At 40.2% G+C, this 72,089-nt stretch overlaps 3 protein-coding genes across 4 annotated transcripts; all 3 read left to right on the top strand.

The window, feature by feature from the left end:
* Positions 1-12,025: 12,025 nt before the first annotated feature.
* On the top strand, positions 12,026-27,227 carry LOC132999605 (nuclear ubiquitous casein and cyclin-dependent kinase substrate 1-like). 2 transcript variants are annotated; one of them, XM_061069308.1, is made up of 8 exons: positions 12,026-12,321; positions 18,540-18,589; positions 20,831-20,921; positions 21,604-21,650; positions 21,776-21,928; positions 23,458-23,607; positions 23,824-23,976; positions 24,452-27,227. In XM_061069308.1, exons 1-8 carry the CDS (start codon positions 12,305-12,307, stop codon positions 24,706-24,708), a joined length of 918 nt encoding a protein of 305 aa, XP_060925291.1. In that variant the 5' UTR covers positions 12,026-12,304; the 3' UTR covers positions 24,709-27,227. The 2 variants fall into 2 exon arrangements, with proteins under 2 accessions (XP_060925291.1, XP_060925290.1); XM_061069307.1 differs by having other exon boundaries at positions 21,773-21,928.
* Positions 27,228-35,818: 8,591 nt separating this feature from the next.
* On the top strand, positions 35,819-41,224 carry LOC133000729 (O-acyltransferase like protein-like). Its single transcript, XM_061070703.1, has 15 exons — positions 35,819-35,975; positions 36,641-36,777; positions 36,881-36,959; positions 37,040-37,175; positions 37,303-37,508; positions 38,185-38,391; positions 38,482-38,584; positions 38,996-39,097; positions 39,248-39,413; positions 39,503-39,582; positions 39,699-39,809; positions 39,994-40,117; positions 40,266-40,452; positions 40,861-41,003; positions 41,123-41,224. Exons 1-15 carry the CDS (start codon positions 35,819-35,821, stop codon positions 41,222-41,224), a joined length of 2,040 nt encoding a protein of 679 aa, XP_060926686.1.
* Positions 41,225-42,574: 1,350 nt separating this feature from the next.
* LOC132999604 (DNA ligase 1-like) lies at positions 42,575-68,798 on the top strand. The gene is made up of 11 exons (XM_061069306.1): positions 42,575-42,594; positions 44,429-44,599; positions 46,587-46,749; positions 46,906-47,201; positions 60,262-60,311; positions 62,401-62,491; positions 63,174-63,220; positions 63,343-63,498; positions 65,028-65,177; positions 65,395-65,547; positions 66,023-68,798. The coding sequence occupies exons 1-11, from the start codon at positions 42,575-42,577 to the stop codon at positions 66,277-66,279; spliced, it is 1,554 nt and encodes a 517-aa protein (XP_060925289.1). The 3' UTR covers positions 66,280-68,798.
* The last annotated feature ends 3,291 nt before the right edge of the window (positions 68,799-72,089 follow it).

Here is a 72,089-nt window from a genome sequence, read left to right as displayed (position 1 = left end):
CTTTTTATCTATGCTTTGGTTTTGTAAAGATAACTATATGTTTTAGAAAGTCCATACCTAAAATGTAGCTACAGTACAATAGCCTTTTAATAAATGAAAAAACGAAAAAGCTAAATGTTTCACTCAGTATTTGTAGTGAAGCAAAAGTTTAAAGTAGCATAAAATAGAAACACTGAATATTGTTGTAAAGCACTTCTATATACTTTTGTGAAACTGGTGAAAAGTGAAAACAATGTAACTTGTCCGTCGTAAGAAACACATTTCACACAGTGGTGAGTTCCATTTTTAAACATTTCAAAAGGAAAAAATATGAAAAATAACTTGTCTGATCATAAGTATAAAACCTTTATTTAATCTAGTCTCATCATAATATTTATAAAACTGAAGCAGCAAATCTTCCCAATTGAAAAGTTGTAACTCCTGCATGATTGTTTCACTTTTTCTGTTTTGGATTCTTGAACAATGAAAAAAACAATTAATAGTCATGGATTAATTCACTTTCAATCAATTAACTGATTTGTCAACACATCTTTTCAGTTTAAAATCACAGGATTTCCCTGCACCCTTTTAAAATTTTGAGATTTCTCTTCAAGGTGTTTTTCTGAAATGTTCATCAGTTTCTCAGAAAAGTCTGGACCTTGATGTAATGAATCAGACATCAGATTGTTTGGCCTTGGTGGAGGTATCCCTGCATTTAGAGCACCATTCAAGTTCTTTTTTTGGCATCGCTTTGAAATGACTGACGTTTTGAGTTCCATCTCCACTTTTCCTTCTATGTCAAAATGTCTGCTGTGAAAATAAAGTCTGTGCATCTGCTTTATTTGACAACGATAAAAGATGCCTGCAGGGCTATTTAGATTCAGGAGCGCAGGATTTATTCAGAGAGCAGAGACAGTCTTAAAGACGAGCAAAGTACAAGGACAAACTTCTGACGAGGAGGGAAACACGTAAAGCTCATCAAGCGAACACGTCACTCGGTTCATCGTCAGTGCAGCAGGAGAGAGTTTGGTGTTTGGTTAAAACTTTGGGAAAAGTTTAACTCATACTTTTCATCCGTACGCAGTAACAACATAGGAGAATGAAAAAACATAAAAAGGTCATTTCCGTTTCACAGTATTGTCTCCAGTTGCTAAAATGCATTCAGTGTAGCTTACAAGGGGCTTTCAGGGCGGGGGGGGGGGGGGGGGGGGGGGTGTTGTAACAAAAAACCAAAGCAAAAAACCAAAGCACTCTGAACACAGATCTTTGAAGCCACCCTCTGCAAAAAGGTTAAAAAAAAAAGAAAGTCCCTATGAAATGTCTGTTCTGTGGATTATCCAGCAAATATATTTATTTGTAATTTGTGTGAACAAATCCTTAAATCATGATTATTGAGGATTCATCTGACAGACGCAGGCTAGTGTGGCGGGTCGTCTATCTCATCAAACATTTAATACCACTGCAAGGCTCCTAGTTTGTTTGTGTGTTTGTGTGTCGAGCCCAATTTTCCACACATGCTCGTGCTTTACATAAATCACGAGTTAAGAATTAAGTTAAGCGGCACAGCCTCCTCGCCATCTATCTCTCTCACACTGCCTGTATTTGCTGCTCCAGTTATCTGCAGCGTTGCCTGCAGCTACTCATCTGAGAACAGAGCATAGAAAATGAGGGAATCAACTCCAAAGTGGAGGAGGATGATGTGTAAGAACAATCACAGTGCCAGGAGGCATGATAAGCCCTTGAATAGGAGGTTCATTTATGGAAGTTCTTAACCCTGTTGCCTTTTTCGGTTTCTCTCTCAGAGCACCAGCAGGTTGTTTGCCTACTGTCAAACAATGACTTCACCAACTGCGGGTGCCACAGCCGGGTCAAGAGACATTTTAATCAGACGTTCACACACATATCGGCTGAGGTGGAGAGTCAAACATTTGTCCAGTGCACATCCACCACCAGGGTCTGAGCAGAATGAACAATGTGCAGTGCACTCACACAGAGGGCCTACTACAGTCCTGCATTGCCCTCTTCAGGGGAAACAGTGAAGTGAAGAGGACGTGTTAACAGAGATGTCTGAGTCCTGTTAATCTCATCAACACCGTTACCACTGACACCAAAACTGTGCAGTGAGTGGTGATGCAGACTAACAGTAATCACTATATCATGCCACCAACTGAATTTCACAGTTTATATACATTTTTTCCCTATTCAACGTCAGATAAAGAAGCAGGGCAAGGCCAAATTAGCCTATTGATGGACCTGAAGCCAAATTATTTAGTTTATTATCTACAGAGCACGATAGTAGAATGTAGAGTATATTTACCCAAGTACTGCATAATTTTGAGGTACTTGTCCTTTACCTAAATATTTCCTTTTTTATCAAGAGCTTATTTATTAGTTAGTTTGTAGATTAACCTTTTATTTAAAAAAAAATATACTAAGATTATACAATAAATACAGATGAGATATTTAATTAGTGCTTCCCCGGCTTTTCTCCTTATTTGAAGCAGAGTCTGCTTGCAGCATCTCGTAATGTGTTCAATTTAAACAGCACTTAGATCTAAAACTCAGATTTCTCACAAAGATCAAAGATTAGTGCAACACACCAGTGTGAAATAAACAAAAAACAACATCACATCATCGCAGTTTTCAGAGTTCGTTTTCTTTATCACCTTTATCTTGCTCCTTCTCATTCTCTCAAAATTTTAATTATACTTTATCCAATGCTTCGGACTCAGTATTAAGTGTGTCAGTATACATCCAAATAACCAACATATAAGACACATATCACAAAGAGAACAGGTAATGGTAGTAACATGACTCCTTAACAGGAGTAATGTTAAGGAGAGGCGGTGGACTAGTGGCAGAAACTTGGACTATGGGCAGAAAAGGTCTCTGGTTCGTCTCCACGGAGAAACAACAAAAAGGCGAACCTGGATTGATCTGTCCAAAAATCCAAGAGGATTCTCCCTACCCTGTCTAGTGCCCCTGAGCAAGGCACCTTACTCCCCTTACATCTGCTCCCCGGGCGCCGTACATGGCTGCCCACTGCTCTGTGTGTCCTGCACCAGATGGGTTAAAAGCAGAGGTTAAATTTCCCTCCTTGCATGAGTGTGCTTGTGCATGTCTGTGCATGTGTTTGGGACAAATAAATGTATCTTAAAATAAATGTATCTTAATCTTAATATATGTATATGTATATATATATAATATGCGACATTGCCACATTTAATGTCAAAAAATGATTGGACCCATTTTAGATGCTTTTTTTAGTTGTGTATGTATTGATCCCACATTTTTTCAGCAATTGTCAAACTCAGAAATTTTTAATTAAGAGAAGTTTTAAGCTTTAAGCCAAATTTATAGATAGCTGTTTTTAAAAATCTATTTTAATCGGATGATGGACTTCAATTATTTGATCTGAAGGTATCTAAGCTGGGCAAACGGTTAGGTTTTGTTCGTATCACCTTCAGCCGACAGAGTTTGTCCAGTTGTTAATTGCTCACCTTGGAAACAGACATTTTAAGTGCAACACTACCATATTTAAATATTTTTTAACAAGTAAATATTATACTGTAGGGAATTAAAGGCAATTAACGTTTAATAAAGTAGTTATTACACAATTAAACAGGCCCCTTTGACAAAACAGAGCCTCAACCCCAGGAAAAGATGAAAATTGTGCTTTGTTGTAGTAGTGCTTTTATAAATAAAGCTTCATTTTAATTACTGGTGCTGCAGAGTAGTTGCCCATGTTGTCTTGTCTCTAAAAATTGCCCATGAATTCAATTCGATTATATGACTATTTTTAAGATTATTAAACTCTTAAAATGATTTGTTATATTTAATTTAAAAATGGTTTAAACAGTTTTGAAACTATTCATGCATTTAAATCATGTTCTCATTCTTATATCTGTCCTTTAAATGGCTTCATAATATATATTAGACATCCTTAAGCAGAAGCATTTACGAATTATTGCACAGTCTGGTGTGGTTTCTATATTTTCAAGTAGGAGTCAAGCGTTGTCACGTGCACAAGCCAACACTCGTTCCGCTTGACCGAGTTGTGTGTGATGACTGAATATTTGGAGTAGTTAGATCTTACGGATGAATAATGGATGAATGGGTTAGTGTGCAGGACGGCTATGAGACGTTTCTATGGATGTTTTTCCACCATGAAAATACCATGACTGAATGTCCAGAATGTTAATGTTGCAGGGATCAAGTGTCACATGATAGTCTTTTCATTATCGAACATATACTGTAAGGAAAAAGAAACATAATGATTAGGCATACATGCTCACTGAATGAGTTGATGCTTTTCATGCTCACAGTCAGCAGACCTCAGTCCAACAGGCATCTGGAAAAGTTTGCAGCAATGTGAGCAGCGTTCAGAATTAGTCAAATCCTTCACCAAAGTAAAAGTACCAATACCAGTCTATGTAAAAATACTACAATCCAAATAATTGTCTTGCATAAGGGAAAATCACAGAAGTATAATTAACATCCTCTCAGTAAAAGTACGTGTTACATGGAAGATTTCCCCTGAGACTCATAAGTCACATTGCACTGTTGTAGCTGAGGGGGAGCTTGTTACTTACTGATTATACAATAGGGGAAGTTGGTCTAATGACTCTTAACCAGGGGTGCAGAAGTGATCATGAGGAAAGAATTAAAACACTTCTGCTAAATTAATTTTGTGGGAATTTTCTACACATTTCTCTGACCCTTAATGAAGTTGTAAAATACTGGGTAGATTTATTTTTACAGAATTTGAACCATCAAACATATTAATGGGAAATATTTTGCTTACAACCCATCTGAAATGTGATAAGAGACCAAATTTTATTTTCATACAGTAACAAAAACCACAATAGTATTTTCCAAGATTATCAAGTAACTGGCCACTATGGGTACTCAACTGCAATCAAGCACAATACAGGAGTAAATTTAGTAATTACTTTAAACCACTCCTTCCATCAAAACATTAAATGAAGGGATGTGTTTTGGAAGAATGCTGCTTATCTGAGTTGTAGCTATATATACATTTTCTCTTTCATTTGTCACCCATCTTAGTTTAGCACCTGCGTTACATCCATAGTTAGGAACACGCAAGTTATTTTTTTTCTTCTTGCTGCATTGCATTAAGATAATGGCCAGAAGGGGGAAGTGCTACACAAATAAGCAAATGGAGTCATGCGCTGCAAACTGATGATTTCTGTCTGCAAAAGCTTAACAGAAGTGTAAATCATATTTTCACTCAGCAGTTGACATCATATTATATATATATGTATGAGTTACATGCCTATACAATTGACAGTCTTTAGCTTCAGGTCAGTAGCCTACCGTTCCCTACCTACAAGACACAAACTCTCCATCAGTTATCAAACAAGGGTGTTCACATGTCTCTGAGGCTCAAGGACTTACACAGAGCTGCGACTGCAGACCAGATTCCTACCAGTGAAAGGTGAGTCAGTTCCCTGGTTGCCATGGCAACACACCTGTTCCTCACTACAGCATCAGGATGGGACTGGGGTCTGTCTGGTGTGGAAGAGGTAAGGGAGACAATGAGAGCGGCAGAGACGAGGAATCTCTTCACATCACTCACATCTGCCAGCACACTGAGCAATGCCTTGCATTCTGATCAGGACTCAGCAACTTTACATCACTTCCAACACTGACACAAAGACACATACACACAGCCTTATAGGAATAACTCACATTCCAAACAAGCTGTCTCTCTCCTGGCGCAGCCTACAATTGGACAGTATAGCTACTCAAGCTCACCACATGTGTGGGTAGACCTGAAATACAATGAGCACAGAAAAACAAAGGTGGCTTCCAACACTCAGCTGGAATTTCTAACCAAAAGTATAAGATGCTGTATAACAATAACATAATGTAGTAGCTTTTTAAATTTTGTATCTCTGAAGTTAAAACAATAAACTACACAGTCACTGACAATTTACTGTTTACCGTGCTGCAGGAAACATTCATTTCAACATATTGAAATATATATATAGTGCTGAGAAAGGTGAAGCACCCAACAACAACCATGTATGGTAGGTTACAAATGTGATATGTTATTATGCTCATTTAATAATAATAATAATAATAATAATAATAATAATAATAATAATAATAATCATCATCATCATCATCATCATAATAAAAATATAAATAATACTCTCCACGGACAGTTCTTATGCCAAACCGCTGTTAGGGAAGCTACATGGTGCCAAACGCTGGAACCATTTTATAAAAAATGTCAAGTTACAGCAGAGGTCTGTTCTGTATTTCATTTGAAATACTATTTAAATAATAATGTAGCACCTGTCCTGGACCTACTTTATGCTTTTTCTACCTGATAGCAACATGACTGACACAAAGTACTTGTGTTCCCCTCCAACATTATTACCTAACAGTAATGTGAATGTTGTGTTTGTGGAAAGTTTTCTTTACTCTTTCTTTCTATTGTTCTTAAAGTTGTTGCATCAGTGTGTCACACAGTTTCTTTGAAGCTAAGGGCCACCATCAATTTTACAAACAGGTTAGAACTAAAGCAGAGATCTCAAGTCATCCAAGCCAAACACTTTCCCAGCTGAGTGATTTCAGCAAAAAAACTGTAATGTGGTGACAATCAGGTGAAAAGCAACTCAACATGAAAATGACATAAAACAACTGTCAACCATGGATGTCTGTTTGGCTATGAATGGATAAAACAGTCTATGCGCTAGCTAAACCTGGGATTGAACCATGGACCTTTGAATCCAAAGTCCCCCCTTCAACTTTTCTCAGTTGTTCTTTTTATGTCTGAAAATAGTTCATAAATATCTTCAGTTCAATTGGATTTGGCTGCTACCCTGAAACTCCAGCAGTGTTTTGTGGACTCAAAAACTTCACCCACCCCTTGATCGGCATAGGGGTTAGTCGATAATGAGGGAATTATTTTTGGGTGAACTATCCCTTTAAATCAACCCACGTTTGCTTCGTCAAGATCTGAGCACATGCACAAGAAAGAGGCGTGGTTTACTGTGTATGACCAATCACAGACATGGAAAAGTGAATTGACAGCAGAATCACACTGTGAGCACATTGCTCAGATATATGTCAGGTTGGTTATGTTCGGCTCCAGCAGCTGACAGAGCTTTAACATTCCCTCTGATGAGAATGTATATTTCATTAAAATACTCATCAGAATAGGTAAAAGGATTTTGTTGGTCACTGAAGACCCTTGTCATCCTCAGAGCCTCTAACAATCAACTCCCAGCTCTAAGGGATCCTCTAAGAACGGTGACGTTATGTTTCAAAGGAATTGATATGTCAGTGGGCAAAGATTTTATACTGCTTTATCTCTAATCTCCAACTTAACCTGCTCCTGAGAAGGTTATCTGTTCAGCATAAGTTACCATGGTGATTTACCGCAAAACAAAGTGAATGAGCTTCGTAAGACTGAAAGCGTAGTAAATCTAAATTTACCCTGACAGCAAATTCTGCTTCATAGAACAAGCCTCTGAGGGGCAGGAAAAGACCACAACACATCCACCAACGGTGAACATAACTATCAGGCCTCATTCTAGGTAAATAGCCTTAAAAGAAAAAGAAATTACCCCACAATGTGGAACTACCTAATTTTCGTGAAACAATCGTTTTTATTGTGTTAGTACATTTCATTGGCTGATAAACCTTTCCAACTAGGATATTGTGGTGATTCACAGAAACTTTTTGGTAAACATTTCACAAGACATAATAGGACTGCTGCAACACTAGCATATCTTCCACCTAACGTAAAAGCCTTGTAAGTACAGGTCTGTCAAAACCTGGGATTGAACAAGGGAACTACATCTTTAGTCTAGTTCTCTCCAAACTGTGCTTTTTCGGCAGAATAAACTGCTGCTAAGGAGGCTGTGGTGTTAAACACTGAAATATTTTGGTAAACATTTCACAAAACATAATATGGCTGGTGCAATGATTCAATCTCCATGGTCTACAGAAACCCTGCCCACTAGTTTTGTCGGCACAACAAACCTGGGTTAGGAGCCTCCACAGTGCGAGAAACAGGAACTTTTGGGTAAACATTAAAGGCGGCATTAAATTTCTTCTGCCTAATGTGAAATTATTAACCACCGAAACCCGGGAACACTCTCCCAACTGACAAATTTTGCACAAAAATCTTGTGCTCGGGAGGCTTCGCGTTATGAAACAAAGTAAACTTTGGGGAACATTTCACAAAACATAATTGGAGTAGAATAACATCTCTCACCTATGAACTCAAAGTGTTGTTGGTACAGGTCATTGGCTGGAGAAACTCTCCCAGCTGAGGTATTTTGTGTATGGGTGAATGGTATAAAACTGTACTGTAAAGCACTTTGAGTTGTCATCAAGACTAGAAAAGCGATACATAAATACAGACCATTTGTCATAATACGGGTGGTGTAACGTTACCATCTCCCCATGATAAACTACTGTCAGGGAGGCTACACGGTGCGAACCACTAGTACTTTTTGGTATACATAATAGGACTTCTTCAACATTAGGGTCTCTTCCGCCTAATGTCAAAGTCTTGCGAGTAGAAATTATTAGCGAACCCGGGGGATTATTAGATAAACCCTGGATAGAACAAAGGACCTTTAGATCTTCAGTTTAATGATCTCCCAAGCTATTTCGGGGTAATACAATTTGGTTAGTGGGGCTACGTGGTGCGAAACACAAGACATTTTGGGGAACATTTTTGAACATAATTGGAATTTTAAGTATAGGTTATTTGCTGACTTTCGGCAGAATAAAACCAGTATTCGGGAGGCTACATGGTGCAGAACACAGCCACTTTTTATTATACATAACAGAACTGCTTGAAAATTTGCGTCCCTTCTTCTTGACGTCAAAGTCTAGTGAATAAAACGTATTAGTTTCCAAAACCCAGGACTGAACAAGGGACCTTTAGATCTTCAGTATAACGCTCTCTCAGCTCAAGTATTTCGGCAATTAAACCTGTATTAGGGAGGCTATATAATGCAGGAAAAACATTCCATAAAATATAATTTGACAGCTCCATAATTAAAATCTCTTTCGCCTGATATTGAACTCTTGTTGGCACATTTAAGCCGAAAACCAGGATTGGACAAAAGACCTTTAGATCTTAAGTTTAAAGCTCTCCAAACTTTGCTATTGTAGCACAATAAACTACTTTTAATGTGGCTATTTTGTCCGAAACAGGATATTATAAACATAATACAGCTGGTACTGCACATTAAAACACATGTTAATCAAATCATTTTATCCTACTACTTTCACCTGCGAAACATTTCTAAAATCAAATTGGTTCTATCGCTTCCGGATTCAGAAAAACTAACTGTCTCCTACCTAGATTATTGAAACGCCCTACAAACAGCTGCTTGTATTTTAGAGAAGAAGACAAACCGTAGGGCTCATATCATGCCAACTCTTCACTGGTTACCAATTCAATTCAGGATTGATTTTAGGATTCTTTTAATAACTTCGAAAGCTCCACATGGGCTGGCCCCCACATACATTTCGCAGCTCTTGACTCCCTATAATCCTGGTCGTAACCTGAGATCAGCCAGCCTGTCCCTGTTGGCTGTCCCTAGGACAGGGCTGGCTACTGAAGGTGACCGGGCTTTTTCTGTCAGGGCCCCGAGGCTCTGGAACTCCCTGCCTGATGAGATTGGGCTCGCCAACTCATTACAGATCTTTAAATCACTGCTTGAAATGCATTTTTACAGGAAAGCATATCTAACATGCGACTTGTAATTATTTTCATTACAACAATCAGTCTTACTGAGTTTAAGTGTGATGTTCCTGATCTCTCTATCCCCCTCTCCCAACCCCCACCCCCATCTCTCTATCTTTTCTACTCCCTCTATGCCACCTACCTCCACTCTTCCCTATTTTCTCTGCTCACCCAAACCGGTCGAGGCCACGCTGAGTCTGCCAGAGGTTTCTCCCAGTTAATGAGGGAGTTTTTTCTCTCCACAGGTGCCAAAGTGCTGCTCATTGTGGACACACACTTCTCTACCTTATTATGTTATGATGTGGCTCTTTAATTGGACTGGACAGAATATCTATGATTACAAACGATTCTTCAATTTTGCCATGGACTTTTGTGTGAAGCACTTTGTAACCGTGTTAACATAAGTGCTATACAATATATTATTATTACATCACATGATATCAAAGTCTTTTTGGCACAGGTCTTTGGCCAGCAAAACCCTGCCAACTATTTTAGCACAATAAACTGCAAACAGCTAACCGCAGGAACTCTTTGGCAATTATAGGACTGCTGCAATGTTTACATCCCTACCGCCTGCTGTCCAAGTCCTGTTAGTGCAGGTCATTGTCTGCTGAAACAATAATCTGCTATTAGGGAGGCTACATGGTGCAAAACACAGGAACGTTTTTGGTAAACAGTTCATGTAATATACTCGTGGTTTGTGGATAACAACATATTAAAAGGATAATTCCCCGAAAAATTCAAATCCATTCACTATCAACTCAGCACAATGCAGAGGGAGGGTCGTTTGAGTCCCAAAAACTGCTTTGGAGGTTTTTTTTGTGTGCATTCATTTGTAAATGTTATTGTTTTGGGTCAAATTTGAATGTCTGGGCTTCCAGACGCTTGGATGACACCACAGGAGCAGTATGGAGGCACTTATGCTGTTTTTTTTTTTGTTTGAAGACGTGATCACCAGTTACTTCAATTGTTTTGGATTTGGCTGCAACACTATTCACCACCGAGACTCCAAAAGTGTTTTGTGGACTCAAACACTTAACTCGCCCCTCCATCGGCATAGTGCTGAGTAGATAATGAATGAATCTTCATTTTTGGGTGAACAATCCCTTTAAATCCCTTTGTGCACATATATCTGATACTTTGTTATTGGCCCACCAACTAATGATCATTTATATATTAGCCTCGGCTGTGAATGCTGGTACATTGGCTCAAGCCATATACCTCTTTCTGTATGTATTAAAATATCCAAAACTGTATGTGGGTGAGGCTTGCAGTCTTTGATGTACTATATTTTTAAATAGTGATTTTGGCTCAAAAACTGGATGTTTCTTTGTTCAGATATAGGTCTATGCGTGTAATGGACAGCCAGTGGCCAGCAATAAGATCCTTGTCTTCTTGAGGCATCCTAGTTTTATGAAGGTGTAGCGATAGCAATTCTTGCACCCACAGGATAATGAACTTTCTGAAGTCGGAGCAACTGGTCAACAATGTTTATCTGCAACACATCTGAGATTGAAAATAGTGTAGATGAAGTAATGCAGATTATTTATACTATGCAGTGCCATATATTAATATTTGTTACTACAGAAATCATGTTCACCCAGTTAAATTAGCAGGAGCAGGGTCATGCAGCCAGGCCTACCTGACAATATAAGCTAATCCTGGGTCTGTGTACATGTTTAATACTAACAAAAGGCATGAGAGCAGAAATGTTAATTTATTTATTTTTTCCATCTTGATTATCGAGGGAATTTATTCTCCTGAGATTCTCATTACAGTCTGAAGATCCTGAAAGTTGTCATAATTGCGTTGAATTTATCTCGTAAAAGAAGTGCATAACCTGTAACTGTAATATTCCAGGCTTCCCAGCTGTAATGACATAGATACAAGTGCTTCCAGCCTGCATCTCATGCTGCAGTAGTATCCAGGTGGAACAGTAGAGGGCTGGTCTCAGTGTGAGAAACACCAGTCAGATCCCTGAAATGCATGATGCTCTGTCATCATACATGCACAATGCCTGTGCACGATCTAACCTTTAATTACAATGTTTCTCTGTGGGACCCTCACTGAATTGAATGTTTGCATCCAAACTGAGGCCCTCTTTTTGTTTTCTTAACAGTGCGGCCTCAACCGAGCATGCTGTCGGAGGCGGGCAACAGTATGCTAAAGGTCCCTTAATAAGCACCCGAAATGTCCAATCAGAATTCAAGTCGTGGTTCAAATCGACCAATGGGAGCAAAGAGGCGCCGCGGTGCTCCTCTCAGGGCCCCGCGGGGGCGGTGCTTGTCGTTGAGGTCCCACCCCTCAAAGCCGCGCGTTTGGTTGCACACAGGCTGCAGTTTCAGTTTGTTTTATTCACCATTTTGTGTAGCTGAAGGTACAAATTTAAGAATATTTGCGTTTGGAGGACAAGTCGCTGTCGTCCTTTTTATTTCCAGGCGCTAGCTCGGACGGTGGAGTCGTGCGTCGGTCTCGCTCCCCTCGGTGTTTTGCAGAGCGGGAATCTATATTTCTTCCCCCCCCCTGTGCTTTTTTCTTCTCCCCCCTTTCTTACATCCTTAACCTCTACAGTATTCCTGCAAAATGTCAAGACCCGTGAGGTAGGTGTGCTAAATGTGTCCTCTGCTGCCCGCACCTTAATATCGACTCCGTGCTGCTGCAGGCGTCGCAGTTTACGTGCACGCCTCGACCGTGCTGTGTTTTATGAGCTGGGAATTTGTTTATTTCATGAAAAAATAATGGCACCGCGAGCCTGTGTGTGTGTGTTTTTTGCCGTGTGTGTGTGTGTGTGTGCAGCCTCCCTCTCTAACATGGATCCCAGCGGCGGGGACTGGTCGCCATGTCTAGTGGAGGAACACGCCGCGTCGTGTCGCTAATGCTTTAAAACGGGTCCGGGTCGTGTACTGTTGCCTCTGCTGTGTAGGCCGAGCGACAAACGAGTCGGTTTGATTTAAGCAGCTACGTTTAGCGGCTTCGCTTCGACCAGGCCCGCATGTGTCTTTCTCCCTCGCAGGGAGAATGAGAATATGGCGACCCCATTCATCCAGGGGGAGCTGTGCAGCGCTAGTATCCCCCCCACCCACCCAAAGGGGAGAAAACCCCCGGAGGAGGTGGTGGTCGGCCTCGGGGTTTGAGCTTGTTACCGCGCAGACTAGGCTCGTCGTGCCCCAGCCTCCATTACGACGCATTTTTAACGTGTCTGTAGATTCTGGACCGACGAGAAGAAGAAAGGAGGGAAAACGAGGGGGTCGCGGATCCAGGTTTTCAGCAGTGAACCACCGCTGATGTCGGAGGAAGGCGGATAACCAAGTGCCCCCCTCAGTGATTAAAACGTCTTCAGGCCATTTTAATCCAAATCAAAATGGCCTTTAACTTGATTAGAAGTGGATTTATGCAGTCAGATCCAACGTAAACGTGATCATCGAAATCTCGCGATTTTTTTGTGTCTGGAAGGCTCATCCAAGTTACAGAGCCAGTTCTTGGTTCTTTAATTAAAATGCATTATTTTGACTTGCATATGCATTGGGGTGTACTATTTATGTAAACTTGTGGAATGGGTTGTGATAAATAACAGAATTACAATAATGGTCACCAGTGTTATAAAGAAGTGTAGCGATTCTGAATAAAAATATGAAGCTGCGATAGGTCCATGATGTGGAACAGTAATAACATGAAATCCTAGCCTGTTCATTACTTTATTAACATTTAAGTCCTCATTAACCTTAGTATCCACGAATCTGGATCGCTGCAATGAGACATGCACTGAATTCCGCAGATCCTCCGTATTTTCTCCGGAGGAGGTACATGCGTTAACGCAAATGTCCAATATGCAACTTTCTCCGCCCGGCTTCGGGGTATAAAGTCTGGAGCAATTCAAGATAATTTGATTTGTGAACAGAGCAGGGTATCCAGGTAGTTTCACTGAAAGCAAGCAAGTGTGTGGGGGGGGGTCTGATGACCCTTCTCACATGCAACAGACACAAAAAGAAAAATATCTCCCGGTGATGAGCAGCGTTATATGTGGAAGACACCGACTGAGGTGTCAAGAGAGTTTGTGGTGATAAGAGCTGACTCTGGAGTCTGTGTGTTGACAATAATGTGGAGGATTTGATGCTGTTGTGTCTGTGCAGATAACCCTTCCGTTGTGTTGTACATGTGTGATTGGCAAACTGGGTAAACTCCCTGGCCGATTCTCAATTTGCAGATCTCTTTTGTCTGAACCTGTCCGAGCCTGAAAGAGACTAAAGGCCGGCGCATGCTTCTGCGTTTTCATGGGCCCGGAGACCTGGAGCCCTTCCGGGCCCCTCGTGGCCCTTCTTACGTCCTTACGTGCGTCGGCCAATTTTTATAACTAGACGGCAAAGCCCCGCAAGCGTCACCCGCCCGCAAGGGCTGTGATTGGTCTGCTAACTACATTTTTTCCGGAGTCGCATTTCCGGTTCATGCCCGGAATCCACGGAAGATTTAGAAGAACGAATATGGACCAAATAGAAGAGCACTTGGCAGAAGAGATCCGAAACTATGACCACTAGTATAACCCGTCACTAACCGGCAGATTTTTTCGCCAGAAAAAGGCTCTGAGGAGCCGCTGTGGCGATGTAAATAAATCGCTCTTCTTCGTGCAACACAGGAAGAAGAGCCGACTTCGACAAAAAACATTACTGCGCCTAGTGTTCTGGCGGGGAATTGCATGGCAACACGCGCAACGGTTGGAAAACCATGAATGAGAACGAGTCCTGCGTTAATGTTTGCAGCTCTGAGTTTGTGTTTCCATAACACTAAGGGCAACGTTTTATGTTTGACCAAACTATATTTTTTATTTTGAGAAATTTCAAATGAGATATTTAGAGTTAAAGGTACAGGGTGTAGAGACATCTAGTGGTGAAGTTGCATGTTGCAGCTGAACACCCCTCACCTTACATGAAATAGAACGTGCGGTAGCCTACACACTGATCTGACTTTTGATCTACAGTCCCTAAAAGCTCTTGTCACATTGGTTTCTTATTCAGCGGTTTTAATTGAGTAGAGATTGATGAACGCACATTTCGTAATGTTGTTCAGCCAAACCAGGCTTGCTGGTTTTTCTTATGCGAAACCTCTCATTCCTTAGTGAAGTAAGGCTGAGCTGAGAATCATCGGGAGAGCATTTACTTTGTGAACAGATACTTAGTTTAAACTTTATCTTTGTCAGTTTTCAATACATAAACAATTGGGAGCTAACTTTTTGCACATCTGAATACAACAACACCAAACAGTAGATAACTATGCAGATCCTGCTTAAATAACACCTACATTTTGAAGTGACTAATCATGTTGCCTTTGTTGAAAGTTCGCTGGTATATGGATCAGGTCTGGGTTTGGTTTTGCCCGTGCCACACTGGCTGAGGAACAGCTTGCATTTCATTTGCATACCTATGTTAACAGATTAGAGCTGGCACCGCCCCGGAAGTCACACTGCTCTTCTAGAGATTCAAGTTCTCGCACCGTTTTTTTGTGCATTCTTTGTGCAGTTCACAGCAGAATAGACGAAGAAAATAATCTTTTAGCACAGTTTCAATGCATATTGAAAGAGGTTAAAATATTTCATGAACATAAATGTTTGCAACACTTCCTGTAGCCTATCAGTTTCAAAATAAAAGCACTCCAGCTTTTCAATTGACTGAATCCATTCATTTAGTTTATAAAAGTTTTATATTGTGAAATATTTAGCCTCATACTGTATAGTACTGGTATTTATTTGAGTGCATAGGACTAAAACCGCTACACGCAGCCGGTATGTGGCGCAATAGAAGCCGGTGTTGCTCGGGCATTGGAGATCATTGCAGGTAATAGGTCAACTATGCTGATGGGCTTTTAGTTTGTATGTAGAAGTCGGCTTGAACAGAACTCTGGTGTGTAGAATTCACTGTGATAAAACACCATATCAAAAAACAGGGTTTGCTGTGACACTACAAACTGAGTTGGAAAACCCTTTTGTGACGGAATCAATGTTAAAGGGAGACAGTTAATTATATTGTTTGGTCGATTAAGTAACCTTTTAATATAGATTGGTCTGGTTTGGCCAATATCTGCATAGCACGCTTGTGTTGGGGTACAGGTTTGCCAAGCTCCGACCCTAATAATCATTAGCTTCAGCAAGTACAGAACGTTAAGCGGCAGCTTCTTATTTTTATCTTGTGCTGACCATCGCTGTCTCAGGTTAAAATAACATTGCTGGTTGTTCATCTTAGCAAACCACTGTCTAACACCTCAAGTTTCTGCAGCTCAAACAATTCCAGCAGGCAGAGACATCTTAGCACTTTGCTTCATTTCAATGTTGGGGGTGTTTTTTCCCAATCCAAAGTAACTTTTATTCCTAACTAATGAGGTTCACAGATTTTTTGTTTTGGAACCATTATCTTCATTATTTTAAGCATTCAATAAACAAAATTCTTATTTTTTTACTTTTATAACTAAAAGAAAAAATGCACATGAGTTTCCACTGTACAATTTTGACATTAAAAATATGGAAACTGCTGTTGCCTTGCTGTTCAATTATAAGGAACAATCCAACAGGATAATCAGATAACTATATGGGGCTTTATATTGCTTACTGTAAAAACATTTCAATTATATCTTTCCACTCTAAAGCTGCTTTCAGACATTCCCTGAACAATGTGAGAACATGGCAGGACACACACACACACACACACACAACTCGCCTCCTTCACTCCACAGCTGCTGGAAAGTGAGTGCCAGTCAGCTGAAAAAAATGCCAAATAATCGTTTCAACTCGATTATAGTAGTTTGGCGATCCTTTGACCCCATAATCGTAATCATGATTAAATTTCGATTAATCAAGCAGGGCATCCCCCACTTGATTCCTGATACTCTGCACTCGTAAAAGTGCAGAGTATTGTGCATATTAAAGTGAAAATGTAAATAAATAAGATCTGTACAGTAAGTAATATAAATGGAATATTACAGTTTTAACAGGAATTGTAAGATATAAGGATGATGAATACACTATGAGCAGGATAAAAATATAAAAATGAATACACTATAGTAATACAGTAGTACAAAAGTAACAGCAGTGCAAATGTTCAAATGATCAGTGTTTGGAGGAGGGTGTGTGGCAGTGTGTGGCAATAAGAAGTATATGAGTATCAGTGGGATGGGAATTACAAATATGACAGAAACCATCTTTAAAAAAATTATTTAATATGTACCATGTTTCATCCACTTACACGAACAAGGCAGGATTTATACTCATACAGCATCCAGCCACTAGGGCATTAGGAATATGATTTTGCCATCAATTTTGTCTCTTAATGTACAGTATATGGTCTGAATATGTGAATCGACAGATTGTCAGTTGCTCTCAATTCTCCATAGAAGAAGAGTTGCATAATAAATCCAGATGGAAATGTATTGATCCAGTGTCACACAATACCGTCAAAGAATAATAAAAGGTCAAAATAAGTAAAAATATTGGGATCCCACAAATGAACAAAAATATGTTCATTTTAAAATAACATGTGAAACGGATACGACCTCCATCCAGACAAGCTTTAGTTCCCTATGATATATGCGGTCACTACTAACACGCCTCAAACATACCGCATGACCATTTGCATACACTGGGCATGTGATTGTAGCATTATAAAGTGCAGAATATATTTAACTGCACAAAAACAGCGAGCAAGGACAAGGTCAGTAACACTTGTAATTCATTATCTATGTTGCATTCACATCTGGAAAGTTGAGAATGGCACCGTTTGTTTTCATCCAGAAAAGGGTCACGTGATTAGAGTGTGACAAATCAGGGATGAAAAAATCCTGACTGATATGACCCAAACAGGAAGTGAACATAGATGTCTGTTTGGACAGACAAGTAACAACTGGTCAATCAACTTGCTCTGCATAAACCTTTGCCACCCCTGGGCCATTGAGCCATCAGTTATGTCGGTCCCTGGCCCATGACGGAGACTCACTGCGTCATATATTGATCCCTCAAAGAACTGTTGTCTGGTGACTCATTAGAACTAAAATGGTTGGAAAAAATTGTATCTTGCGCTCTCTGATATCCTTGAGGTGTAAATAATGATGTGGCGTGCATGTCACTGGCTCATGTTTGGGACTTTTGCTGTGGTGTGTTGGCCTGCTGTTGTGATCTAGCTTCTTGAAGGTTTATGGTGCTGTTAACCACTTCTACCGTCCCGTTCCACCACCACCACCACACTGCTCCAGTGTGTTTTTGTCAACAGACAGTTTTCCGGGCAGATCTAGTTTGTGATCACCAGTTGTTCAGTGAACACTGCACTTGATGCAATTGGGTTTAGAAAATGCATTTAAAATTATTCGACCCATTGTTTTCTTCTTAAACCTTCTAAGATTTGTGTCTAAAGGGTGATTTTCAAATACCCTTTGACTTTCATTAAAAGTATTAGTGTTTTTATTCACAGTGGCATTTAACCTGAACAGTATCTCAGGTCCGTGTCAGGTGCCAGGCAGATTTCTATAGGTGTGTGTTACCTGAACTATAGTTGGCTGTGTCATCTGAGGCTTCCCCGTACACTTTGCTAAATGAGCCGTTGAAACTGAAGGAGGGGGTTCAGTGTCCAGTTCAGTGCCCCCAGCTGGAGGCCGTTTGTGGCCTCCTACACCAAATAATACTAAAAATACAGCCGAAAAAATTGCTGCCTGATGAATTGACATCTTTGTAGACATGCCCCCATCTTACAGCATACATTGATTTGTCTAATACCAGACATGGGCAATGAAGGTTTTATGTCCTGTTGAAAATATGATCTAATGCACCATTTGTTCTTCTTCACAGGAACAGGAAAGTGGTGAACTACTCACAATTCAACGAGTCTGACGATGCAGGTAAGAGAGGTTTCATGTGTGTTTGAACGTAGTGTGTATGCAGTAACAGCACAGATAGAATCCTGATCCTAATTCATTTCCTGACAGAACAAAGTATTTAAAAACTGTGAAACAAAAATTAAGTATCACCATGAAGTGGACCTGATTATAGATTATTAACATTGTTGAATCCATCCATAGCTATTTAAGCCTTATCTCCCACAGTGGAAACAGTAAAGCAAAATCTCTTCGCAACTAGTACTTGCTGTTTAAAGGGATAGTTTCAAATTCACCCATAATCTACTCACCACTATGCAGATGGAGGGCTAGGTGAAGTGACTGATAGAGTTTCCAGGATAAACATTGTTGCAGCCAAGTTGCCCTATTCTTCCGATGTATTAAAACAGAAAGAAAAGATAATGTCTCTCCGCACTGCTCATTGGGTGTCATGCAAGTGTTCGCAAGCCTAAATATTCATATATTGCGTTTGTGTTTGGGCGTTTCGAGGGTACCTGAACGTGTCTCTGAGGAGGAGTATTGCAGACTTTTGGACTTAAAACATAATGCAAATGACAATGTTTTGAGGTGAATATGAATGTTGGGTCTTGCGGACACTTGGATGACACCACAGGAGCAGTATGGAGGCATGTTTTTGTTTTTTTCCTGTTTTATTACACCCGAACAACAGGTCACAATTGACTTCAATTGTATTGGATTCTGCTGCAACGCATCAGAATGTGCACCCTCAATTTTCAATATTACTGCACGTGGTTGCCTTTGCAGTCAAATATTAACTCACTTTATATATAGTGTTATAAACTGTTACTGTTATAATATAAGTGCTTTAATTTACAAAATAAGGTTGTCAATTCAAAAATCTGACTACCACAGTCAGTCTATGACAGTGGTCAGTGGTCCCCACACTGATTTGACATTCATTCAGTTTAGACTTGTGCGCTGCATAATTTGTGGAATGCTTGCGCCCTCTCTTCTCTCTCTCTTGCATACACTTACTCACTCACTCACACACACACCGACAGAGACTCAGTCTTTGTATCTCTACAGTTTAAATGTAGTTTGAAATGACGCCACAATATAAGCACTGATCATCACATTATGGTCAAATACTTTTCTTAAACGAGTAAATCTTTCTTTATAGCTGCACATTCATTGTTGTATTTACACGTCAGGGTAATCCCGCCCCAGCCTCTAACATAGCGGTTCTTACTTACCAGCAACCAGTTCTTTAGCTGTCAAACACAAAACTGGTTACAGATCAGGCACTGGCTACGAGGGGCTTGAAACTGCCCTGGTGGAAAAGGCTTCTCAGGGAACTAAAGCTGTTAACTGTGCACGGCAACACCTCACTTGATGCATATTTAAAATTGTAAGCTAGGCCTGTCACAATCAATTTTGTTGGACGACATATTGTCGCAGAAATTATTGCGATTATATTGTTGTCGTCATTTTGAAACCATTTTATACCAGCTTTAAATTTTAAAGAATATTCAGTCATAAATAATAATTTCCTAGCAGATTGTGTGTGTGTGTGGCTGTCTGTCTGCTCGTCTTCGTCATTCTGCACACACAACCTTGTGATTACATCTATTTAGTTATTAATCAATGGTGTCGGATCATGATTGTACCGGTCACTTCAAATCTGATGTCCTGGCTGCAACCAAACGTTTTGATAAGATTTTGGCATGGCAAGCTGCAAAACATGCTACCAGCAGAAACACGGCTTTGAAATCTGATTCGAATAGACTAAGGCACACCTGTAAACGGTTGCAATCCCATTTAAAACCACCACCCATTGGTTTAAATAGAAAAATTCCCATCTCATGTATTTTTGGCGTCTAGTCCAATAAAGAATTTGGAAAGGCAGTCTGAACAAGGCCACAAGTCTCTTTGTTCATTAATCCTGTTTTGACATTAATGCTTTTGAGGAACAGTAATAGGTCAAAACTTCATATTAGGCAAATACAGTTTGACTGTTTCTCAGCATAACAATTATGTCAAATTTTACGCACATCTCCTCTATAATGTAGTCGTAGCCGCTGTTCACGGTTGGTTCACAACAATTCGACACAAAGGCTTGGAGAGGCCCTTCAAAAACACAATAGAGGACTATAGAGTACATCCAATTATCACCATTGCAAATCAAAGACATGTCTAGAGACTTGAATAAAAAACAATTGTCTGAGAAGTTGTCCATGTTGAGTTCAGCGAGTGAAAGATGGAAATCTTGTCCTTTCTCCATAGATGAGGAGTATGGCGATAATAAGCCGAAGAAGGTGCGCCCAGCCCCTCGTGAGCCCAAGCACAAGCGTTCAAAGAACTCGCAGGATGACAGGTGAGTCCCTGGAAGAGAAGGCTATAACACGTTCAAATAGTACATTTACTGCTGTGACAATTTTGATAAATTGGATGATTGTATAGTGATGTTTTTTAATTCACACACGCGTACACAATACCCATTCACATATTTTGCACGGATATAAATCAATCCTGTGCCATCTGTTGCTTAACAATATCAACACTGAGAGGAGCAGATGTGGCCGTGAGGGTCTAGGGTACAGCAGCTCCTGTGTTAGCAGCCAGATGTGCGGAAATGTGTCGGAGTTGATGTATTTTACACTTGTACTCCTACAACGATCAATGAACATGCCTGAAGCCAACATGCCAGAAGCCAACATGCCAATCTTTCTTAATATTGGGCAGCAAAAATCCTCCCCATTATCCCGTCCCGTCTGATAATTGTGCTGTTGAATCTTCATGTCAGTGCGCTGCACCTTACAGAACTAATACGAGGGAATTCATTTTGTTCAGTGTATTGGAGAAAAAATAAAGTAGCAAGGTGTTGATTTTGCTAAAGAGCTTTTTGATGCAAAAAGAGCAGTTGTCAGCACATATCCAATCTTGCATGTTTAAGTATTGTTCCACATGACTATGTAAAATCTGTACCATGATCCTGGTATCCAGGCTACACTTCCTCCAGTTGATAAAACTTTGTTTTTGCCTATTCTTTGTTCCAGTGAGGAGTCTGATGAAAAGGTCTCTAAACCCAAAAATGATTCAGCAGGTAAGTCTGTTAGTTTTCTGATTTAGACAAGGAGGTTGGCTCATGTACTCTGTGAAAACTGCAGGGTTTTTATTAGTGGCAACTGATCAGCTCACTGACTTACGCCTGTTTCACTGCTTCAGAAGACTTTGGCAGCGAGGAGGAAGACAACGAATTTGGAGAGGAGGAGGATGAAGAAGGAGGAAGTGACTATGAAGAAAAGAAAGGGAAAAAGGGAAAGAAACCCAAGGTGGTGGAGAAGCCCGCCAAGAGAGGGCCAAAGAGAAAACGGCCTGCAGGTAACAATCCAGGTTATTCCTTCTACAAAGTAGCAGGTTTTTTTCTTTAAATTACGGATAAATTCTTCATTAAATTATATTATACATTTGTAGATCTGCTTTGATACACAGTATAAATAGTGTTTCACATTTATGTTATGTACACTGGTGGCCCATCATATTCTAATTTGTCCCACCACTGTTTCATTATGAACCAAAACATTGGTTTTACACTTCTCATAATAACATCAAAGAACTCTAACTTGTTGTATGCAATGCTGTTTGCAGCGTGTCCTCGCTCACGTTGTTGCGTTTTTACCGTCCACGCAGGTAGGCAGACCTCATAGTTTCAGCTGCAGTTGTGGCAGCAATGCAGTTCCTTCCCTCACATGAGAAGTTATCTCTCACTCTTGAGTCTGTGTGCCTTCCCACATCAGAGAGACCTTTGAGCTCATCGAGGTGCACCCCTGTTACCACCATAGATTAAACTACTAAACGCCGTGAATCGATGTCCACCACGAGAAAACTTTATTTTTCAAATTAAAATCAAAACAACATTTTTATCGCCCTGCACAAAGAGAAATCAATTAGTTGATTAGACCTTGTGATGTCATGATTTTAGAATTAGAGGCTGTGTGAAGTATAGGAATAAACACACAGCCAGACACTTTTGGTGCTTAAATAGGATGAAGAGAATATAATGAGTGGCTTGACCAAGGCTCTGGATAGAAAGACTCCATGTGTATGGGATGGAGGAGGGTCGCAGTGAATCACTGACGGCCAGAATTAGTTCAGATTTAATTAACATTTACCATTTAATGTCTTGAAATCTCTTTCTGCATCCTGCTTCAGGTTTTAATTTGATCGACCTTAAAGGGATGTAAAGTAGCTTTAAGTAGCACTGCGTGTGAAAAAGTATAGAGGTAGCTGAGTGAGTAATTTGCCTCAAGTGATGTCTTCTGAGTGTTTATGGGTTGGGCTTGAGGATTTATGGTAGAAATTGTTGAGATTAGCAGACATCTGTCAGCTGCTAATCATCCTTGCTGCAGGCTACAATAACTCCTAATAGCATAATACAGACCGGTTAAAATAGGACTCCCGCCCGCCCCTTCGCCTATGCGATTCAGGCCAAATGGGCATGCTGTGTAAACATAGTGCTTCCCACAATTGTGAACTCTTTGAGGATAACTTGGATATGACATGTTTATTAATATGTGTGAGTCAATTTGATCTGGCTCTTTTGTTAGTGCTTACTCAGCTTCTTTAAGACTAAAGCGGCTTTCAGAAATGCACTGCACTCCAGAGATCCTCTGCAGTTTCTCCAGCGGAAGTGTATTTGTGAATTTCTGCTGCCTGTAACCCTAGTAAGTCCACAGAAAGTCCTGGGGAGCCCATTTGAGAACACAGCCGGTGTCTATGTGCTGTAAACAAAAACACGTGATCTCTGCAACGGAATGAATTCTGTTGTGAATGTGTCTGAGTTGAAATTCAGATGGAGGGAATTTCCTTATATACAAAACATGACAAATTGTGTGTGTTGTGTTTTGTAGATGACAGTGATGAAGACAAGGAAGTAAGTCGAAAGCGTACAGTGCGACAGGCGGCTTCCAAGGCAGTGTCCAAACAGAGGGAGATCCTGCTGGGTGACGCAGGCAGTGAGGATGAAGAGCAGGAAGAACAAGAAGAACCCTACTTGGACCGTATGTACTACTGCAACAATTTATTCAAAAAAGAATTGTTACTTTAACCTACTTTAAAAAAAAAAAAATTATATTTGCAATAATTGTTGGTAGCAGGCTTGGTTAACTGTAAGGATTATGTCAGGTATATAATTCCTGATATTACATGAACTTGTATCCAATTAATTACCACATAGTGTAGGAACTGATGGATATATGTCCCAACTCTGTGTGCAGCCGACGAGTCTGGCAGCGATGAGGACTTCATGGTGGAGGATGACGATGACAGTGACTATGGTCGCTCCAAGAAGAGAACCAAGAAGGTGATTCGACGGGGACGGCCAGAAAAGAAAGAGAAGAAAAGCCCCAAACCACGACTAAAGGCCACAGGTGAGATGTCCAATCACAGCCACAGACATTGAGGAGAAACCCTGCAATTAAACATCTACCTATGTATTTAGTTTGTCCTGGCAAAACTTCTTCTCATGATCAGACTCCAAGGCTCAGAGGGACAGAATATACATGTTTTTGTGTTTATTATTTTTCTGCCAATTCTGCTCAAGTTGCCTTGAGGTTTGTTAAACCACATACAAGTTTAAGTAGATGATCAGTGGACCAAACTTCAAATGTTGCATATTGCAAATTTTTCTTTACCCTTATCCTTAAATCTGAGGATTTCACCTCTTAGCATATCGAAAGTATTGAAACATGTTAAATGTATCTAAAGTTTAGAAAGAGCCAGGCTGTTTCCCCTTTTATGTTAAATACTTCCTTACTGGAAACAAGACCCTTGATGATTTTACCCATCAATAGTGAGACTGGACATGATCTGATGATGACTAACAGTTCTGTGTTTTTTCCGCAGTGACACCCAGCCCAATGAAAGGAAAGGGGAAGGGGCGCCCCAGCGCCAAGGCCCTAGAGAAGAGCTCACCCAAAGAGGAGGAGGAGGAGGAGGAGGAGCCCGAGAGTCCCCTGGAGGAGGAAGAAGAGGAGGTTGAGAAGAAAGAGACCGCCCCTGCCCCCAAAAAGACGAAGGAGGCCGCAGGAGGAGAGGATGAGGAGGAAGACGAAGAGGAGGAGGATGGCTCAGAAGAGGAGGCACCCTCTGGAGAAGATTAGAAGATGGTACCTGTTTGATGCCCATCCTCCACGTCTCTCTGTCTCTTCTCTCTTTTTTGCTTTTTTTTTCTCCAGTTTTTTGTTGTTTTATTCCTCCCGGTGGCCTGGCTCAATAGTTTGGACTTGGTGTGCTTTTTCTTGTTTGCCCCACCCCACACCTCAACTCAGAAATTGTGATCATGTATTGTCGACAGTCAGCCCGTCCCTCCCTCTGTGTTCATCTTTTATGTTATTGGTTTTAGTTTTAAAAACTCAGTCTCTGAGTTTCTGCCTTTTTGAAAAGCTCAGTGCTTATGAGCATCCGTCCCCATCGTGGACACACAAGTTCACAAGGTTTTCTTTTACCCCTCTCCTGCGATCATCTGCGATCCGTAACAACTGCCCACACTTTATTTTCCCTGTTCACTTTACTGATATCGGTCCTCTCTGGGAGTATTGTTCAGAGTTCCCCAGTATCAGTAACTAGAGCGCTGTATTTACAAAGTCAACACACACAAACACACACTCACAGACAAAGGGCTGAAGCCTTTAACCTCTTTGGTACTTGTGCTTTTAAACCAGGAGCATGTTTTAACAGGGCCACTTTAGTTTTTAACCTTTAATTTTATTTTTAAAGAACCCAACCTCTTGCAGACAAATCCATGCCCTTACCTCTTGTGCGGCTGTGTGGAGAATGAAGCGCATTATTTTAAAAAGTATTTCTCTTGTAGCTGCAGCTTCTTAGATCAACCCGATCAAAGTGTGTTAGTGGCAGAGTGATGGGTCACTGCTGAGTGTTTGCTACGAGACCATCTGACACTATAACACATTTCAAGCCAACATGTGTGTGTTTTTATGTACTTGTTTAACTTCGTATGCCTGTGGGGTAAATCCTGTAAGAGGGTATGGCTTCTATTGTTTCTGTCGGCCCATAGCATTGTGTGGAACGGTTTCTGTTGTTACATGTTTGGCTTTCGAATGATGCTACATGAAGCATCCAAGTCCCTTTTCAGATCACATCATCCTCCCCTCACCGCACGGCTGCAGCTTCTTCTTATTCAACCGGTTGTGCCAGGCACCCCTATATCTTTTTTGTTGTTTTTATGAAATGCAAGAAGAGATGTTTTTTTGTTTTGTTTTTTTTGTTTTTTTTTGAGGGTTAAAAAAATGAATGTTGTTTTTTCTCCTGTTGGTTCATTGTTATAATTCTCTATTCAGATTTTTTTTGTAATGTTTGTTTTTTAAGAAAAGAAATAAAATGTATCTTGATTTTAAAGAAAAAAGTTGACCCTATCCAATCTGTTCTGCCTGATGGTTGGACCAGCCATCCCTCCCTTCTTCACTCCGGTCCCTGCTCTTTTCTTTCTTCTCTGCGCCCCCTACTGTTGCTATCCATGCCCTTTTGTTTCTGAGTAGTTTTTGTTGCTCACGTTAGTGTTTCAAAAGCTGACACATTTTTAAATCCAGAGTGGTACAGTACTGAGGCTCAGAAAGGGATGAAATGACGAAGTGGGTAGCTCAGTATGTATCTGGCGTTCATTTGTCTATTAATGCCTTAATTTTCGTTGAGTTTTCAGTAGTGGCTCTGATATCATCACTAGAGGCCTGAGAATGTAATCTGTCCTTCTGTTTTAGGTCTTTGCTACAAGCAGCGAATTAGTCTTACAACAAGTCAACAGTTTGTACGATCAGCATAACATCCAAAGCCATAAATGATCTCAAAACTAGTGACTCAGAGATCAGGTGCAGCACTTGTGAGATTGTCTTTTATTACGATAAGTAATGTTTGATGTCAAAGCAAAAAAATGGAAAAAGAAAAAGTTGCTTTCATGGTCTTGGAACTAAACCTAATTTATTAGGCGTTGGTCAGGAGTAATTGTGATTGGTCCTAAGGCTGCACTAGAAATCAGTCCTAGATGTGAGCAGGACCCACTCGAACCTAGTCCCTGGTTCAGAAGCACATTTGATTGTTTTATGACTGTCATTAAAAGGTTACTGTGTTTTTTCTATATTCAGGTCCTAAATTGGCACTCAGTCCTTAATGTCATTTTAAGACAATTGGATACAAACAAGGAATACATAAGGGGGAGAAAAAAACGTTGTTTATACGGATGTAAAGCTCGGAGAGCTCTGTTTGCAGTAGGATCAGACACTGTCTTGTAGTTCACAGCAGTGAGGGCTTTGAGTGAGAGTCCTCGCCATCATCCCACCGGAGGCACATGGCATAAGGCTATGAATTTCTCCTTTCTCATCCATTCTACGACTTCTGTTGTACTGTTTTTTGATGTTTCTTTTCTATCTACCTTCCGTTGTACTGGCAATGTAAAAATGTACGCCAAGTTGTGATTCTTACAGAAGACCAAGTGGAGACACTTTTTGTCAGTAGTGGAAAAAGGAACGTTGAACTCTTGAATCTTTTGCATGTTGTGGAAAAAGTGCGAAGCGATGATGCAATGGCAATATTGTGGTCTTACAAAAAAAGTATTAACAACGATGATGTTTTGGTTTCCCAGCTTCTAATAAAGGCAACCTACTTTTTATACGGATTTAACTACTTGTTTTGTGACGTTGAGCTCTGTGCTGTACGGGGGGCAACTGGGGACGAGCAATGGGCAAGAGGGGTTTGGTGTTAAATGACCTGCAGTACTTGCTGCCTGCCACTCAGTGGCGGTGCATGCACCGGCATGATGCTGTGTTTTTACATGCAGGATTCTGAATTGGTGAACAGAATGCACACATACTGTTTAGTTGCAAGACTCCTTATTGCTAAGGAAAATGTTAAAACATCCAAAATATAAAAATCTGTGCTTCACATGTGACTGTGACACCTGTCTGAAACTCTGAACCTCAACATTCAAATATAAAAGGTTTAAGAAGAGACAAAAGACAGCATTTCATTGGTTAAACAAGAGGGAAAATATCAGCTGTCTTGAATTTGTCTTAATGTAAGTAAAACAAATTAACTATATTTACAACATTGATTAGAGGAAACTGTTTTTAGCCTAATGGAAAGGTGTGTTAATGTTTAAATTATTCATACATTTGAAAATGTCTGATAGAGATGAACTGGACAGCAATGACAATTGAAATGGAGGAGTCATTGCCAGTTGTAGAACATGTGAGTAGGCATATTGTTTATCAAGCAGTCTTATAATTATAGTCCATGATCCACTACAATGGTCACCATCCATCACCGCTATCCACGACCATCATCCACCACCATGATCATGATCATCCACCACCAAGGTCCCGATCCATCACCACTATCCAAGACCATCTTCCACCACCATGAACACTATCCATCATCACTGTCCATGATCAAGATCCACCATCACAATCTCTGGTTTGCCATCCAACCATGTGATACTCCACATTCTCCACAACCCTGTATCATACACACCCTCCCAATTGGACGGGCTATTCTAGCTGCAAATCTTTCCCTTCACTCCCTTTGCTTGCCCCTGCTGCTGTGTCAGTACTGGTGCTGGTGGATTCGGCCCCTCCACCACCCTAGCATCCACCTCTAGGATCACAGAGGGGGGTTATAAATATATGCTCATCACTCCCATTATATCTATTTAATCATATCTGATGAAGTGATGAAGTCGGAGCCTAGACGCCAAACACTAATTATGTTCTGACGCAGTAATAAACATTTGTAACTTAAGTTGTCTGACTTAAATATACTCTATACATCATGTAACTATAGATCAATTCACATCATAGTCTACACTGTAGTAGACTATGACTAGGTAGACTAGGTAGCTAGTGCTGTAGACTCTACAGCACTGTAGACTCTACAGCACTAGCTACCTAGCTTGTATTTGTCAACTCACTGTTTTGACCAATGCAGAGGAAGCTCACTCGCACCTACTCACCTCGCATTAGTCTGAGCTTAAGGATGCCGACCATAGTTGGCCACCAGTGTCATCAGGATTTATTAATTTATAGCCAGGTACCTGTAGGCAGATTATTTTTATATCTGACTTAATATGATTGTTATCATCAGTGTCGATGTTGAGATAAAACAGGCAGAAATGATAATCAAACATCCTCTTTAAACCAGAATAACGTAGTGCAAATGAACCAGCTGGAATTTAAGTTTCACTTTCGGTTGCCTTTCCCAGCGGAGTTATTAGAAAAAGAACAGACAATTCACCGGCTCATTAAGAAAAGTGAAAACCTGTGTGGACACTTGGCGTCTCAGCAGAAAGACAAAGAGAAGATGGCGTTCACCTCGTGGCCTAACCAAAGACACTGTTGGTGTGGGAAAAGAACACACAGATTTAATCCGATTGTGATATTGGAAATTTGTTATGGTAGTAATATAAGTTAATAAAAATGGTTACAAATTGACTCACCTTGATTACGAGTGATGCAACTATTATTGCTTAGAAGAGTATTGAGTTTTTGTATTTTGTATGTACTTATGTACAGTTAAATGCATATTATGTTATTATATATTGTGAAATTCCATATTTGTGTCAGATCAATCCTGGAAAACAAAACTGTGAACAATCTTCAATCAACATCAAACCTCCATTGTGCGCTTAAGTGGATTGAAAATAAAAAGGGAGGAAACGAAGAGTGAGTTGTTGTGTGCGTCCTATTAACCAGGCCCCTTTCAAGTTTGGTCAGGAGGTAAGGAGATCCATGGAGAAGTTAACAGTATAATTTGGAGCTGGTATAAGGTGGAGCCCATTTTAATCCGGGTTGAGATTTACTCCATCGTTTCCCTATCAAGGCATCAGGTCCCTCCAGAGGTCACAAGATAAATCTGCCTATCACCATCGCCATATCACAACATACATGATCTCAATCCACTTCACATAGTAAGGTTGAGACCTTACACTATTAGAGAAGCAGTCCCACAATGAACAAAGACTTGGCGACAGTGGAGAGAAAAAACTCTCTGGATGGGAATAGAGCTGGAGAATAGAGATGGAATAGACTAATAATGTTTTGACGTCTGCATCTCTTTAACGGCGGAGCAGTAAACAAATCGCTCTTTCGCCGTAGCCAGTGGTCAGCAGCCCGCGGCTTCAGCTCCTCTGCAGCGGCTCCTGTGCAGTGACGTGCACGTCGCGCACACACTCAGGCCCCGGGGCTCCGCCCCGCCCCCACCCACTCACTCAGAGACACACACAGTGGAGAGAGCATCGTTCACGTGAAGCAGCCGGTCAGGGACAAACAGACAGTGTTCAAAAACCAAGTTGAACAGAAAGTACGATGAAACCTGTCTTGCTCTTGGGTTCACAGTCAATGTGGTAGGACATGAGGAGAGACAAGTGTGTATTTTATGTCTGAAAACTCTATGAGACCAAACTAATTAAGAAGACACTGAGAAACATTACACCCCAGTCACATGCATGTGTTCTTTTTGGTTGAGCTTTATCATCTTGTGACAAAGTGCTTATAAGTGGTTATTTGGTTATTTTTTATCTACTTTTGAAAAAGAACAGACTGATGGAGGCATGTAGTGATAAATGTCACCAAAAGTACTTCAATTAAGTTGAATTTAAGCAAAGTTGAAACAGTTTAACAGAAATAAATGTTGCATGTATTAATATATCTGTTTCCTACAATCATTGTTAATAATTACTTTGAGGAATAATTAACATTAACTTGATCAGACAGTCTCTTCACATATATTATTAATAATATTAAAAGGTGATCTGTGCAACTCTGTTATTCAGGACGTTTGTATCAAACAAGCAGTGGTGTATAAAGTACTTGAAAGCCATACTTGAGTAAAAGTACAGATATCTTACTTGAAAGTGACTCCGGTAAAAGTAAAAGTCACCTGTCAGAAAATGACTTGAGTAAAAGTCTTAGAGTTGCTCATATTAAATGTACTTAAGTATCAAAAGTATCTGGTGTTGAAATGTACTTAAGTATCAAAAGTAAAAGTACAAGTACCAAAATTAAAAATGCTAAGTGCTTTTTATAGTAGGCATATACAGACACAAAACAACCCAAAATTGTTCAGTTCAGGATTTATTTCAACTGACTGAAAAATTATAACAACACTATATATATATTGTATAATTTTACAAATTTTGAACCCGAGATGCTGAGGTTAAAAAAGTATTGGACAAGTGCATCTGAACTTCTAGAGACAACAAAGAATCAACACAACAGAATAAACAAGTGCCTCTTGATTCTACCTAAGAACACTATTAGACCAAATTAACCTTTTGTGTCTATTAGCTGTATTTTGTAACTGCCTGGATGTTTACCTGCCTGTATATCTGCCCGCCAGCTTGTCCACGCATCTACATGTAAGCCTGTTTATTTATCATTAGACTATCTTCACTGAATGGGCCTGTGTTTGTGTTTGCATTTGTTTGAAGCAGGGTGACAATACACCTGTAGGGTATCTTGCCTGTAGGGACAACAAAGTGAAGACACAACCCTGCTTGAAGTTGTACACATTAGCCAGTTTGTACAATATATATATAAAGACTCAACAGCTTCTAAGTTGTGTTGAGTCAGCACAAAGGGCGGCTAAAGATTGGAATTGGCAATATATAGATATATAATATCTTTGCAAAAATTATATTGGCATTATAGTGAGTGGAAAACTGGGCCTGATTACCCAGGGTTCCATTTGGCGAGGTCCACTAAAAAACCTTAATTGTGTGCGTGAATATGCAGTAGTCCACAACATGAAGCCTGTCTTGCTCTTGGGTTCACAGTGAATGAAGGAGGACATGAGGAGAGACTTTATGGATTTTAGGTCTGAAAACTCTGGCAGCTGACAGTATGAGACCCAAAAAATGAAGAAGACACTTAGAAACATTACACCCCAGTCATATGCATGTGTTATTTTTGGTTGAGCTTTATCATCTTGTAACAAAGTGCTTATAAGTGGTTATTTTTTATCTACTTTTGAAAAAGAACAGACTGATGGAGGCATGTAGTGATAAATGTCACCAAAAGTACTTCAATTAAGTTGAATTTAGGCAAAGTTGAAACAGTTTAACAGAAATAAATGTTGCATGTATTAATATATCTGTTTCCTACAATCATTGTTGTGGAAATCATTGTTAATAATTACTTCGAGGAATAATTAACATTAACTTGATCAGACAGTCTCTTCACATATATTATTAATAATATTAAAAGGTGATCTGTGCAACTCTGTTATTCAGGACGTTTGTATCAAACAAGCAGTGGTGTATAAAGTACTTGAAAGCCATACTTGAGTAAAAGTACAGATATCTTACTTGAAAGTGACTCCGGTAAAAGTAAAAGTCACCTGTCAGAAAATGACTTGAGTAAAAGTCTTAGAGTTGCTCATATTAAATGTACTTAAGTATCAAAAGTATCTGGTGTTGAAATGTACTTAAGTATCAAAAGTAAAAGTACAAGTACCAAAATTAAAAATGCTAAGTGCTTTTTATAGTAGGCATATACAGACACAAAACAACCCAAAATTGTTCAGTTCAGGATTTATTTCAACTGACTGAAAAATTATAACAACACTATATATATATTGTATAATTTTACAAATTTTGAACCCGAGATGCTGAGGTTAAAAAAGTATTGGACAAGTGCATCTGAACTTCTAGAGACAACAAAGAATCAACACAACAGAATAAACAAGTGCCTCTTGATTCTACCTAAGAACACTATTAGACCAAATTAACCTTTTGTGTCTATTAGCTGTATTTTGTAACTGCCTGGATGTTTACCTGCCTGTATATCTGCCCGCCAGCTTGTCCACGCATCTACATGTAAGCCTGTTTATTTATCATTAGACTATCTTCACTGAATGGGCCTGTGTTTGTGTTTGCATTTGTTTGAAGCAGGGTGACAATACACCTGTAGGGTATCTTGCCTGTAGGGACAACAAAGTGAAGACACAACCCTGCTTGAAGTTGTACACATTAGCCAGTTTGTACAATATATATATAAAGACTCAACAGCTTCTAAGTTGTGTTGAGTCAGCACAAAGGGCGGCTAAAGATTGGAATTGGCAATATATAGATATATAATATCTTTGCAAAAATTATATTGGCATTATAGTGAGTGGAAAACTGGGCCTGATTACCCAGGGTTCCATTTGGCGAGGTCCACTAAAAAAACCTTAATTGTGTGCGTGAATATGCAGTAGTCCACAACATGAAGCCTGTCTTGCTCTTGGGTTCACAGTGAATGAAGGAGGACATGAGGAGAGACTTTATGGATTTTAGGTCTGAAAACTCTGGCAGCTGACAGTATGAGACCCAAAAAATGAAGAAGACACTTAGAAACATTACACCCCAGTCATATGCATGTGTTATTTTTGGTTGAGCTTTATCATCTTGTAACAAAGTGCTTATAAGTGGTTATTTTTTATCTACTTTTGAAAAAGAACAGACTGATGGAGGCATGTAGTGATAAATGTCACCAAAAGTACTTCAATTAAGTTGAATTTAGGCAAAGTTGAAACAGTTTAACAGAAATAAATGTTGCATGTATTATTATATCTGTTTCCTACAATCATTGTTGTGGAAATCATTGTTAATAATTACTTCGAGGAATAATTAACATTAACTTGATCAGACAGTCTCTTCACATATATTATTAATAATATTAAAAGGTGATCTGTGCAACTCTGTTATTCAGGACGTTTGTATCAAACAAGCAGTGGTGTATAAAGTACTTGAAAGCCATACTTGAGTAAAAGTACAGATATCTTACTTGACTGCCCACAGACTGAGATTAAGACTCATGACCCATGTATAGGGCCAGTAATATACTCTTGTATAAGGAATGATAAGGAATGATATCCTGCTGTGTACTGTTGCTAAGAAACCACATCGGAGTCTTGACACTCCTTGTGTGCTGCATCGTGCTGCAGTCGTCTCATCCATATGCTCTGTGTGGCTTCAGCAGGATCCCCCATAGTCAGTAAGCAAAAACTGATGTGTCTAATTTTGAAAAATATAACATCAAATTTAACTTTACAGCCAGTTGTTTACCAATGTGCTGGATGCACTCATATCTATGATGTAGGTCAATGATTGAGATATTGTAAAATTATCTCTCCACACCCTTTTCTCCTATTGTTCCACCTCTGGCACCAGATCATGTCAATGTCCCAGGGACAATACTGACCTTTGATATGTCTCAGGCCAAATACAAGATTACCAAGCACTTCAAACGTAAAGGTTGCTTGGAAATATGGCAGTTGAGGGAATGGGTTGAACATGTATTGGTGCTGTTTCATAGAGGCACATGATGAACATAGCTTCCAGAGTGTAAGTGCTATTCTCGTCAAACACCTCCAGCACCCTAACATGCATAACTAGCACATGTTGTTGCTGCATTTCTTTACCTGATCCTCCCACACATTGTCTTAATGAGCAGATTTAGCACTCAGTTCTTACTTGGCTCTGCTGAACCACCAGAGGGCCCCTTCATACCATATCAAGTCAAGAATGGTGGAGTTTTTTTGTACTTTACAGGCTTCAGCATAGTGAAAATAATAAGTGTTCTCCATATGAACAAGATATGAAGATTGTTTGTTTAGCGTAGTTCTACTCAAGCCCTCATATTCATTTGATAATGTTTTATTTTCTTCTTTCCTCAATGATGAACATGGACACTGTCTTCTTTCTCTGTCTCTGATCCTAGCAGGAAAAACTTTAAATTAAAATTTGATATCATCAAAATAAAAGTTTTAGAAATGTATGTTACATTTTTCAGAGAAGGTTGGGACCAAAGGGTTGCTGGTTCAAATATCTGGAACTCCAGATAAACATGGATTATGACATTATTTGTGACCATCAGTTTGAAAGAAAAATGGCTGTGGACTCCAACTGTTTGCAGTCTGGTTGTAAATTCAGAAGAATAGGGCTGTGTGTTTCGCTAGACTAAACAGTCTCATGCTCACATTGTAGATCTTGAAGAAGCACCCATGTCGACAGTGTGACAAGTCCTTCAGCTCCTCTCACAGTCTCTGTCGACACAACTGTCTCAAACACAAGGGGCTGCGGAAAGTCTACACATGCCCGTGAGTACACCCACACTTGCATAATACATGCCTAACTGCTAGTTTTGCACCCAGGTCACAAGTGTGCGGTTTGTGGCTTCACCTCAGAGGACATCGCCGCTTTCCACAAACACATTCCCCAGCACAATTCCGATGGCTCGTCCTACCAGTGTCAGGAGTGCGGCCTGTGCTACACCTCCAACCGATCACTGTCCCGACACCTCTTCATCGTTCATCGGCTGAAGGAGCCGCACGGCCTCGCCAGATACTACGGACGTGCCAGGGATGATGATGTGAGTCAGAGGGAGAACCAGCTGGACGTTACGGACGAGAACAACGATGGGAAACCCATCACCAAATGCAAAGTGTGTGGGAAGATGTTTGAAACTGAAGGAAACCTGAACACTCACATGAGGACACATGTAATGGCCTTTATCAAGTCTAAGAGACTGAGTGCAGCTGAGAAGTGAGAATAACTCACTTTTTAACATTGCAAACAACATACAGTACCTTGGTGATTATGCTGTACATAATGTACACAATAAATATTGCCTTTTTCTATGCCAACCATTCCACCAGTCTGATGGGAAGTGTAGCTGGTGTGTAGGCAAATAGTTCCTAAGCTCATTAACTATAACTGACTTGACTGAAACTATTTCATACTAAATTAGTGCCGGTATTTTCCATCACTGTTGCCTGGTAAATGCAATTTTAGGACAAGCTTTACCTCTAGTGGTCAGATAGTGGACTGTCTGTGGTATTTCTTTCCCCATATTTTAACTTCGGATTTACAGTTAAAATAATATTGAGATAAAAGCTCAAATTCAAGGGGAGTTCTTCTTCTGTGAATATTTAAGGATTTTTCAAACGTGAAATTCACATATATGATAAATCATCTGGAGTCCCAGTGGTAATCATGGGACCACAAAACTAAGTTGATTTTGCACTGGGACATAATCACAAAGCCTGGATCTCTCTGTCAGCCTCCTCATGTAAACCAATCTTTCTCACACCTGCAGGTGGGGATGTTTGCCTTTGCCACTGTAAGTCCAGCCAGAGGATTACTTAATGTGACCTCTCTGAAAAGGGTGTGTCCCTTCCTATATTATTTAAACTCTCCTCTACTAAGATATTCATTCAGTCCTGAAAATGGCTCTGGGTTTTTTGGTGTTCTTTCTGTTTGCAGGGTCTAGTTTAGAGCTGGAAACCACACAGGTAATCCATGTGACTACAAAATGTGAGGAGGACACAAACGCTTTCCTCTGGGAACTAAACCAGGAGAGACCACAGGAATATGCTGTCCGCAGTAAGTGATGCTGCCTTTTTAAAGAAATACATTAATTATGAAAATAGACAATGTGAGATTTCTGATAGTTCCAAATTTGAGACAATAGATTTAAAAAGAAAAGTTGCCCACAAAGACATTGGTTTTCTTAGATTACAAAAATATGTGCAGGACTACAAACTGTAAAGTTATGAGGCCAGTGGTTATAAATCCTAATTATTGTAGTTAGATAGATATATCATTTTATTTACTTGTTGACTATCTAATATTTAATATTTAATTTTTAACAATGTTTTGCCTCTTTCTTTTTAAGACACTTTTAGATGCTTGTTTATGCATGAAATAGGTTCTGAAAACAAAGTTATTCAATTACTCTTCATTATTATTATATTGATTGTTATTATTATTATTATTATTAACATTTTTTTCATAAAATGAAACTGAATTTAATAAATAACTATTCATGTATGTGATTTTATATAAGTTTGAAAGATTTACTCTGTTAAGATCAAAGTTTGAATTCACTGGATCTGGATTTATTTTTAGATCTGCAGCAAATTGTCATTAACATCAGTCCAATAAATATGCCAGACAAACCATGGCAAATGCTGAAAAAAAGCCCTATCTAGCAATGTTAAAGAAAGTTAATACAATATAATTTTTTTTGTATTTGTGTTTATTATCAGTGTATGATGCATTTGGAAAGATGGGCAGCAATGTTAAAGGAGGTAATGTTAACCAGCTGCATGGCTCGCGGCAGCAGTGTCAGTCTGCCCATAGCTCCACCTTCTCTGGAGAGTACTGCCAGGTGCTTCTTCAGCAGGTAACAACATGAACCGTCATTTTAAGAGATGGAAACTTGTCCTGGCATCTAGCTACAAGGATGGGAGATTTCTATTTCAACTGCAGTGTTTTTACTTACCTAGGAAGCAGTCCGCTATTTTGTGGGTATTTGTGTTCCTGACTCCTGCAGGGAAGAGGATGTGGAAATGCTGGTGCTATACGGTCAGTGATTCTAAAAGTCTTGATTCACTCAGTTTATTTGGTGAAATTTTGTTATCTTGACATCTTGACTTTTTTAACAGGGAGACTTCAGATTGATCAGACGTCCCTCATTCCTCCTTTTCCTTCCATCCTGGTCAATCAAACCGCTCAGGCCCTGTTGATGACCCACTGTTTGTCCAACACCGTTTCCCCAGATGCATTCGATATCATCTGCCTGTCAGTGTACTCGCTACTGAATTATTTCCATGAGTATTGAACTGGAAAAGTGGTTCTTTACATGTGCAGGACTTCATCTGAGGGATTCTACACTCCATCTAAAATACTGGCACCTTTTCTCCTGTAGGGTTGTGTGTTGCGTGATGGTCACGATTCCTCTTGCCGCCACCCTGCTCACCGCTATAATAAGGTGGAAAAAGCACAGGGAGGTCAGTCCTTCTCTTGAATCTTCCTCTATAAACACTGACCTCAACCCTATGGGACCCTATGGGACCCTGAAGAGCAATGGCTCCTCTGGCAGTGAAAGGAACAGTGGCACCCTAGAGGAAAAGGGTAAGTTCACAGGAACATGTTGCAAGTTGTGACTGCAAGATCAACAGAAAATAGATAATGAAATAGACACTGAACTAGGGTTGTAATGATACCAAAACTAAACAAAGACTTTGATAAGAATGTATAAAAAACAACGCTTCATCGTCAGCCACCTGACGAAGAAAAATATATATATAAATTTATATTTGCGACCCTACTCTTTCTGTCACAACCCAAAAGTTGTGACAATAGGTGAGGGTCATATACATATACAATACATATCCATTTAATTCTTAATTAAGTCATCAAATTGTACAAGTAATGGATTTACACTAAAAACTGTAAAAAGCCACAACAAACTATAAAAGAGCCACAGGTTGAGGATCAGTTAATTTGCTTTGGTTCTTTTCTTCGATACCATCAAAAGTGAAATTTATGGAGATTGCATAATTTTTAAACACACGTTATTGAAAAGTATCAAGTATTGATACTTTAAAAAACCCTAATAAACAGCTTCACTTTGTACTTAAATAAACTTTATATATGCAACCACAACAGAGCAGCTGTTACATTTTGAAACCACATATAAAAGTAATTTATGCGCAAGAAAATTTCATTAATAATTTCAAGGTGCAGTAGCCAAATCTTTATATTTATAGATTGCTTCTTTTTTAAAATTTTTATATTGTCCTTATAGATAGCACCAGCCACGCACCACTGTGTTTTCCTCGAAGCTGTGTGAACCGGGGCCTGGAGGCACTTTCTCTTCAGAATACCAGCCAAGGTGTCCTGAGCACCTCCTCATCCATCACAGGCTACTCCTCCCTGAACGGCATCCGTGTCCTCAGCCTGTTCTGGATCATGTGTGGCCACTCCACCTCCTTTGCTGTCTTTTTCAACCCGGGTATGAGATACTGGTATTTGCTCCTTCAGCTCGGAATTCTCCCCATTACTCACATATCATTGTACCTATATTGTATCATCTCTGTTGCAGATAACAAGAAACCTTGGGAGAAAGCAGTAAAAAGCAACCCTCTCCATGTGATTGACTCCGCTGGACCTGTTTTTCTGGCTGTTGACAGCTTTTTGGTGCTGGGGTGAGGAGAAACGTAAAGACAGTGGGGGAATCGACAAGCGGGTTCGAGGCAGTTCCAGAATTTCCCCTGTCAGCCCCTTAATTAAAAGGGCCAGGAAAATGTCCGAGTTGGCCTATGTGAGAATACAACAGTAAAATATATTGAAAGTTCAAGAAAGTGGGCGTGTTGATGACATTTCTAACACGCAAAGTACGCATAACTTAAAGAGTACACAAATATTTACGATTTTTCCTGTTGTTGTGAATGTGTCGGACAATCTCCTGCTACGTTCCTAATATGTATAAGGAAGAGTTCTGAAGAATAACCAATTTCTGGATATTATATTCTGGTGTTCATGCCTGAAAGCTGTTATAATCCAATATATCTGAAAAAGGGTTAAGGGTTAGTTTAAAGGCAGCTTCTGTGTTTCAGGGGTCTGCTCAGTGCCAGGTCTCTGCTAAACTCCATTAATAGGGCTGATGGCAAACTGAGCATCTCTATGGTGGCCAGCTACCTCTTAAACAGGATTAAAAGGTAAAGTGTATTCATCAATTCACCCAATCAACTCATGCAAATCTGTCAGTGTCACAAAGTCATTTTTTCTCATCAGAATCTCGACGCCCTTCATTTAAAACGTGATCTCAGAACCAATGTCGATTTAACTGTTTCTTTCTTTCATTACAGGATTCAGCCACTGCATCTGTTCATCCTGTGTTTCACCTATGGCCTCACCTCTTTAGTACGGGGGGGGCCAGACTGGTTCAAAATCAAGACGATAACGGTGGGCTGTAAGACGTACTTGTGGACGAACATCCTGTTGATTAGCAATTTTTTCCCAACCTCACAACAGGTACTAATTTTAACCTGTCTCTGGCTGTCTGTTGGAAATGTATTTTCATGTTTATTGACCCACTGTATTTGTTTCTTGTCTCTCTCCAGACCATCTCGTGGGCATGGTACTTGTCTCTTGACTTCCAGTGCTATGCCACCACTCCACTGTTGCTCTATTTTTACAAATTGTATGTCCACTGTGCTTTCATATCATTTCAAAATATATTTTATCATTAGTAGTGTTTTAAAACAGCCACCGCATTTCACACACGTAATCCTACCCATCCTATCTGGTGTTTATCAGGAACAAAGGTGTGTTTGCGGCTGTGGCAGGAGGCCTGATGCTGATGACCATTGCTGCTGGTGTCATCACGACTGCGCTCCTGCAGCTGCCCGTCTTCCATCCATCTACACCGTAAGATTGTGGTCCAGTGCGAATGCAAATAGGAACCAAATCTATCTAATAATTCCATAAATATGTCTGTTGACACTGACACGTCGTTACTGTAGAATCCAATGTAAAAGATAGTAAAAGCAAACTAGCCATTCCATCTGTTTCTTTTGAATTAAAAAAATATCTTATTCGTTCATTTTTGTAGGTTCAATTTGGATTATGCATCACATTACTATATGAAACCCTACACAAGATATGGGCCATTTTTAATAGGGGTCTTGACTGCAATATACTTGACCACAAAGAAAGATCAGGTCCTAAAGCAGAAGGTAAGTATGCATGATTATATTAAAAGGCACCTCACATATTGTTTCAACAAGAATTATATGCTTGTTTGTAATATCAGATACAAATAAAAGTCACAATGCTGCCCTCATGTGTGATCTTGATCTGTTGCTGTTCTTGCTGTTGCTGCAGTGGCAGGCTGCACTTGGTTGGTTCTGCTGTCTTTCACTTATGGCTGTGGTGGTTGGATTAGCCTACGTCCTACAGGAGACGCCAACCTCTCTGTCGTTGCCACATGCCTTCTATCAAGGACTGCACAGACCCCTCTGGGCTTTGGCTGTGACCTGGATCATAGTGGCCTGCGAGGAAGGTTATGGAGGTAAACAAAACCCGAGTCCTGAGTCCAAAAAACTGTTGGTTGTTGAAATATTCAATCTATAAATAAAGTCATCTGGGTCTGGGGTGTCATACATCACAGCAGTTGGCATGAAAGTAATGGAAGTTGTCAGTTAGTGATGTGTTCATGTATTTTGGGGGCGTGGCTTTGACAATGGGAGGATGTAGGATTTATCGTTGCAATTTTTTCAAACTGTAGCCTGCTCTGCTTTACCAGGATTACCAATCTGAGCTTTAAGCCCAAATTACCCTTAACATGAAAAGCAAAATTGTTTAAGAACAAGCTGTGATCAGTGGTAGCATGTGTGTACATTTCTTGTTAAGTAATAAGTAAGATATTTTACACATGAAAGCAAATATATGAATGTATTTTAAATTTCTGATTCTCTAGGTTTTATCAAGAGCTTCTTGTCATTGGGTTTCTGGCTTCCACTTTCCAACATGAGTTTTGCCTGCTACCTGTTACATCCTATTATCATGAACATCTATCTAGGCCTGCAAGAGACCCCGATCCACTACACAGACTTAAACTTTGTAAGTGGTTTGTTTCATTTGGTTCGATAAAACCCACATCTGACGCAGAGTTGTCTCTTTCTTTATATACGGTATATATACTATTTAACTTAGTGCACTGTGTCTTCTCTCTTCATTAGATGTACATGTTCCTTGGCCATGTGGTGCTGACGCTGGTGGGGAGCTACGTGCTGACTGTGCTGATTGAGAAGCCCTACCTCCTAAAATACAGCCGTACATAGATGATAGTCAGAACACAATAGAGAACCTTCATCCAGTCGTTATACCTCCATTTCTATACTCTGTTTGTTTGTGCCTTATGAGCTGTGCCAGTTTCCCTGTGGATATATGCTTCCCGGTTAATAAACTTAAGGCACGTGTTTTATATAGAAAAAGGAAATGTCCCCAAAACAAGGTGAGCTTGTGATTGATTGCACTAAAATCAACATTTGCACCAACCTTCAGAATGATATATGTTTAAATATATTGAAAATAGATTTTAGTTGTCAATAAAACATACAACCAATTCATTGTAATTTTAAAGAGTGTGTGTGTTAATTCATAAAGCTCATCATTGATTTCTCACCATAACAATTGTTTCTTGGTGGTGATGGTGGTTAATGAACTCGGTGGCTGCTGCCCGAGGACTATGATTACAACAAGACTGCTTGATATCCAATATTTCTTCTCAGATACTCGACCATTACTGACAGTAATCCATCAATTCACGAAACTTCCATTATGCTACAAACTGTTTACTCTAATCAGCACGGAAAACATCCTTATCTTGGTGATGTTCTCCATTACACGTGGCATCTAGTGCACTTCTGTCCGTCCTGGGGGAGGGATCCCTCACATGTGGCTCTCTCTAAGGGTTCTTTGTTCTTTTTACCCTGTTAAAAGGGTTTTTAGTAGTTTTTCCTTACTCTTGTTGAGGGTTAAGGGCAGAGGATGTCACACCTTGTTAAAGCCCTATGAGACAAATTGTGATTAGTGAAAATGGGCTATACAAATAAAATTTGATTGATTGATTGATTACTTCACATGTTGTTTTTGCGAAAGCAGGTGGAGCTCTCAGATGAGCAGTAGCTAGAAACAGTCTATTTTCTCTCTCTACCATTTTAAACTTGGAGCATTGCTGTTTTACGCAAGGCCAAGTCTCTTTTGTTAAACTACTATTTACAAAGTGTTGATTTTAGCCGTTAAAGTCTCTGTTCCATCTCACCTGTCACAGGAACAATGATGTTATAGCTCGCACTTGGTTACAAAACTGCCCCTTGCTGTTATTACGATACAACCTTTAGGAAGCGGTTTACGTGGACAAAATGTGCAGTACGTGCAATATGAGTCAAGTTAGATCCAATCAAAAGTATTGATTGTCAGAGATGAAGATTTGGAAAGGCCTGGCAAAGATCATTGACAACCTACGGGTCACAACGTGCTATAGATCAAGTAGTCCGGCAGCTGGTTACCATAGCTTAGTTTATTTTAGCTTAGCAAGTAAAAGCAGTAATGTTTCATGCTTTTGCAATTTAAAAACATCGCACCATTTAAATGATTGGAAACTAGCCCGCTGCTTATGTCATCAGGAGATGAGCAAGGTCATTTCAAGGTGAGCAAATTCATAATTAATACTTTTTCAAAGAACAGTTTGGGCCTCATACAGTTGCATTGTTGCTTTGCCAGTGCAGTTAGAGGTGTTACAGGTGTATCAGGTGTATTTTAAATAAAACATATTAAATTTTTTTTCCAATCATAAAAATGAACGTTGTCTCTGTTTTTAACTGTGTATATAGTGACTCATAAAACATTTACAAATGTGACATTACTTGCAAAGCATTAAAGATTTAAACTTTGAAATTCATATTTAATTTTAATTCTTGCACAAAAAATATACAAAAAACTGTATTTACAGCTGCCTTTGTCAGCAGCTCCTCGTCCGTTTGTCGGTTTATGAACCTTTTGTGTCTATTAGCTGTATTTTGTAACTGCCTGGATGTTTACCTGCCTGTAAACCTGCCCGCCAGCTTGTCCACACATCTACATGTAAGCCTGTTTATTTATCATTAGACTATCTTTACTGAAGGGGCCTGGAGTTGTGTTTGCATTTGTTTCCAGTAGGGTGACAATACACCTCTAGGGTATCTTGCCTGTAGGTACGGCAAAGTGCACATTAGCCAGTTTGTACAATATATATATAAAGACTCAACAGCTTCTAAGTTGTGTTGAGTCAGCACAAAGGGCGACTGAGGATTGGAATTGGCAATATATAGATATATAATACCTTTGCAAAAATTATATTGGCATTATAGTGACTGGAAAACTGGGCCTGATTACCCTGGGTTCCATTTGGTGAGGTCCATTGAAAAACGTGAATTGTGTGCGCGAATATGCAGTAGTCCACGACACAGTGTTTGTTTTTGGTTGTGTTGGCTGAAAGTTGTTTTTGCGTTTGCTTATATAATTGGTTGTGTTGTGTGTTTTTTCATCTCGACTTGTTTTAAATCTGTTTATTTTGTTTACGTGGACGTGTAAGATTAAGCAGACACGGCCAACCAATGATAGTCTATTTACCAACAGTTTTTTTTTAAACCAAATACTTCCAATATTTTCTTTAAGAAAAGTTAACCACTTGCTGCTTCGAGCTATGTGTTTATGTGCAGATGTTGACACGAAGCAGGAAAGGGAAAACGAATGTGAATCGAAAAGGAATACTTTCAAAAAATCATGTAAAGTCAACTAATAACATTAATAAAAACAATAATTAAAACCAGAATTACTCAACCCTGCAAAGTACCAACTATAAAATACAATTTCTAAAATTTCTAGGACTGCAAAGCAGTACTGGGCGTCCCAGAGCACATGCATTTTGAAGCGTTGCGTGCGTTTTGCCTGAAAAAAAAAAAATTACTGAGAAAATATTGACACATAGAGCTGTTCAGGCTTGGCATAGAATGCCATATTTATTAATGAGAGACTTTTGTACCCCATGAAGTTGAGACTCCGCTAGGCTCAACCAAGGCTCTGGATATGAAAAACGGATCGAAATGGGGGTTTGGGTTAGCAGGGTCATAGGGAATCATTGAAATGAGAAGAGAGCAGATTCGAAGTTTGATCGGCTGATTGAGATCATAGAGAAATCTGATTGGATTACTGAAACAATACCCACAATCAGCTGATTAGAAAAACAGAGAACTGTGAATAAATGAGAAAGATGACGTTCCTGATAGACATTATGCTGAGCTTCATTAGTGTTTTCTTTTTGAGACGCAGATTTTATTTGTGACCTTTTAACCTTGTTTCATCTGCTAAGCTAAGCCAAGCTAAATGACAATACATCAAACAGATTTTAAAAAGATCATTTGATCATTTGAATTAAATTGAATTAACGTTCAAGTCTGTGTGACTGTTACCTTTTCTCCCTTTTCCCCCCTGTCTCCCTCCAGCTGCCATCATGTGGTCTTCGCCAATGTTGCAACGCTGAAGTCCCACATCCAGAGCGCTCACTGTGAGACCTTCTACAAATGTGCTCTCTGCCCCATGGCCTTCAAGACTGCGCCTGGCACACATTCCCATGCACATATACAGCATCCAGGAGTGAAGGCTGGAGAGCCCAAGTAGGTCTTTGCAAAATTTGTGATATATAAAAAGTTCTCAACGCAATCTGTTTCAATTTTATGCAACATTGAATACAGAATTCAGTAAAGGCTACGGAAACTTTTATGCCTTCTGAAGTACAAAAACTTGAATTTCAATGCTAAATTCAATGCTCAATCACAGATAATTCAAAAGCTCTTTACTCAAGAAGATTCCAACCTCACATCGACACATTTCCTTTGACTTCTCTTTGACCCGATACCCATGTCCAATTCATTTTTCTAAGGACAATCGTCCTCGCTGAGTCATCAGTTGCAGGATTTGTGGGTGTAAGACATGGCGGCTTAACCTGAGTTTGTTTTATTCCATATGGCAACCTTTCACTGACACTATCCCTCATCAGCACTACTGATCATTCAGGTGTTAAGGAGCAGGTTCTCTGTGTGGTTTCAGCTCTTGTTGTGCCTCAAGCCTAAAGCTGCATTACCATCTGAATTTAAACCATTTACACTGAGCTGAACTGTATATTTCAATACATTAAATTATATTTTCATATCCTGATCTGACATAATTTTATTATCAAAAGTTTCTTTAAAACATAAGTTGCAGCTGAAGGTTTAATGTCTTTATGTGAAACAAAACACTCATCAACAGCTGGGACTCTAAACACTTATTTCAGTTTCCTAATAATAATAATAACAACAGACGAACCCTTTTATTCCAACGTCACATCATCGCTCTTCCTTCCACACTGACACATTTCCCTGTAACCCAACACCCATGTCCAATTCCTTTCTCTCAGGAAAACCTTCATCGCTGCTTCGTCAGTAGCAGGATTTGTTGGAGTTAAGGCTCTTATATACTTCTACGTATCCGTTTCTCGGACAGGTCTCAGCGGGGGACAAAGAGTCTTTTTGATTTTTACTTCTCCGACGACTATCCGTCTAAAAACAATTCCCCGCCAAACCCATAGGTGGCGCAACGGAAGACGAGCTCAGAGAAGCCTACCCCATTTGGGAAGAAGAAGTCCACGTGTCTCCGTTGACATGTTAGCTTGCGTCCCACACACTGAACCATGGCAACTAACAGAACTAAATAAAGTGACACCCAGCGGGTCAAGATGCTGATGTCATCGTTTCTTAGCGCAGCGATTCCCCGGTCTTGTTTCCGAACTGTGTTGCTGATTCCACAGCTTGAATCTGCTTGAGGCTACATGTAGCTAGAAGCTAACCGGAGCTAGCTCCCCCCCAGCTTCCACACACAGTCAGCAGGGACTCCCGGCACTAACAACTACTATCCAGTGTTTGCTTCTAACCTGACGGTATTATAGAAACAGTGTCATGATAGAAGTGGAATTAAAGTCGTGACGGCGGGTTCTTGCACTGTTACCACCGCAGTTAGCATGGTGGCTAGCCTAGCCCGCTAGCCTAGCCTGCTAGCGCCGTTTTGAAAGCTCGTTATAACCGTATGTGACCGTGCACACATGCCCTCAGTGCTCGAACGAGCCACCGTCAGCCGGACAACTCCGCTGGCTTAACACACACGTCACATTAATCGTAGAATCATAGTTGTGTTCATATCTGTGGTTGTGTTTGTGTTTGTGGCTACAAGTAAACAGGAAGTTTGAGGTCCGGAAATACGGAAATGACGTCATACGGAAATGATGTCGTTCGCGGACCAATCACAGCCAAGAGCGGTCCGTCGGGTCTCAAACATGAAGACGGATAGTTAGAAAAATCAGACGTGTACGAAAAGCTGTCCGAAGCACTCGGAGAGGGCGTTTCACGACGGATAGGGTGGTCTTATCTGTCCGTAATAGAAAAAACGGAGAGGCATAAATTGGCCTTTAGACATGGTGGCTTAACCGGAGCTTAACATGTTTTCTTAAGAACACAACTCAAGTAACAGCTGGGATTCGCTTAACACTTCTTTCAGTATGTATGTACCAATTGAGTATTGTAACGTCGTGCAGTCAATTCATATTACACTTTTGTGTGTATTTTTCAGGTTGATCTACAAGTGCTCCATGTGTGACAGTGTGTTCACTCAGCAGTCCCTGCTCTGCGCACACTTCGACCAGCATGTTGTCAATCCCAAAGTCTCAGTGTTCAAATGCCCCGACTGCTCCTTGCACTACGCACAGAAACAGCTCATGTTGGACCATATCAAAGTAGGATTGAAGAACATCATCATTAAGTCTGCAACAAAACATCATGCAAAATTAAACGATTTCTATTTAAATTCTCTAGAAATGTTTTGCATACCAGTCTTAATGATATAAATTCAGAAATATGATTAAATCTGCATGTGTGGATCATTCATCCAGGCCATTCATGGAACCCTGAAGACCATCGAGGGTCCACCAAACTTGGTCATCAACCTTCCTCTCAGCATCAAGCCCACAAATTCTAATAACAGCACTAACACCAGCAATAACAACAAAAAAGATGGAGGAAATGTTAATCGTCAAGACAAGGGAGAAAAGAAACCTTCAAGTTTGCCACAAAAGAAAAGCAACAGTAAATCCTCAGCAGGTCTCAAGAGCCCTCCAAGCTTAAGATACAGATGTGGGGACTGCAGTACCCTCTTCAGTTCCAGGGAGGTCTTTGTGGCTCATATGAGGCATGAACATGCCAAGGTGAATGTCTGACTTCACTCTTATAGAAGTTTTTTTATTTGATCACATCATGTTTTTGAAATACCTTGTCAGGAAGTGATTTCAAAATGGAGAAGATTCTCAGCATATTTCTAGCATAGAAAGACAAATAATCGTGTTTGGAATGGGCTTTTTTCTTGGTCTGTGGTTATTCTGAATGCAGCTGTCTTTCTAAAATGTGTTAAAGTGACCTGAAGTTCATGAGCCCCGGTAAAGACCTGCTGTTGTCAGGATCGACATGGTAACTTACGTTTATGAATCCCAGCTGCCACCGCTATCGAATGCTAGCTGCCTGTTTATATGTATTTAATCAATATTGAATGTACCATGTATCCAATTTCGACCAAATTGGACACTGCACTTCCTCTGGTCCAAGTGTGAAGCCGATTAGTTGAAGGTAGCTTGAGATATGCGAGTCACATACAGACAGACAGAGTTCTGGAATTAGATAGATAAATGGTGTTCATTAAGCATTTCTTTAGGTTACCCTAGAGAGGGAAACTGGTAATGGGCCTACTGGAGCTGGACCCATTAAACGTTAAGATTATTTTCAGCGTCTTTCTCATGTGGTTCACCTGCGTCTCTGCAACCAGTATTGTGGCTAAAATGATCCTAAATGTGGGTTGTGTATTTTGCATGACTTTTATAAAGACACTGCTGGTACAAAAATTCCACAGAGAAGACACAAATGTGGGGGGGAGCGAGGTGCAGGTGTGCGTGTGTGTTTATGTGTGTGTGTGTGTGTATGTGTTCAATGATAAAACCTAAAGTGAGACAAAAGCAAACAATTTTGAAATGTCAAACCCCAGATGTTTGTGTCATGTTGTTCAATATAAACAGGCACTATAAACAAGGACTGTGTATGAGTGTGTTTTGACTTAGTCCTGTTTTCCCTTACTTATTGCATAATGACACTTGTACTTTTCAATCTAAATAGTAAAACAGTAAATCATCGCCTCCTCCCTCCCTTCATCACCTCCTCCCTCCCTTCATCACCTCCTCCCTCCCTTCATCACCTCCTCCCTCCCTTCATCACCTCCTCCCTCCCTTCATCCCCTCCTCCCTCCCTTCATCACATCCTCCCTCCCTTCATCGCCTCCTCCCTCCCTTCATTATATGTGTAGTTTAGCTTGATTCATCATGTATGTGGCAGAAAGACAGTTATGTGGCAGGGAAACACTTTGTCTTCCCTCTGCATTAGATGTGCCGTTAATAATGCTCCCTAGGGCTGTAGCATGGCTGTCCCCTGCTTCCTCCAGATGTGTACTGCTGGTGTGTGTGTGTGTATACGTGTGGTTATGTGTGGGCTTGTGTGGGCTTGTGTGTGTGTGTGTGCATGTTTATTTTACAGATAGGTTTAAGCAGTAGTCAAATTTCCTGTGTGTGGACAATAAAAGATTCTCCTTCAAGTGTCCTGTGTTGGTTTCAGAGGAAATTAAAAGGTTTAATTTAAAGAGGTTTATATGTGAGCGCAAATGTTCGAGTGAGAGCCTCTGGAGTTTCTGCTGAATTTCTCCCACTGGGCCCCCCCGAGTATAAATTGTGCAGAAAGTTCGGAGGAGCCAATGTGAGAAGGAAGCAAGAGGTCCTCCGCAGTACTCACTGCAAGTGAGTTGGTGTGTTGTAACCTTTTAACAAGAGACAGATGCAAAATAGAAAATTACAGAAAGAAAACCTTTGTCTCAGGGTGAAAAAGCACAATGAGATGTCAAGAGAGCTTTTGCTGATCGTAGCTGACGCGGGTGTCGATGTGCCCGAAACAAAATCAAGTGATCTTTGCAGTGGAATTAATACGTTAGGTCCTGCCTCTGCCTGCTGCAACACCCCTCACCTGAACAAAGGAGATTTCTGTGTTGTGAACGCGCCATTGCGGGGAATCTCCTGCTGCATTGTTTATGTGCGAAAGAAAACTTCTAAAGAAAGTCAAGACCCAATTCTATGGGTTTCCTCCAAAAGGACATCACTGAAAAACGGCTTAAGTTACACTTGAATCTGAATGGAAACCATCCTCTTTAATGAGCACCTGCACTCCCAGAATAAACTTAACAATGACCTGTAAACAGTGGAACAGCACCATTCAAACAGAACCAGAAGACATCTGGAGAAGAGGATTGCAATGCTTGAGACTTTTCAGCCATGCATGTTTCATTTCATCCTGTTACCTTGACATCATTTGACCCAGCGCTAGTTTCCGTATCAGAGTGTTTTCCCTGTTGTCACTGGCAAGCAGGGCAGAGACTGTGATGGCTCTACAAGCTCTTGTCTAACCTGCATATCAGAGTCTAGAAACAAAGGGTGTTTGTGTTGTGAACTTTTTCACTGAGAGCCATAGTTTCCATTGAAAGACAAAGCCCTGAGAAGGGAGTGCCTTCAGTCCATGGACTAAGTTTAACATATCCATAGTCTTATTCTGCGTCCTCAGATAAAACTATATCTTGGGGATCATACCGCAGGGCAAAATCGATTCCCTATCATGATGATAATCGGATTATTATCATTACACCATATCGGACTGACACACAAACACAGAAAATGACCCTTGACGGTTGCTGATTTCCATAATGCCAACAACATTCATAGAATAACTTCCCGTTTGGCCACATGTCTTCAAAGTATAAGTACAACGTTCATGTTGTTTGAGTGGAATTATAGAACTTTTATTTTGAGCAAGGGTCTGAAGATTGTGTTGATTGATTAACAGACTTCGGAAACAGTCAACATGCAATGCTTTAAAAAATAAAAGCAGTTAGGTAAATCAGTCAAACATCTACATACATCTAAGACACTCACATTAACAGTAATGAAGCAAATTCAGTTTCATTTTACGGAAAAAACATTGACCATAAAACTTCATTGCATGTAAACCAGGTGGGAAGAAAACACTGCACCATAGACAGTTTATAAAAATCTCAGTACAAAACATCCACACAAGCAATAAAAGTGACAGTATATTGTAGAACTGCTTAAGGAAGACTCACTAATGACAAGATATTATTCTGAAGTAGCTGCAGAGCTCTCTCTCTCTCTCTCTCTCTCTCTCTCTCTCTCTCTCATTCTCTCTCTCTTTCTTCCTGTACCAGTGTCTCAACACTCGTGGAGGCGTGGAAGCTGCGGAAGCACTGAAAAAGGGGGAACAATTGCCTATAAGAAGTGGACACTGCTTAATTATCCTCTTGTTGGATAATTAAGCAGTGTCTTATTTTGCAGTTAGACCTTTCTCTTATAGTCCAGGGTGACGAGCTGGGTGCAGCGACCTACATTTTTAATTTTTCATTGACATCTCCAACCCACTTTGTTCTTTTGTCACATCTGATTATGATTGGTTTAAATGAAAAAAAACTCTTTATTTTTCATTGCACATCTATTGTCTTGGTATCCCCTCTAATATGTCTCCAGTTGAGCCATTGTTTGTTTAGGGAGGCCGTACCATTTCATTACAGAGGCTCTTGGGAAACTGCTGTCAGTCATAGCAGATATACATCTACAGCATCTTCACTTATCTGAACTGTAAGTGTAAAAGAATCAAGGGACGTAGCATCAATTAGGCTGCACCACCAACCTTGTAGAGTGGGCAGGTACCTGGAGGGCCCGGGACCCTCAGAACCCCCAAAAGCCCCAATGTATGGCAGTTGTCTTGAGTAAACTTGATCAACTGCGTCATAAAGTGACTTCAGTCTTGACCCAGGGACAAAACTGAGTTTAAATTTAACACGATATGGAATTGAAATTGATAGTACATTGTTTTTGGCAAAACTTTCTCCTCTTATTTTGCATTATACAAGATGTATACAATTCCGCAGGGAACATCCATATGAGGAGTCTGCTGTTTAAACAGATAATGAATAATAATGTTTAAACAATAAATATCATAGGATAAGTTGTATTTCTAGTCCACATATACTGTACATGAATAAACATATGACCCATCGAAGTGTCTTGTAAACTGTTTTTTGTTTATGTTTGGGTTATGTTTATGAATGTTGTGGGTCAGTATGTTTTCATTTGTACTGTGTTATACTTGACCCATTAACAAAGACTCTAACAATGACTGATTTACTTCATGAACATAACAACACACAAGAGACTCTGTGTGTTGTGTTGTTTTCCATTTTGATATGTTAAAATCATTTGCTTGTGGCAGTTAAGCGTCATTCACTGCATCATGGGACACTGACTGGGTCAATTTGAGCTGTTGCCTCAAGAGATATCTCATGATGTGAGCTGAACAAAACAGGTCTGATGAGTCATCTTTGAAGTTTGGGCAATTGTGGAATTATGTCGATTTTACATTTGGAGGAAGGAGGTAAACCTCATGGGAATCAATGCTGTAAGTCTGAGTGGTTCTCTGCATGTGAGCTCAGCAGAAAACATCAGACCCAACACAAGCAGAGAGAGGCGGTGGACTAGTGGCAGAAACTTGGACTATGGGCAGAAAAGGTCTCTGGTTCGACTCCACGGAGAAACAACAAAAAGACGAACCTGGATTGATCTGTCCAACAATCCAAGAGTGTTGTCCCTACCCTGTCTAGTGCCCTTGAGCAAGGCACCTTACTCCCCTAACATCTGTGTCTGGCACCAGATGGGTTAAAAGCAGCGGTTGAATTTCCCCTTGCATGAGTGTGCCTGTGCATGTCTGTGCATGTGTGCGGTGGACTAGTGGCAGAAACTTGGACTACTGGCAGAAAAAGGTCTCTAGTTCGATGCTGGTTCGACTCCAAGGTTCGACTCCACAGTTTCAACAAAAACTTACCTGGATGGAATAACAACAAAAGACGAACCTGGATCTGTCCAAAAAATCAAAAGACTATTCTCCCTACCCTGTCTAGTGCCCCTGAGCAGGACACCTTACTCCCCCAACATCTGCTCCCCGGGCGCCGTACATGGCTGCCCACTGCTCTGTGTGTTCTGACAAATTTCCCTCAATTGCATGAGTGTGCCTTTGCATGTTTGTGCATGTGTGTGGGATAAATAAAAATGTAAAATGTATCTTAAGCAGCAGAGGAGTGCACTTCCTCCCCAGGCACTCCTCCTCTTTGAAGCTATTCTGATGGCGTGGATTTCGAATCACTTAGATAGAGATAGATAGAGTACTTTATTCATCCCGAAGGGAAATTAAGTTGTCATAGCAGCCGGTATATTTGAATACAATAAAATACAATACAATAGAATACAATAAAAAATATTGAGGTAGAAAGAATAAAAAACAGAAGCACAAGATAAAATAAAATAAAATAGGCAGATAAAGTGCAGTGGCAAGATGATGTTAATAGTACTGATGATATGATGATATGATGATATGATGATACGATGTTATTGTTAGACAGTATATAAGAATAGTACAGTATATATAGTATATAATATAACATAATATACATTTATATATGATAGTAATTATACCAATATAAAAGCAGTATATAATAATAATGGCAGCAACAGTATATATAATAATAATAGTAATAGTGATATAATAATAGTAATTATAACATGTACACATGTATAAATATGTGTATATAGACTTATGTTTACAAAGAATATACAGAGAGTATGATATAATATATGATATATAGTAGAGGTATGAATATAAGTATTTGACTATACAATAGGTAATATAATATACTATGAGTGTAGGAATATGTAGACAGAGTGTGCAAAGACAATATTATTGTATAAAATGATATATAATATCAATATGGTTTATATGAACACATATCACATATGATGTGAAGTAAGTGTATATGGAGCGGAGTGTTGTACAGGGTACACAGTGCAAGGAGACAGGTTTAGTGCAGTTCTGTGATGGTGGCTCTGACAGAGGTAGAGGAGTTGTACAGTCTCATTGAGGTTGGGAGGAACGATTTCCTGTCTCGTTCCTTAGAGCAGCGGGGTTAATGAGTCTGTGGCTGAAGCTGCTCCTTAGCTTGTCCAGTGTTTTGTGGAGGGGGTGAGAGGGATGGTCCATGATTGCCAGCAGTTTTGCCAGCATCCTGTCCTCCACCACCTCCTCCAGGTTGACAAGCTTAGAGCCAACCACAGACATACTGAACCTTGTCCAACCACATTGGTCCATTGACCTGCCCAAATACCCTGCGTGGTGCAGACAAAGCCCAGTTGTCCACTTACCACCTCAGCTTCATACAACCCCCATATCATCATGGCTGAGGGGTAGAGTGGTCATCCTCCAACCTGAAGGTCGGCGGTTCGATCCCCAGTCTGAACCATCTGCATGCCGAAGTGTCCTTGGGCAAGATGCTGAACCCTCAATAGCCCCCCATAGAATAACAACGTGCTGCAAGTAGATGCACTGTATGAATGTGTGTGTGAATGGGCGAATGTGAAACTGTACTGTAAAGCGCTTTGAGTGGTCATCATCAGACTAGAAAAGCGCTGTATAAATACAAATCCATTTACCATTTACTTGTTACATTAATAGGTGCCTCCATTATTGTGTACGCCATCAATAGACCACATTGTATCCATGCACGCTGTGATCGCTGTATATTCTTTGTATACATAAGTCTATATACACATATTTATACATGTGTACATGTTATAATTACGATATTATATCACCATTACTATTATTATTATATATACTGTTGCTGCCATTATTACCATATACTGCTTTTATATTGGTATAATTACTATCATATATAAATATATATTATATACTATATATACTGACTTTTAGACTTTTACCATCATCTTGCCACTGCACTTTATCTGCCTATTTTATTGTATTTTATCTTGTGCTTCTGTTTTTTTTATTCCTTCTACCTCAATATTTTTAATTTTATTGTATCGTATTGTATTTTATTGTATTCAAATATACCGGCTGCTATGACAACTTAATTTTCCTTCGGGGATAAATAAAGTACTCTATCTATCTATCTATCTATCTATCTATCTATCTATCTATCTATCTATCTATCTATCTATCTATCTATCTATCTATCTATCTATCTATCTATCTATCTATCTATCTATCTATCTATCTATCTATCTATCTATCTATCTATCTATCTATCTATCTATTGTCAATACTTACTTCTTACATTAATAGGGGCCTCCATTATTTTGTGTGTACGCCATCAATAGACCACATTGTATCCATGCACGCTGTGATCCACCATGAACACATGGCAGTCAGACTCTATCGAAGGAGGTGGAGGTGGTGGTGGTCGGCCTCGGGGTGTGAGCTTGTTACCGCGCAGACTAGGCTCGTCGTGCCCCAGCCTCCGTTACGACGCATTTTTAACGTGTCTGTAGATTCTGGACCGACGAGAAGAAGAAAGGAGGGAAAACGAGGGGGTCGCGGATCCAGGTTTTCAGCAGTGAACCACCGCTGATGTCGGAGGAAGGCGGATAACCACGAAAAGTGCCCCCCTCAGTGATTAAAACGTCTTCAGGCCATTTTAATCCAAATCAAAATGGCCTTTAACTTGATTAGAAGTGGATTTATGCAGTCAGATCCAACGTAAACGTGATCATCGAAATCTCGCGATTTTTTTGTGTCTGGAAGGCTCATCCAAGTTACAGAGCCAGCTCTTGGTTCTTTAATTAAAATGCATTATTTTGACTTGCATATACATTGGGGTGTATTATTTATGTAAACTTGTGGAATGGGTTGTGATAAATAACAGAATTACAATAATGGTCACCAGCGTTATAAAGAAGTGTAGTGATTCTGAATAAAAATATGAAACTGCGATAGGTCCATGATGTGGAACAGTAATAACATGAAATCCTAGCCTGTTCATTACTTTATTAACATTTAAGTGCTCATTAACCTTAGAATCCACAAATGTCTGGATAGCTGAGTTCAGACATGCATTGAACTCCACAGATCCTCCGTATTTTCTCCGGAGGAGGTACATGCGTTAACGCAAATGTCCAAAATGCAACTTTCTCCGCCCGGCGTCGGGGAATAAAGTCTGGAGCAATTCAAGATAATTTGATTTGTGAACAGAACAGGGTATCCAGGTAGTTTCACTGAAAGCAAGCAAGTGTGGGGGGGTCTGATGACCCTTCTCACATGCAACAGACACAAAAAGAAAAATATCTCAGTGGTGATAAGAGCTGACTCTGGAGTCTGTGTGTTGACAATAATGCGGAGGATTTGATGCTGTTGAGTCTGTGCAGATAACCCTTCCGTTGTGTTGTACATGTGTGATTGGCAAACTGGGTAAACTCCCTGGCCGATTCTCAATTTGCAGATCTCTTTTGTCTGAACCTGTCCGAGCCGGAAAGAGACTAAAGGCCGGCGCATGCTTCTGCGTTTTCACGGGCCCGGAGACGCAAGAGCCCTTCCGGGCCCCTCACGGCCCTTCTCACGTCCTTACGTGCGTCGGCCAATTTTTCTAACTAGACGGCAAAGCCCCGCAAGCGTCACCCGCCCGCAAGGGCTGTGATTGGTCTGCTAACTACATCATTTCCGGAGTCGCATTTCCGGTTCATGCCCGGAAACCACGGAAGATTTAGAAGAACGAATATGGACCAGATAGAAGAGCACTTGGCAGAAGAGATCTGACACTATGTCCACTAGTATAACCCGTCACTAACCGGCGGATTTTTCCGCCAGAAAAAGGCTCTGAGGAGCCGCCGTGGCGATGTAAATAAATCGCTCTTCTTCGTGCAACACAGGAAGAAGAGCCGACTTCGACAAAAAACATTACTGCGCCTAGTGTTCTGGCGGGGAATTGCATGGCAACACGCGCAACGGTTGGAAAACCATGAATGAGAACGAGTCCTTCATTACAGCTTCGTGCCTGCAGGCCCCTGACAACGTAGAAGCATGCTCCGGCCTTAACACCTGGACCCAAACCCAACAGGCGTTCTAGATATTTATTTGTGTCTAACCCTGACTCGAGTCAGATGCTGTTAATGTTTGCAGCTCTGAGTTTGTGTTTCCATAACACTAAGGGCAACGTTTTATGTTTTACCAAACTATATTTTTTATTTTGAGAAATTTCAAATGAGCTATGTAGAGTTAAAGGTACAGGGTGTACAGACATCTAGTGGTGAAGTTGCATGTTGCAGCTGAACACCCCTCACCTTACATGAAATAGAACGTGCGGTAGCCTACACATTGATCTGACTTGATCTACAGTCCCTAAAAGCTCTTGTCACATTGGTTTCTTATTCAGCGGTTTTAATTGAGTAGAGATTGATGAACGCACATTTCTTTTTCCATTAACCAGCGTAATGTTGTTCATCCAAACCAGGCTTGCTGGTTTTTCTTATGCGAAACCTCTCATCCCTTAGTGAAGTAAGGCTGAGCTGAGAATCATCGGTAGAGCATTTACTTTGTGAACAGATACTTAGTTTAAACTTTATCTTATAATCAGTTTTCAATACATAAACAATTGGGAGCTAACTTTTTGCACATCTGAATACAACAACACACCAAACAGTAGATAACTATGCAGATCCTGCTTAAATAACACCTACATTTTGAAGTGACTAATCATGTTGCCTTTGTTGAAAGTTCGCTGGTATATGGATCAGGTCTGGGTTTGGTTTTGCCCGTGCCACACTTGCTGAGGAACAGCTTGCATTTCATTTGCATACCTATATTAACAGATTAGAGCTGGCACAGCCCCGGAAGTCACACTGCTCTTCTAGAGATTCAAGTTCTCGCACCGTTTTTTTGTGCATTCTTTGTGCAGTTCACAGCATAATAGACGGAGAAAATAATCTTTTAGCACAGTTTCAATGCATATTGAAAGAGGTTCAAATATTTCATGAACATAAATGTTTGCAACACTTCCTGTAGCCTATCAGTTTCAAAATAAAAGCACTCCAGTTTTTCAGTTGACTGAATCCATTCATTTGGTTTATAAAAGGTTTATATTGTGAAATATTGAGCCTCATACTGTATAGTACTGGTATTTATTTGAGTGCATAGGACTAAAACCGCGACACGCAGCCAGTACGTGGCGCAATAGACGCCGGTGTTGCTCGGGCATTGGAGATCATTGCAGGTAATAGGTCAACTATGGTGATGGGCTTTTAGTTTGTATGTAGAAGTCGGCTTGAACAGAACTCTGGTGTGTAGAATTCACTGTGATAAAACACCATATCAAAAAACAGGGTTTGCTGTGACACTACAAACTGAGTTGGAAAACCCTTTTGTGACGGAATCAATGTTAAAGGGAGACAGTTAATTATATTGTTTGGTCGATTAAGTAACCTTTTAATATAGATTGGTCTGGTTTGGCCAATATCTGCATAGCACGCTTGTGTTGGGGTACAGGTTTGCCAAGCTCCGACCCTAATAATCATTAGCTCCAGCAAGTAGAGAACGTTAAGCGGCAGCTTCTTATTTTTATCTTGTGCTGACCATCGCTGTCTCAGGTTAAAATAACATTGCTGGTTGTTCATCTTAGCAAACCACTGTCTAACACCTCCAGTTTCTGCAGCTCAAACATTTCCAACAGGCAGAGACATCTTAGCACTTTGCTTCATTTCAATGTTGGGGGTGTTTTTTCCCAATCCAAAGTAACTTTTATTCTTAACTAATGAGGTTCACAGATTTTTTGTTTTGGAACCATTATCTTCATTATTTTAAGCATTCAATAAACAAAATTCTTATTTTTTTACTTTTATAACTAAAAGAAAAAATGCCCATGAGTTTCCACTGTACAATTTTGACATTAAAAATATGGAAACTGCTGTTGCCTTGCTGTTCAATTATAAGGAACAATCCAACAGGATAATCAGATAACTATATGGGGCTTTATATTGCTTACTGTAAAAACATTTCAATTATATCTTTCCACTCTAAAGCTGCTTTCAGACATTCCCTGAACAATGTGAGAACATGGCAGGACACACACACACACACAACTCGCCTCCTTCACTCCACAGCTGCTGGAAAGTGAGTGCCAGTCAGCTGGGCCGCGCTGAATGCTTTGGGGGAAGGACTGAATTGCCGATTTGGTCTCTTTCGGAAAAAAATGCCAAATAATCGTTTCAACTCGATTATAGTAGTTTGGCGATCCTTTGACCCCATAATCGTAATCATGATTAAATTTCGATTAATCAAGCAGGGCATCCCCCACTTGATTCCTGATACTCTGCACTCGTAAAAGTGCAGAGTATTGTGCATATTAAAGTGAAAATGTAAATAAATAAGATCTGTACAGTAAGAAATATAAATGGAATATTACAGTTTTAACAGGAATTGTAAGATATAAGGATGATGAATACACTATGAGCAGGATAAAAATATAAAAATGAATACACTATAGGCGGGGTAATACAGTAGTACAAAAGTAACAGTAGTGCAAATGTTCAAATGATCAGTGTTTGGAGGAGGGTGTGTGGCAGTGTGTGGCAATAAGAAGTATATGAGTATCAGTGGGATGGGAATTACAAATATGACAGAAACCATCTTTAAAAAAATTATTTAATATGTACCATGTTTCATCCACTTACACGAACAAGGCAGGATTTATACTCATACAGCATCCAGCCACTAGGGCATTAGGAATATGATTTTGCCATCAATTTTGTCTCTTAATGTACAGTATATGGTCTGAATATGTGAATCGACAGATTGTCAGTTGCTCTCAATTCTCCATAGAAGAAGAGTTGCATAATAAATCCAGATGGAAATGTATTGATCCAGTGTCACACAATACCGTCAAAGAATAATAAAAGGTCAAAATAAGTAAAAATATTGGGATCCCACATCCACAAAAATATGTTCATTTTAAAATAACATGTGAAACGGATACGACCTCCATCCAGACAAGCTTTAGTTCCCTATGATATATGCGGTCACTACTAACACGCCTCAAACATACCACATGACCATTTGCATACACTGGGCATGTGATTGTAGCATTATAAAGTGCAGAATATATTTAACTGCACAAAAACAGCGAGCAAGGACAAGGTCAGTAACACTTGTAATTCATTATCTATGTTGCATTCACATCTGGAAAGTTGAGAATGGCACCGTTTGTTTTCTTCCAGAAAAGGGTCACGTGATTGGAGTGTGACAAATCAGGGATGAAAAAATCCTGACTGATATGACCCAAACAGGAAGTGAACATAGATGTCTGTTTGGACAGACAAGTAACAACTGGTCAATCAACTTGCTCTGCATAAACCTTTGCCACCCCTGGGCCATTGAGCCATCAGTTATGTCGGTCCCTGGCCCATGACGGAGACTCGCTGCGTCATATATTGATCCCTCAAAGAACTGTTGTCTGGTGACTCATTAGAACTAAAATGGTTGGAAAAAATTGTATCTTGCGCTCTCTGATATCCTTGAGGTGTGAATAATGATGTGGCGTGCATGTCACTGGCTCATGTTTGGGACTTTTGCTGTGGTGTGTTGGCCTGCTGTTGTGATCTAGCTTCTTGAAGGTTTATGGTGCTGTTAACCACTTCTACCGTCCCGTTCCACCAACACCACCACACTGCTCCAGTGTGTTTTTGTCCACAGACAGTTTTCCGGGCAGATCTAGTTTGTGATCACCAGTTGTTCAGTGAACACTGCACTTGATGCAATTGGGTTTAGAAAATGCATATAAAATTATTCGACCCATTGTTTTCTTCTTAAACCTTCTAAGATTTGTGTCTAAAGGGTGATTTTCAAATACCCTTTGACTTTCATTAAAAGTATTAGTGTTTTTATTCACAGTGGCATTTAACCTGAACAGTATCTCAGGTCCGTGTCAGGTGCCAGGCAGATTTCTATAGGTGTGTGTTACCTGAACTATAGTTGGCTGTGTCATCTGAGGCTTCCCTGTACACTTTGCTAAATGAGCCGTTGAAACTGAAGGAGGGGGTTCAGTGTCCAGTTCAGTGCCCCCAGCTGGAGGCCGTTTGTGGCCTCCTACACCAAATAATACTAAAAATACAGCCGAAAAAATTGCTGCCTGATGAATTGACATCTTTGTAGACATGCCCCCATCTTACAGCATACATTGATTTGTCTAATACCAGACATGGGCAATGAAGGTTTTATTTCCTGTTGAAAATATGATCTAATGCACCATTTGTTCTTCTTCACAGGAACAGGAAAGTGGTGAACTACTCACAATTCAACGAGTCTGACGATGCAGGTAAGAGAGGTTTCATGTGTGTTTGAACGCAGTGTGTATGCAGTAACAGCACAGATAGAATCCTGATCCTAATTCATTTCCTGACAGAACAAAGTATTTAAAAACTGTGAAACAAAAATTAAGTATCACCATGAAGTGGACCTGATTATAGATTATTAACATTGTTGAATCCATCCATAGCTATTTAAGCCTTATCTCCCACAGTGGAAACAGTAAAGCAAAATCTCTTCGCAACTAGTACTTGCTGTTTAAAGGGATAGTTTCAAATTCACCCATAATCTACTCACCACTATGCAGATGGAGGGCTAGGTGAAGTGACTGATAGAGTTTCCAGGATAAACATTGTTGCAGCCAAGTTGCCCTATTCTTCCGATGTATTAAAACAGAAAGAAAAGATAATGTCTCTCCGCACTGCTCATTGGGTGTTGGGTCTTGCGGACACTTGGATGACACCACAGGAGCAGTATGGAGGCATGTTTTTGTTTTTTTCCTGTTTTATTACACCCGAACAACAGGTCACAATTGACTTCAATTGTATTGGATTCTGCTGCAACGCATCAGAATGTGCACCCTCAATTTTCAATATTACTGCACGTGGTTGCTTTTGCAGTCAAATATTAACTCACTTTATATATAGTGTTATAAACTGTTACTGTTATAATATAAGTGCTTTAATTTACAAAATAAGGTTGTCAATTCAAAAATCTGACTACCACAGTCAGTCTATGACAGTGGTCAGTGGTCCCCACACTGATTTGACATTCATTCAGTTTAGACTTGTGCGCTGCATAATTTGTGGAATGCTTGCGCCCTCTCTTCTCTCTCTCTTGCATACACTTACTCACTCACTCACACACACACCGACAGAGACTCAGTCTTTGTATCTCTACAGTTTAAATGTAGTTTGAAATGACGCCACAATATAAGCACTGATCATCACATTATGGTCAAATACTTTTCTTAAACGAGTAAATCTTTCTTTATAGCTGCACATTCATTGTTGTATTTACACGTCAGGGTAATCCCGCCCCAGCCTCTAACATAGCGGTTCTTACTTACCAGCAACCAGTTCTTTAGCTGTCAAACACAAAACTGGTTACAGATCAGGCACTGGCTACGAGGGGCTTGAAACTGCCCTGGTGGAAAAGGCTTCTCAGGGAACTAAAGCTGTTAACTGTGCACGGCAACACCTCACTTGATGCATATTTAAAATTGTAAGCTAGGCCTGTCACAATCAATTTTGTTGGACGACATATTGTCGCAGAAATTATTGCGATTATATTGTTGTCGTCATTTTGAAACCATTTTATACCAGCTTTAAATTTTAAAGAATATTCAGTCATAAATAATAATTTCCTAGCAGATTGTGTGTGTGAGTGGCTGTCTGTCTGCTCGTCTTCGTCATTCTGCACACACAACCTTGTGATTACATCTATTTAGTTATTAATCAATGGTGTCGGATCATGATTGTACCGGTCACTTCAAATCTGATGTCCTGGCTGCAACCAAACGTTTTGATAAGATTTTGGCATGGCAAGCTGCAAAACATGCTACCAGCAGAAACACGGCTTTGAAATCTGATTCGAATAGACTAAGGCACACCTGTAAACGGTTGCAATCCCATTTAAAACCACCACCCATTGGTTTAAATAGAAAAATTCCCATCTCATGTATTTTTGGCATCTAGTCCAATAAAGAATTTGGAAAGGCAGTCTGAACAAGGCCACAAGTCTCTTTGTTCATTAATCCTGTTTTGACATTAATGCTTTTGAGGAACAGTAATAGGTCAAAACTTCATATTAGGCAAATACAGTTTGACTGTTTCTCAGCATAACAATTATGTCAAGTTTTACGCACATCTCCTCTATAATGTAGTCGTAGCCGCTGTTCACGGTTGGTTCACAACAATTCGACACAAAGGCTTGGAGAGGCCCTTCAAAAACACAATAGAGGACTATAGCGTACATCCAATTATCACCATTGCAAATCAAAGACATGTCTAGAGACTTGAATAAAAAACAATTGTCTGAGAAGTTGTCCATGTTGAGTTCAGCGAGTGAAAGATGGAAATCTTGTCCTTTCTCCATAGATGAGGAGTATGGCGATAATAAGCCGAAGAAGGTGCGCCCAGCCCCTCGTGAGCCCAAGCACAAGCGTTCAAAGAACTCGCAGGATGACAGGTGAGTCCCTGGAAGAGAAGGCTATAACACGTTCAAATAGTACATTTACTGCTGTGACAATTTTGATAAATTGGATGATTGTATAGTGATGTTTTTTAATTCACACACGCGTACACAATACCCATTCACATATTTTGCACGGATATAAATCAATCCTGTGCCATCTGTTGCTTAACAATATCAACACTGAGAGGAGCAGATGTGGCCGTGAGGGTCTAGGGTACAGCAGCTCCTGTGTTAGCAGCCAGATGTGCGGAAATGTGTCGGAGTTGATGTATTTTACACTTGTACTCCTACAACGATCAATGAACATGCCTGAAGCCAACATGCCAGAAGCCAACATGCCAATCTTTCTTAATATTGGGCAGCAAAAATCCTCCCCATTATCCCGTCCCGTCTGATAATTGTGCTGTTGAATCTTCATGTCAGTGTGCTGCACCTTACAGAACTAATACGAGGGAATTCATTTTGTTCAGTGTATTTGAGAAAAAATAATGTAGCAAGGTGTTGATTTTGCTAAAGAGCTTTTTGATACAAAAAGAGCAGTTGTCAGCACATATCCAATCTTGCATGTTTAAGTATTGTTCCACATGACTATGTAAAATCTGTACCATGATCCTGGTATCCAGGCTACACTTCCTCCAGTTGATAAAACTTTGTTTTTGCCTATTCTTTGTTCCAGTGAGGAGTCTGATGAAAAGGTCTCTAAACCCAAAAATGATTCAGCAGGTAAGTCTGTTAGTTTTCTGATTTAGACAAGGAGGTTGGCTCATGTACTCTGTGAAAACTGCAGGGTTTTTATTAGTGGCAACTGATCAGCTCACTGACTTACCCCTGTTTCACTGCTTCAGAAGACTTTGGCAGCGAGGAGGAAGACAACGAATTTGGAGAGGAGGAGGATGAAGAAGGAGGAAGTGACTATGAAGAAAAGAAAGGGAAAAAGGGAAAGAAACCCAAGGTGGTGGAGAAGCCCGCCAAGAGAGGGCCAAAGAGAAAACGGCCTGCAGGTAACAATCCAGGTTATTCCTTCTACAAAGTAGCAGGTTTTTTTCTTTAAATTACGGATAAATTCTTCATTAAATTATATTATACATTTGTAGATCTGCTTTGATACACAGTATAAATAGTGTTTCACATTTATGTTATGTACACTGGTGGCCCATCATATTCTAATTTGTCCCACCACTGTTTCATTATGAACCAAAACATTGGTTTTACACTTCTCATAATAACATCAAAGAACTCTAACTTGTTGTATGCAATGCTGTTTGCAGCGTGTCCTCGCTCACGTTGTTGCGTTTTTACCGTCCACGCAGGTAGGCAGACCTCATAGTTTCAGCTGCAGTTGTGGCAGCAATGCAGTTCCTTCCCTCACATGAGAAGTTATCTCTCACTCTTGAGTCTGTGTGCCTTCCCACATCAGAGAGACCTTTGAGCTCATCGAGGTGCACCCCTGTTACCACCATAGATTAAACTACTAAACGCCGTGAATCGATGTCCACCACGAGAAAACTTTATTTTTCAAATTAAAATCAAAACAACATTTTTATCGCCCTGCACAAAGAGAAATCAATTAGTTGATTAGACCTTGTGATGTCATGATTTTAGAATTAGAGGCTGTGTGAAGTATAGGAATAAACACACAGCCAGACACTTTTGGTGCTTAAATAGGATGAAGAGAATATAATGAGTGGCTTGACCAAGGCTCTGGATAGAAAGACTCCATGTGTATGGGATGGAGGAGGGTCGCAGTGAATCACTGACGGCCAGAATTAGTTCAGATTTAATTAACATTTACCATTTAATGTCTTGAAATCTCTTTCTGCATCCTGCTTCAGGTTTTAATTTGATCGACCTTAAAGGGATGTAAAGTAGCTTTAAGTAGCACTGCGTGTGAAAAAGTATAGAGGTAGCTGAGTGAGTAATTTGCCTCAAGTGATGTCTTCTGAGTGTTTATGGGTTGGGCTTGAGGATTTATGGTAGAAATTGTTGAGATTAGCAGACATCTGTCAGCTGCTAATCATCCTTGCTGCAGGCTACAATAACTCCTAATAGCATAATACAGACCGGTTAAAATAGGACTCCCGCCCGCCCCTTCGCCTATGCGATTCAGGCCAAATGGGCATGCTGTGTAAACATAGTGCTTCCCACAATTGTGAACTCTTTGAGGATAACTTGGATATGACATGTTTATTAATATGTGTGAGTCAATTTGATCTGGCTCTTTTGTTAGTGCTTACTCAGCTTCTTTAAGACTAAAGCGGCTTTCAGAAATGCACTGCACTCCAGAGATCCTCTGCAGTTTCTCCAGCGGAAGTGTATTTGTGAATTTCTGCTGCCTGTAACCCTAGTAAGTCCACAGAAAGTCCTGGGGAGCCCATTTGAGAACACAGCCGGTGTCTATGTGCTGTAAACAAAAACACGTGATCTCTGCAACGGAATGAATTCTGTTGTGAATGTGTCTGAGTTGAAATTCAGATGGAGGGAATTTCCTTATATACAAAACATGACAAATTGTGTGTGTTGTGTTTTGTAGATGACAGTGATGAAGACAAGGAAGTAAGTCGAAAGCGTACAGTGCGACAGGCGGCTTCCAAGGCAGTGTCCAAACAGAGGGAGATCCTGCTGGGTGACGCAGGCAGTGAGGATGAAGAGCAGGAAGAACAAGAAGAACCCTACTTGGACCGTATGTACTACTGCAACAATTTATTCAAAAAAGAATTGTTACTTTAACCTACTTTAAAAAAAAAAAAAATTATATTTGCAATAATTGTTGGTAGCAGGCTTGGTTAACTGTAAGGATTATGTCAGGTATATAATTCCTGATATTACATGAACTTGTATCCAATTAATTACCACATAGTGTAGGAACTGATGGATATATGTCCCAACTCTGTGTGCAGCCGACGAGTCTGGCAGCGATGAGGACTTCATGGTGGAGGATGACGATGACAGTGACTATGGTCGCTCCAAGAAGAGAACCAAGAAGGTGATTCGACGGGGACGGCCAGAAAAGAAAGAGAAGAAAAGCCCCAAACCACGACTAAAGGCCACAGGTGAGATGTCCAATCACAGCCACAGACATTGAGGAGAAACCCTGCAATTAAACATCTACCTATGTATTTAGTTTGTCCTGGCAAAACTTCTTCTCATGATCAGACTCCAAGGCTCAGAGGGACAGAATATACATGTTTTTGTGTTTATTATTTTTCTGCCAATTCTGCTCAAGTTGCCTTGAGGTTTGTTAAACCACATACAAGTTTAAGTAGATGATCAGTGGACCAAACTTCAAATGTTGCATATTGCAAATTTTTCTTTACCCTTATCCTTAAATCTGAGGATTTCACCTCTTAGCATATCGAAAGTATTGAAACATGTTAAATGTATCTAAAGTTTAGAAAGAGCCAGGCTGTTTCCCCTTTTATGTTAAATACTTCCTTACTGGAAACAAGACCCTTGATGATTTTACCCATCAATAGTGAGACTGGACATGATCTGATGATGACTAACAGTTCTGTGTTTTTTCCGCAGTGACACCCAGCCCAATGAAAGGAAAGGGGAAGGGGCGCCCCAGCGCCAAGGCCCTAGAGAAGAGCTCACCCAAAGAGGAGGAGGAGGAGGAGGAGGAGCCCGAGAGTCCCCTGGAGGAGGAAGAAGAGGAGGTTGAGAAGAAAGAGACCGCCCCTGCCCCCAAAAAGACGAAGGAGGCCGCAGGAGGAGAGGATGAGGAGGAAGACGAAGAGGAGGAGGATGGCTCAGAAGAGGAGGCACCCTCTGGAGAAGATTAGAAGATGGTACCTGTTTGATGCCCATCCTCCACGTCTCTCTGTCTCTTCTCTCTTTTTTGCTTTTTTTTTCTCCAGTTTTTTGTTGTTTTATTCCTCCCGGTGGCCTGGCTCAATAGTTTGGACTTGGTGTGCTTTTTCTTGTTTGCCCCACCCCACACCTCAACTCAGAAATTGTGATCATGTATTGTCGACAGTCAGCCCGTCCCTCCCTCTGTGTTCATCTTTTATGTTATTGGTTTTAGTTTTAAAAACTCAGTCTCTGAGTTTCTGCCTTTTTGAAAAGCTCAGTGCTTATGAGCATCCGTCCCCATCGTGGACACACAAGTTCACAAGGTTTTCTTTTACCCCTCTCCTGCGATCATCTGCGATCCGTAACAACTGCCCACACTTTATTTTCCCTGTTCACTTTACTGATATCGGTCCTCTCTGGGAGTATTGTTCAGAGTTCCCCAGTATCAGTAACTAGAGCGCTGTATTTACAAAGTCAACACACACAAACACACACTCACAGACAAAGGGCTGAAGCCTTTAACCTCTTTGGTACTTGTGCTTTTAAACCAGGAGCATGTTTTAACAGGGCCACTTTAGTTTTTAACCTTTAATTTTATTTTTAAAGAACCCAACCTCTTGCAGACAAATCCATGCCCTTACCTCTTGTGCGGCTGTGTGGAGAATGAAGCGCATTATTTTAAAAAGTATTTCTCTTGTAGCTGCAGCTTCTTAGATCAACCCGATCAAAGTGTGTTAGTGGCAGAGTGATGGGTCACTGCTGAGTGTTTGCTACGAGACCATCTGACACTATAACACATTTCAAGCCAACATGTGTGTGTTTTTATGTACTTGTTTAACTTCGTATGCCTGTGGGGTAAATCCTGTAAGAGGGTATGGCTTCTATTGTTTCTGTCGGCCCATAGCATTGTGTGGAACGGTTTCTGTTGTTACATGTTTGGCTTTCGAATGATGCTACATGAAGCATCCAAGTCCCTTTTCAGATCACATCATCCTCCCCTCACCGCACGGCTGCAGCTTCTTCTTATTCAACCGGTTGTGCCAGGCACCCCTATATCTTTTTTGTTGTTTTTATGAAATGCAAGAAGAGATGTTTTTTTGTTTTGTTTTTTTTGTTTTTTTTTGAGGGTTAAAAAAATGAATGTTGTTTTTTCTCCTGTTGGTTCATTGTTATAATTCTCTATTCAGATTTTTTTTGTAATGTTTGTTTTTTAAGAAAAGAAATAAAATGTATCTTGATTTTAAAGAAAAAAGTTGACCCTATCCAATCTGTTCTGCCTGATGGTTGGACCAGCCATCCCTCCCTTCTTCACTCCGGTCCCTGCTCTTTTCTTTCTTCTCTGCGCCCCCTACTGTTGCTATCCATGCCCTTTTGTTTCTGAGTAGTTTTTGTTGCTCACGTTAGTGTTTCAAAAGCTGACACATTTTTAAATCCAGAGTGGTACAGTACTGAGGCTCAGAAAGGGATGAAATGACGAAGTGGGTAGCTCAGTATGTATCTGGCGTTCATTTGTCTATTAATGCCTTAATTTTCGTTGAGTTTTCAGTAGTGGCTCTGATATCATCACTAGAGGCCTGAGAATGTAATCTGTCCTTCTGTTTTAGGTCTTTGCTACAAGCAGCGAATTAGTCTTACAACAAGTCAACAGTTTGTACGATCAGCATAACATCCAAAGCCATAAATGATCTCAAAACTAGTGACTCAGAGATCAGGTGCAGCACTTGTGAGATTGTCTTTTATTACGATAAGTAATGTTTGATGTCAAAGCAAAAAAATGGAAAAAGAAAAAGTTGCTTTCATGGTCTTGGAACTAAACCTAATTTATTAGGCGTTGGTCAGGAGTAATTGTGATTGGTCCTAAGGCTGCACTAGAAATCAGTCCTAGATGTGAGCAGGACCCACTCGAACCTAGTCCCTGGTTCAGAAGCACATTTGATTGTTTTATGACTGTCATTAAAAGGTTACTGTGTTTTTTCTATATTCAGGTCCTAAATTGGCACTCAGTCCTTAATGTCATTTTAAGACAATTGGATACAAACAAGGAATACATAAGGGGGAGAAAAAAACGTTGTTTATACGGATGTAAAGCTCGGAGAGCTCTGTTTGCAGTAGGATCAGACACTGTCTTGTAGTTCACAGCAGTGAGGGCTTTGAGTGAGAGTCCTCGCCATCATCCCACCGGAGGCACATGGCATAAGGCTATGAATTTCTCCTTTCTCATCCATTCTACGACTTCTGTTGTACTGTTTTTTGATGTTTCTTTTCTATCTACCTTCCGTTGTACTGGCAATGTAAAAATGTACGCCAAGTTGTGATTCTTACAGAAGACCAAGTGGAGACACTTTTTGTCAGTAGTGGAAAAAGGAACGTTGAACTCTTGAATCTTTTGCATGTTGTGGAAAAAGTGCGAAGCGATGATGCAATGGCAATATTGTGGTCTTACAAAAAAAGTATTAACAACGATGATGTTTTGGTTTCCCAGCTTCTAATAAAGGCAACCTACTTTTTATACGGATTTAACTACTTGTTTTGTGACGTTGAGCTCTGTGCTGTACGGGGGGCAACTGGGGACGAGCAATGGGCAAGAGGGGTTTGGTGTTAAATGACCTGCAGTACTTGCTGCCTGCCACTCAGTGGCGGTGCATGCACCGGCATGATGCTGTGTTTTTACATGCAGGATTCTGAATTGGTGAACAGAATGCACACATACTGTTTAGTTGCAAGACTCCTTATTGCTAAGGAAAATGTTAAAACATCCAAAATATAAAAATCTGTGCTTCACATGTGACTGTGACACCTGTCTGAAACTCTGAACCTCAACATTCAAATATAAAAGGTTTAAGAAGAGACAAAAGACAGCATTTCATTGGTTAAACAAGAGGGAAAATATCAGCTGTCTTGAATTTGTCTTAATGTAAGTAAAACAAATTAACTATATTTACAACATTGATTAGAGGAAACTGTTTTTAGCCTAATGGAAAGGTGTGTTAATGTTTAAATTATTCATACATTTGAAAATGTCTGATAGAGATGAACTGGACAGCAATGACAATTGAAATGGAGGAGTCATTGCCAGTTGTAGAACATGTGAGTAGGCATATTGTTTATCAAGCAGTCTTATAATTATAGTCCATGATCCACTACAATGGTCACCATCCATCACCGCTATCCACGACCATCATCCACCACCATGATCATGATCATCCACCACCAAGGTCCCGATCCATCACCACTATCCAAGACCATCTTCCACCACCATGAACACTATCCATCATCACTGTCCATGATCAAGATCCACCATCACAATCTCTGGTTTGCCATCCAACCATGTGATACTCCACATTCTCCACAACCCTGTATCATACACACCCTTCCAATTGGACGGGCTATTCTAGCTGCAAATCTTTCCCTTCACTCCCTTTGCTTGCCCCTGCTGCTGTGTCAGTACTGGTGCTGGTGGATTCGGCCCCTCCACCACCCTAGCATCCACCTCTAGGATCACAGAGGGGGGTTATAAATATATGCTCATCACTCCCATTATATCTATTTAATCATATCTGATGAAGTGATGAAGTCGGAGCCTAGACGCCAAACACTAATTATGTTCTGACGCAGTAATAAACATTTGTAACTTAAGTTGTCTGACTTAAATATACTCTATACATCATGTAACTATAGATCAATTCACATCATAGTCTACACTGTAGTAGACTATGACTAGGTAGACTAGGTAGCTAGTGCTGTAGACTCTACAGCACTGTAGACTCTACAGCACTGTAGACTCTACAGCACTGTAGACTCTACAGCACTAGCTACCTAGCTTGTATTTGTCAACTCACTGTTTTGACCAATGCAGAGGAAGCTCACTCGCACCTACTCACCTCGCATTAGTCTGAGCTTAAGGATGCCGACCATAGTTGGCCACCAGTGTCATCAGGATTTATTAATTTATAGCCAGGTACCTGTAGGCAGATTATTTTTATATCTGACTTAATATGATTGTTATCATCAGTGTCGATGTTGAGATAAAACAGGCAGAAATGATAATCAAACATCCTCTTTAAACCAGAATAACGTAGTGCAAATGAACCAGCTGGAATTTAAGTTTCACTTTCGGTTGCCTTTCCCAGCGGAGTTATTAGAAAAAGAACAGACAATTCACCGGCTCATTAAGAAAAGTGAAAACCTGTGTGGACACTTGGCGTCTCAGCAGAAAGACAAAGAGAAGATGGCGTTCACCTCGTGGCCTAACCAAAGACACTGTTGGTGTGGGAAAAGAACACACAGATTTAATCCGATTGTGATATTGGAAATTTGTTATGGTAGTAATATAAGTTAATAAAAATGGTTACAAATTGACTCACCTTGATTACGAGTGATGTAACTATTATTGCTTAGAAGAGTATTGAGTTTTTGTATTTTGTATGTACTTATGTACAGTTAAATGCATATTATGTTATTATATATTGTGAAATTCCATATTTGTGTCAGATCAATCCTGGAAAACAAAACTGTGAACATTCTTCAATCAACATCAAACCTCCATTGTGCGCTTAAGTGGATTGAAAATAAAAAGGGAGGAAACGAAGAGTGAGTTGTTCTGTGCGTCCTATTAACCAGGCCCCTTTCAAGTTTGGTCAGGAGGTAAGGAGATCCATGGAGAAGTTAACAGTATAATTTGGAGCTGGTATAAGGTGGAGCCCATTTTAATCCGGGTTGAGATTTACTCCATCGTTTCCCTATCAAGGCATCAGGTCCCTCCAGAGGTCACAAGATAAATCTGCCTATCACCATCGCCATATCACAACATACATGATCTCAATCCACTTCACATAGTAAGGTTGAGACCTTACACTATTAGAGAAGCAGTCCCACAATGAACAAAGACTTGGCGACAGTGGAGAGAAAAAACTCTCTGGATGGGAATAGAGCTGGAGAATAGAGATGGAATAGACTAATAATGTTTTGACGTCTGCATCTCTTTAACGGCGGAGCAGTAAACAAATCGCTCTTTCGCCGTAGCCAGTGGTCAGCAGCCCGCGGCTTCAGCCCCTCTGCAGCGGCTCCTGTGCAGTGACGTGCACGTCGCGCACACACTCAGGCCCCGGGGCTCCGCCCCGCCCCCACCCACTCACTCAGAGACACACACAGTGGAGAGAGCATCGTTCACGTGAAGCAGCCGGTCAGGGACAAACAGACAGTGTTCAAAAACCAAGTTGAACAGAAAGTACGATGAAACCTGTCTTGCTCTTGGGTTCACAGTCAATGTGGTAGGACATGAGGAGAGACAAGTGTGTATTTTATGTCTGAAAACTCTATGAGACCAAACTAATTAAGAAGACACTGAGAAACATTACACCCCAGTCACGTGCATGTGTTCTTTTTGGTTGAGCTTTATCATCTTTGTGACAAAGTGATTTTAATTGAATTTATTTTAAAGTACAGACTGATGGAGGAATGTAGTGATAAATGTCACCAAGTTGAAAAGAAAGTAAGATGAAGCCTGTCTTGCTCTTGGGTTCACAGTGAATGAAGGAGGACATGAGGAGAGACTTTATGGATTTTAGGTCTGAGAACTCTGGCAGCTGACAGTATGAGACCCAAAAAATGAAGAAGACACTTAGAAACATTACACCCCAGTCATATGCATGTGTTATTTTTGGTTGAGCTTTATCATCTTGTGACAAAGTGCTTATAAGTGGTTATTTGGTTATTTTTTATCTACTTTTGAAAAAGAACAGACTGATGGAGGCATGTAGTGATAAATGTCACCAAAAGTACTTCAATTAAGTTGAATTTA

Source organism: Limanda limanda, chromosome 4, assembly GCF_963576545.1.
Source record: "Limanda limanda chromosome 4, fLimLim1.1, whole genome shotgun sequence".
In the NCBI taxonomy this organism is placed as follows: Eukaryota; Metazoa; Chordata; class Actinopteri; order Pleuronectiformes; family Pleuronectidae; genus Limanda; species Limanda limanda.
This window is presented reverse-complemented; position numbering and strand designations above follow the sequence as displayed.

Coding starts and splice junctions, on each gene's coding strand:
- LOC132999604 (XM_061069306.1), top strand. CDS start 42,575: ATGAGCAAGGTCATTTCAAG. Junction 46,750..46,905: donor TCATGTTGGACCATATCAAA/GTAGGATTGAAG, acceptor TCATTCATCCAG/GCCATTCATGGAACCCTGAA. Junction 65,548..66,022: donor ACCACGACTAAAGGCCACAG/GTGAGATGTCCA, acceptor TTTTTTCCGCAG/TGACACCCAGCCCAATGAAA.
- LOC132999605 (XM_061069307.1), top strand. Junction 21,651..21,772: donor ACCCAAAAATGATTCAGCAG/GTAAGTCTGTTA, acceptor TCACTGCTTCAG/AAGACTTTGGCAGCGAGGAG. Junction 23,977..24,451: donor ACCACGACTAAAGGCCACAG/GTGAGATGTCCA, acceptor TTTTTTCCGCAG/TGACACCCAGCCCAATGAAA.
- LOC133000729 (XM_061070703.1), top strand. CDS start 35,819: ATGGCTCTGGGTTTTTTGGTGTTCTTTCTGTTTGCAGGGTCTAGTTTA. Junction 38,585..38,995: donor GACAGCTTTTTGGTGCTGGG/GTGAGGAGAAAC, acceptor TCTGTGTTTCAG/GGGTCTGCTCAGTGCCAGGT. Junction 39,414..39,502: donor TTTTCCCAACCTCACAACAG/GTACTAATTTTA, acceptor GTCTCTCTCCAG/ACCATCTCGTGGGCATGGTA.